We start from the raw sequence: 72,089 nt of genomic DNA on the forward strand, positions 1-72,089 counted from the left end.
GTGAGTGGTGATTAAGTGAAATACTCATGAATGGAAAATTAATTCTTGTTTTGCAGTGAAAGGAAAGGGAAACAAAAGATAATACTTTGAAGAGATGCCAAGATCAAATGAAAGTTTTCTTTAAGAATGTAGAAGACTTGGGTAGATGAAGAGAGAAATAAGACAATACATAGTCTGCCAAATACTTAAGTAGTTCATAAAATAAATCACAAAACTACTACAAAGAAAAGAAATCTTTCTTATATAATGTCTCCACAGGTAATAAATACACCGGGGTAAATTTTAAGTGTGGTTCTCTAGGAGCAGTCAGGACCAAGGACAGAGGTGCCTTAAATAAGCCAAAGCCCTGCCAGAAACTGCCACATCACCCCTGGGTATCTATTTATCTAGGAGTATGATTCATTCTATTTACAACTCATGCCCCCATACTATTGTGATGCCTCTTTATTCCTTTCCCAACAAGCTACTTCAATCAAATCTCTGCAAAGTTTCATTACCTTAGCAAGCAATTTAATTAGATTAAGCAAAACTAATATAATGCAAAGCTACAGACTATGTATTATAGAGCTCAGCTTTCCATACTTATCCCAGGTACAATCCTCCCAAGGCAGTAAAAAGTCCCAGTCACCAGTTTTGCAACTATTCATAATCTCTTCCCCAACCCTAGCTAAATCTGGATTACAGGACAATTAGAAGTTAATTAACACATAACAAACTTTCTACTTCCCTATTCAATGAAAGCTAGATACAGGCAGTAAACTTAGTTTAGAGCCTGGGTTAGGCAACACCATAGAAACTTTGATAAGTCTCACAGTCACAGATGCATGCATGATCAACAACACAGAATTGCTTTTCCAGGGGCACAAGTAAAGGGATCCTATAACTTCATTTCAGAAGTTGCCTGTGCCTATTTTCCCCTGAAACCTCAATATTGAAACAGAATTCTGCCAAAATACCTAAAGCCCATGTGATGATATCTGTGGCAAATCTGACAGTGGCAGGTGGACAGACAAGCCTCAGTCACCAGTCTTTTCCTGTCTATTTCACCTTCAAAGTTTCTATACAATCCTGCATCTGATATTCAGGTCCCTCCACCCCTGTCCATGCGGGCTTAGGAAGCCAAAAGGGTAAATGAAGCTACGTCAGAAAGGTACAAAAATACACTATCATTCCTAATTCATTATATCAGAAACACACAGTCTGATTAATGTGTCTAAATCAGAACATTTTTAGAGCTCTTTGAGAATCCACTAGGTGGAGTAATTTGTCTCTCTCCTTTTATTACTTTTGGTCACAACGTCATCATAGATTTCCACATCCAAATTAGACTGCAAAATAAATTGTGTTACTGAGAGTCTTACCTATTGTGTATTTAGTTTTTAGCAATTCAAAAATATTTTAACTATTTAAGGCACAAGTTTTCTGTTTTAAGAATCTATGTAGGCATACTTGAGGGGAATCTCTTTAGTACTCCATGAATGAGAGGTAAGTACTTCTAGTAACTAGTAACTGCAAGTCACCCCTTGGTCATGCTTATCCTGTAAATATATACTCACTTTCCCCTGGATGTACTTGATGCCCTTGTGGCAATATATGACAGATTTTTTTGGTGGGGAAAGGGGAGAATGTTTTGTACAAAATACTATGAATGCATCACATTACCCCTTTTCTATACAGCAATACATGTGTAGCCTATTGTACTTTTATTATTTTTTAAGAGTGACCTTACCCAGACCTCAAGAATACCTCATTATATATTTGAAAAACCTCCTCTCATATAGGCAAGACTATGTCAAAATTTCTCCCACTTTCCTCAATGACTTTAGCATATGACTGACAATCTTCCTTTCTACCCCAAGCAATTATCTTGGGTGACTTCAATATCCACAATGATGGCCCTTCTAATACCCTGATTTCCAATTCATAAACCTCCACAATTTCTATGACCTCAACCTTTGTTCTACCTCAACCAAGCATAGGTTGGTCACACTTTAGACCTTAGCACTACTAGAATCCGTTCCCCTTCAAAGATTCTGAACTCTGACTCTGATCACCATCTTTGCCTTTTCACCTTTTGCACTGTCTCACTCCTCCTAAACCTGTTCTTTGTACTTAATCTTTAACTTATAGTCATGTTAACAAGGTACTTTCCACTCTTCTTGAATTTGTTGGCCCACTCTTCATGCCTGCTGCTTGCCAGATGGGTAACATACTCACCATCTGTCTTCTAAGGTACTCCTCAAGCATCTGAAGGATCAGAAGAAATTTCAACAATCATGCTGACTGGGTCCACTAAAAATTCATCACCTCACTGCTGCACTATAATTCTTTCATTCATTTAACTATCACAGTCCCCATAATAGTCACTCCAGAAGCCTCCAACTTTACCCTACCCTATCAACAGATGATCCCAGTTTGACAAGATTAAGAACATCCATGGTAAGCCCCACTTTCTCACAATCTCCACCCCTCAAAACCTCTTTCAGTCCTTAACTCTTCTCCCCTTTCCTTCTAGTTTCAGAGAATGAAAGAATGATCAGGCTCTCTAGATTTAGCTAGGAGAAACAAAATCAATACAATTTAAATCAAAAGAGAAACAAGTAAGGGGGGAAATCTTGGCATCAAGTTTCTCTGATAAAGTTCTCATATCCGGTATATATATATATATATATATATATATATATATATATATATATATATATATATATGTATATATGTATATATGTATATGTATATATACACACATATATATACACACATACATATACATATATACACACATATGTTATATATTGTATGTATTGCATGTATGCATGTATGTATGTATAACTGACTCAGACCTGGCCTGACTCTCTCTGCAATACCACTTGAATACTATGAGCTTCTCTCCTCTTATGCCACAAGCTATTCCTATGGCTTCTCCTATTTGTCTCTCTCTCTCTCTGTAATAATCAGCAGCCATTTAAAAGAAAACTGTCCCCTTTCTCCTTCTCATGTCTCTCATCTCTATCCCTCTCAACCCAACCCCATCCATTCCCCAATCCAACCCTGTTCACCCCTTTCGCTGTGCTCACTGGAATTCCTGTTGCATAGAGAACTCCCTTTACCCTGAACCTCTTCTCTCTCTCTCTGACACTCTTTCCATAGCCTTCACCAAGACCTGGCTGAACTCTGATGACAATGCATACCTGGCTATTCTCTCCAGCCCTACTGTACCTTTTCTGCCCCCCCCCGCTCGCGCGGTCGCGCGCTCTCTCTCTGTGTCTCTGTCTCTGTCTCTGCCTCTCTCTCTCTCTGTCTCTGTCTCTCTCTCTCCCTCTCTCTCTCTATCTCTCTCTGTCTCTCTCTCTCTGTCTCTGTCTCTGTCTCTCTCTCTCTCTCTGTCTCTCTTTCTCGCTTTCACTCTTTCACACACATACACACACACACATACACACACACACACACACACACACACACACACATACACACTCCCACGCATTTGTCCTCAAGTGAGAGTCAGAATATTACTTGTTTTCTTTAGACTCTTTCTACCTCCTTCACTCAGTACCTTTCCTCTTTTGACATCCACACAATTCAAATTATCTGTCTAATCAAAGCTAGGGTAACGGTAATGTACCAACCCTCAGTTTATTCTCCCTCCTTTCTCAAGGACTTCAGCAGCTGGATTATCATTTTCCTTGTCTCCCCAATTCCTGACCTTATAATATGGTATCCACATAAGCCATGCTCATTTTAAAAATGGCTCAGCTCAAGACACCCAAGACTACTTCTCTATCTCTATCCTCTGCCTAGAACCTCAATTTCAACAAGTACCCACACTCTTCATGTTCTCTTCATACCTGGATCAACTCATGATTATTACTCTGCCTTATAATACTCCCCTCTCTAGATTTACAACTCTTCAGTTCTCTTTTATGTTTGTATGTTTGTTGCTTCTTCCCTTCCTCCTCTTCCTCTCCCTCTCCTCCCCCTCCTATTCCTCTGCCTCAGCATTCGTGTATACTCTTTCCTAGGGGGTTTTGTGACATTATTCTCTCCTGGTTCACCTCCTACTTGTCTGAACATTCCTTGTCTCTTTTGCTGCTTTACCACCTCACACCTGCTCCTTGTATTCCCCAAGGTTTTGTCCTGGGTCCTCTTCTCTACTTCCTCTCCACTCTTAGCAACCTCATTAACAACTCTGAGTTTGGCTATTGCCTCTAAGCAGATGACTCCCAGATCAACATATCTAGCCCATCTCTCTACTAAGGTTCAACCTCAAATCACTAGCTCCCTATTAGACACTGCAAACTAGGTAGCCCAGAGACATCTTAAAATCAACATTTCTAAAACTGAACTCATTACCGTTATCCCTACCACATCACTACTTTCCCTACTGTGGCTTCAATATATCATGGATAGGTGGCATAAGAAATTACATGAGAATTTGGGGAGAATTTTGCAGCAGCCACAGATAACACATGAGAGCCAGCAGATGACACGGAAAAAGTTTACAAACTAAGAAATGCATGAAATATATGTATAGCATTGTACTGTATAATATCAACACAGTTTATCTTTTAATACTGTAATAATTCAGACTTCTTCTGTGATAGGAATGAAAGACCAAAAATTTTATGCAGATTTTCCAGATCATGATGTACCATGCCCCTAACCCTTGTGATGTGGGATAACTGTGTATTTTCCTATAAACCATCCCTTTTTTCCAGGCTTCTGGTGAAGGCACCACCATCTTCCCAGTGTCTTAGGTTCATAATCTTGAAATTATTTTTGACTCTTCACTTCCCCTCACCTCCACATATCCACATTACCAATCTGTATCTTCCCATTTCTACTTTCACATCTCTCGTATCCTCTTCTTCCACTCATACAACTACCATTTTTTGTTCACGCTTTCATGCCTCTCCTAGATTATGACAATAACTTCCTAATTCATCTTCTCAAGTTTCTCCCCAATCCAGTCCATCCTACACATTGCTGACAAGTCATTTTTCTTAAGTATAGATCTGACCATGTTACTTTCCTACTCAACCTACTCTAGCTCCTTCCTTGTACCTCTAGGATAAAACCCCTCTATTTAGCTTTTAAAGCCTTACGCAATTGACCTTAGCCTACTTTTCTAATCTCAATGCATATTACTCCTCTTCCTCAATTTTGGTACCTCCAAACTGGCCTTCACTCTGTCACTCTCACAACACTCCATCTCTAGTCTCAGTACCTTTGCATTGGCTGTGCATCCCCTTTGCCTGGAATATACTCTTTATTTCTGCCTCAGAGACAGTCTCTTCCCTTAAGATGCAACTTGGGCACTATCTTATACATGAAGCCTTTCTTGATATCTGCTACCACCACCCCGTTGTTAATGCCTTTCCTCCCCAAACTACCTTGTATTTAATTACTTTGTAAAGAAATGCATTTGTTAATTTTATATCTCATACATATTTTTATATGTTCTTGTCTCCCCATTAGAAAGTTCATTGAGAATAGAGACTGTTTCGTTATTTGTACTTATATACTCAGAATTTTATAGTGCCTGGTTCATAGAAAGTATTTAATAAATGTTTGTTGGCTATTGATGAATAATGGATCAAAATTTATAAGAATGAGAAGCATTTCTAAATTTATGTCATCAAAGAATATTGTTTTCAAAAATCTAAGTTATCAATATCTTTATTTTTAAAAAGTTCCAATCACTAATAATTAGGGAAATACAAATGAAAGAATCCCTGAGGATCTACTTCATACTCATCAGATTGGCAAAAACAATAATAAAGAAAAATGATAAACGTGGGCATGGGAAAGTCATGTTAACCCTCTGTTGGTGGAGCTGTGAATTGGTCCAGCCATTCTGGAAAGCAGTTTGTGACAGTGCCCTAAAGAAAATCACCAAACTGGCATATATTTTGACTCAGGTATAGATTATAAGGTCTATACTCCCAAAGTCAGCAAGGAGTCAAAGGTTTGTGAAGTGGGAGGGAGGTCCATAGACATGGAACATTTCATTATTTCCAGGGGTCTTTTTCAATGCATTCATCAGTTTTGCTGATTTTTTTTCTCTTTTTAAAAAATTATTTCCTATGTAAGGTGTCTCTTGGGGACAATTTGGGGAGAAATAAGTAGTGTAATAACAAAATAAAGCAACAAAATTATTTTTTAAAAAGTAAAAATTTTTAGAAAAAAGAACCCGTATGTACAAAAATATAGCAACTCTTTTTTTAGTAACAAATAACCAGGAATTAAAGGAGTGCCCATTTATTGCTAAATAATTAAACAAATTTATTATAAATGAGATATAATGGAATCTAATTGCACCTTAAGAAATGACAAAATAGACAGTTTCAGAGAAACATGGGAAGACCTATATAAACTGATGCAGTGTGAAGTGAACAGAGCCAGGAGAGCAATTTATACAAGAACAGTGTTAGAAAGAAAAACAACTTTCAGTGCAGTGACCACTATAATTCCAGAGGACTGATGATAAAATAAGTTATCCACTTCTTAAGAAAGGTGAAGGATTTAAGATAGGAAATAAGACATACATTTTCAGAGAGAGTCAGCGGGAATCTCTTTTGTTTTATTGAACACATTCGTTATTTGTTACAAGGGCATTTTTTTTCCCTTTTCTCCAATATGGGAGGGGGTAAGGGGAAGGAAGAAAAGAAGGAATGAACAACCAAAGGCAGGTAGGAGGGTTGTTCTTTGTTCTTCATTCTTGAAGAGGACCAATGACATCAGGAAGGTGATGATTTGACTTGCAAGTGAATTGGATATAAGTGAGGCAGGACTGTGCAAAGTGACCAGCCTCACTCTTTCCTCCAGAGCCAACTGGGTCCAGCGACAAGACACAGATCAGGACAAATACAGATGGCCCCAGATGTAGTGGGAGACATTGGCCTTTTTAAACTAGGATCTTTCCCAGGTCTCAGTTTGTCTGAGGCAATGTCCATTCAGTGATTAAAGCTAGGTAAGAAATGAGGCAAAGAATGGCCTCTTCTATCTACTCAAAAAAAAAAAAATCAATCTGGGAGGGAAAGACTCTCAGTGTTTCTTTTTAGAACAGAAACAATTGCTATTTACACTCACTCTGCACCAACAAAACCCAAACAACAACCAAGTGAAGCTTGGGTTGGGACTTATTGTTGGTCAATCAGTGAAAGCCAGACTGATTTGGGTTTAAGCCACAGTCAAGTAGCTCCATTTGAATCCCAATGGGCTTTATCAAAGCCTGGTTTTCCAGTGCTGTATTTCAAGAAATCATAAAATCAAACTACATGGGACAAAAGAGTTAACTGCCCCTTTAAAAAAAATGATAGAATAAATAAGTAGGGAAGAACATAAAAATCTAGGTGGTAAACTCCAAGATATCTTGCAAGGTTTCAGAGATCATAATTTATGTTCCTTTGGGCAGAGCACCCACAAATAAGGGTATGATTCCCCATGTGAATAGAGGGAGAGCAGGAAGAAAGGGAAAAAGGTAAAGAAGGAAGGAAGGAAGGAAGGAAGGAAGGAAGGATGGGTCTTTGAGACATTTGTTTTAATGCATAGAAGAGAACAGAGGGAAGACCATAAAAAGCACAAACAAGCAAGGCAATTTTGAAAGCTATAGACAAGCTGTTTTATATTTAAAAACAAAAGCAATCTCTACATAAGAGATCTACATTTTTCACGTATAGTCCACTTTTTATGTTCTACTATGTATACAAAAATGTCCATTTTATTTAGTGGTTAAGTTCAGAGTAAAAATTAATTATTACTTTTAAAACATAGGCTGGTCCTCGGACAATATGCATACAGTCCATTACTTTGCCCCCAAACTGAAGTTATGTGGCAGTTTGACCAGTCCTTTTGCTCCACTGCTTCAACCTTCAAGAAACTTGGGTCATCCCTATCCTATGATGCATCATCCCTGTAGTACTTTAGAAGAGTAACCAATGACCCTATCAAAATGAAATCTTCATTGTACCCCAGTGGGCTCAACATTTATGCAAGTGAGTGACTGTAGTCACTAGATACATCTATAACATGTCAGAATAGTTCTAATCAATTTTTTTAAAATTGAACAATGACATTAGCATTGCATATTTAGAGCCAGGGATACTATGACATGGATGCTTATCTCTATAACCACCTGGACAAGTCAATTCAAGCAAATGATTAATCAGTGAAAATAAGTATTTTTCAAACTAGGTGTTAAATTGAATTGATCATTTGAGGTCTGTGAAGCTGAATGTGACTTCAGACCCAAACAAGAAATTAACCTAACAAAGTGTCAAATATCCATAAATGAATAGGGCAAAGTTAAGACAGAGGCATTATTGCGGACATATTATAGTTTATTGTGTATTTGGACACAACCTGAAATGGACAATAAAAACAGGCACTATGATTGCCAACTGCTCTTTAAGAATGCAAAAATCATCTAAGTGCTAATCAAAATGGTCCTAGATCTTCTACAACAATTTATTTAAATTGCATATTTCAATTTTCATAGTGGAAATAAAAACAGTTTATAAAGTAGTTGGTACATTCATAATATCAGAATACCATCATTCAGTAATAAAAGCAATATTTCACAACATCTGAATGCCACTTTTTACAGCTGGAGGCATATATAAAGTGATTAACCCATGGTATATATACAGATTATTAGAATGAAATATTTTTCAGCATTCTCATTTCAAAACACAATAAATTTCACTTTTAAAAAACCACAGTAAAACAAAAATGTTACTTAATGAGTAGAAAGTGCAGTGTTTTCTGTATTTATTGTATCCAGCTTACAACTTTTATTTTCTCAGTCCTATAGAAATCATGATAACTTTGTTTTACTGTAAGAACATCTTGTATTTATAGAACTTCTTAACCCATGAAGTTAAGACTTTATAGATGCTTGAATATAATTCTCTTTGGTTGTTATAAAGGTACTGGCTTGGCTTTCTCATGGCCCTGAAAAGAAATTAGATCAGTCTTCCCTACCCTCATTCCCTTTCAGGTAAAACTATACCCAACAAGAGAAGAAAATATTAAATAAGGCAGTAACCTGTGGTCTAATTAAGGGAATACAGGTAAATATACCCCCACCCACAATTTTTTTTCTCTTCTCATATGAGATCTCATTCTGTTCCCAACACAATCCCTTTGAGAGCCTTTCTTTCCCCAAAATTCTAACATGCATAGAGTTGGTACACTGGGGTGTGGTGAGGATGGAAGAAGTATAGATAAAATTCTTTCCTCCAGTCCCCAAACACAAAAATGCCACACATGGCTCTACTTCCCATATAGGATGAAGTGAATTGGATTTCATACCAAATTATCATAGGATATGGTTACAATGGAGAAACTGGCACAAATAGATTCAGTGTCTTTACCTAAGGCCAACCACATGTAAAGATGAAACTGGATTTCGCACCTCCATTTTGCAGGCAAGTGCTTTAGAATCTGACTTAAGCAACTTTATCAAATCCTGCATTATCCAGTTTTTCAATTTTTTTGCATGGCAAGATTATTTATAATACCTGAATTGAAAGACACTAAAGTAAGTCATGTGGCTTCACTCAACAAGTGGTCATTTTCTCCCCTATGTAAATGACGAGTTTCTCTAGTTTGGAAATAATTACACAGCCAAGGAAATGAGAATTCATATCCAAAAGTCACTGAATAAAGGCCTGCATAAACATTGTTCAACGGTATTGAAAAATCAGAATGTTAAACAAATATGTAAAATTGGGAATAATTAAAGGGGAAAAGACTTCCCTTTAACTGACATAGTAATTCACAAAATAATTTACATGAATTCCCATAAATAGATCAATGAGAAATAGAACATTTTCTATTTTTTGAAAAATTTTAATGGAGAAGTAACTACTGCCTGTGCTGGAGGTCATACTGCTTGAGGCAGTCTGTATAGGATGCCTGGTCAAGATTCATAATTGCACAAATCTGGTGGGTCTTACATTTTCTATTGCAAATTATATTGCTGTCATAACTCACAAAGAAGTACTTGTAGTATGTTAAGAACTGTTTACTATCTAGAACTGCAAATTGCTTAGCTAACCCATATAAATTTTTTGGCCGCAAGTCTTCAATGCCATAAGCCTTTGTCAGGATGTACTCCAATTTCCAGCTGGGTTCTTCTTTCATGTTAGCCTCTGTGAGGTTTAAATAATACTGCCAAGTATCCTACAATTAAAAAAAAAATGCAAATCCACATTTATATCTCAGCATTCACTATGGGTTAGGGGGAGAACACTGTTATGAAATGAAAGGAAAACCAGACTTGGTTTCAAAAGATCTAGATTTGAGTCCCTGCTCTATTAATTCCAAATAACCATGGGCAAGACACTTAACCTTTCTGATCTCCACTTTCCTCATCTGTTAAGTGGTGATAATAATATTTATGCCAACTATGTTACAGAATTGGGAAGAAAGCACTTTGTAAGCCATGACATGTTACTTGAATGTGAGCTATTATTATTATACAATGAGAACACCAATTAAGAGTTGTATGAGGAGTGGAGCCAAGATGGCAGCTGGAAAGCAGAGATTTGTGTGAGCTCCCCCCCAGGTCCCTCCAAAAACCTATAAAAATGGCTCTGAACAAATTCTAGAGCTGCAGAACCCACAGAATAGCAGAGGGAAGCAGGGCTCCAGCCTAGAACAGCCTCGATGGTCACTGGGTAAGGTCTATTGCCCAGACTGGGAGCCAGGCACAACAGGCCCTAGTGCCCTGAATCAGTGACCTGTGGCAGTTACTACACTTCTCAACCCACAAACACCAAGGACAACAGAGAAAGTTAGTGGGAAAAACTGCAGAGAACAGAATGAAAGGAGTTCATGGTTCCACCACTGCCCCGTGGGCAGCAGAGGAGGTGCAGCTACAGAACTACAGCTGCAGTTGCTTCTGGCCCCAGGCCCACCTGGTAGGGAGGAATTAAGTGGAGGCAGGAGTGCAGAGCCTGCTTAAGATCTGAGTCGTAGTCCAGGTTGGGGGTTTTTGGGGGAGGAGGGCCACTGGTGCGGCAGAGCTTGCTGTGTAGAAATAGTTCTGAAAACAACAGCGCAATCCCTCAAGCTTGGGACAAAGTACTCTCTACTCTACAAGCAGTCATACCCCAATGAAAAACTCAAGGGTCAAGTAGTTGGCTGGGAACATGGCCAGGCAGTGAAAACACACTCAGATTCAGACTCAGAGTTTGGAATCTCTCTTTGGTGACAAAGAAGACCAAAACATACAGCCAGAAGAAGTCAACAAAGTCAAAGAGCCTACATCAAAAGCCTCCAAGAAAAACATGAACTGGTCTCAGGCCATGGAAGAGCTCAAAAAGGATTTGGAAAAGCAAGTTAGAGAGAAGTAGAGGAAAAATTGGGAAGAGAAATGAGAGTGATGTGAGAAAACCATGAAAAACAAGTCAATGACTTGCTAAAGGAGACCCAAAAAAATACTGAAGAAAATAACACCTTAAAAAATAGACTAACTCAAATGGCAAAAGAGCTCCAAAAAGCCAGTGAGGAGAAGAATGCCTTGAAAGGCAGAATTACCCAAATGGAAAAGGAGGTCCAAAAGACCACTGAAGAAAATACCACCTTAAAAACTAGACTGGAGCAAGTGGAAGCTAGTGACTTCATGAGAAATCAAGATATTATAAAACAGAACCAAAGGAATGAAAAAGTGGAAGACAATGTGAAATATCTCATTGGATATACTAGATACCTAGATACCTGATATACTAGAGCCAGAGGGTTAAATAGAAATTGAAAGAATCCACCAATCACCTCCTGAAAAAGATCCCAAAAAGAAAACTCCTAGGAATATTGTTGCCAAATTCCAGAGCTCCCAGATCAAGGAGAAAATACTACAAGCAGCCAGAAAGAAACAATTTGAGTATTGTGGAAACACAATCAGAATAATCCAAGATCTGGCAGCTTCGACATTAAGGGATTGAAGGGCTTGGAATACAATATTCCAAAGGTCAATGGAGCTAGGATTAAAACCAAGAATCACCTACCCAGCAAAACTGAGTATTGTGCTCCAAGGCAAAATACGGATTTTCAATAAAATAGAGGACTTTCAAGCTTTCTCAGTGAAAAGACCAGAACTGAATAGAAAATTTGACTTTCAAACACAAGAATCAAGAGAAGCACGAAAAGGTAATCAAGAAAGAGAAATCATAAGGGACTTACTAAAGTTGAACTATTTTGTTTACATTCCTACATGGAAAGATGATGTGTATAATTCATGAGACTGCAGTATTAGGGTAGTTGAAGGGAATATACATACATACATATATATATATATAGACAGAGGGCACAGGGTGAGTTGAATATGAAGTTGAATATGAATAAAAAAATCAAATTAAAGGATGAGAGAGGAATATAGAGAGAGAGGGAGAAAGGGAGAGTTAGAATGGGGTAAATTATTTCACATAAAAGTGGCAAGAAAAATCAGTTCTGTTGGGAGGGAAGAGGGGGCAGGTGAGGGGGAATGAGTGAATCTTGCTCTCATCAGATTTGACCTGAGGAGGGCATAACATACACACTCAATTGGGTATCTTACCCCACGGGAAAGAAGGAGGAAGGAGATAAAAAAGGGGGAATGATAGAAGGGAGGGCAGATAGGGGGAGGAGGTAATCAAAAGAAAACACTTTTGAAAAGGGACAAGGTCAAGGGAGAAAATTGGATAAAGGTGGATAGGAAGGAGCAAAATATAGTTAGTCTTTCACAACATGAGTATTGTGGAAAGGTTTTGCATAAAGATACACATGTGGCCTATGTTGAATTGCTTGCCTTCTTAGGGAGGGTGGGTGGGGAGGAAGAGGGGAGAGAATTTGGAACTCAAAGTTTTAAAAGCAGATGTTCAAAAAGAAATAGTTTTTGCATGCAACTGGGAAATAAGATATACAGGCAATGGGGCATAAAAATCTATCTTGCCCTACAAGAAAGTAAGGGAAAAGGGGATGGGGGGGAGTGGGGTGACAGAAGGCAGGGTTGACTGGGGAACAGGGCAATCAGAATATATGCCACCTTGGAGTGGGGGGAGGGTAGAAATGGGGAGAAAATTTGTAATACAAACTCTTGTGAAAATTAATGCTGAAAACTAAAAACATTAAATAAATAATAAAAAAAATTTTAAATTGTTTTAAAAAAGCAAAAAAAAAAAGAGTTGTGTGAATTATTGCTAGCTTGTAAGATTAAATTGGAAGTTTGTAGCTCACATCTGTAACAAAGAAAGGGGAAATCAGAAGGAACTAATTTTTTTTAATTTAAAAGAATTGCACCACTAAAAATCCTTTCTTCTCTTTTCTCCAAACAAAGATTTAAGTACCATCAAGCAAACAATAAAAAAGCATTACTTAGAGCGTAAGGTGTGCCAGGAACTCTGTGCTAGGTGCTAGAGATGCATATAAAAATAATGACAACTAGCATTTATACAATACTTAAAGGAATAATAACAAAGCATAATAAATATATCTGCTCATTGGAAAGAAATAAAACCATCCTTACAATGAGCTTTTATTCTAATGGAGGAGAAACTATATATTTATAAAGTAGTATAATTTCAAAAATTCTCTATATATTTTCCTCCTTAGTCATTGGTTTGTTTCAGCCTCCAAAATAACATTATTAGTTTTCCATTCACAGATACAGAATCTATATGGGAAAAGTGAGCTGTGGGATTGACAAACTTACTGGATGACCCAGACCAAAAAAACCCATACTTTTATTAGAAAAAGCCAGAAAATTGAGGCCAAAAACGGTTACACTGGCTGGCCCAGATTGCTAACTAGTTATTTTAATTCTCTACTTCATTTTGTGGGATAGATACTGATAGAGTCTCATACTTGAGGCTTTCTTGCATGAAAACATATTTTATCAATAGGAGTATCAGAAGACAGCCCTTCAGCACACTCAATATCATAAGGGGGAAAATGAAATTGCTACCAAATATAGCATTCAGATTCATTTAACTATCTCTATAGACATCTCCCAAGATCATTTCTCAAACACTGTTGGGAATACGCTTTCTCTATATAAAATCTTTATTTAAAGTTCTGTTTAAACATGCTTTTAAATCTTTTAGTTGAATGAATTTAGAATTTGTAAATTATATCTTTTTTTAAATTATGTTATCTCAGAAAACAAAAGTATCTAAGCCTATGATGGTTTTAAAGAGAAGAATGAATGTGAATGTTAGGTCACACAATGATACCCAGCTAAGTGACTGGGAAAATCTTGGAACAAATTGGTAAAGTGACTATGAAATTCCTTTCTGTTTATGGGTGGAGGAAGTTCTGAAGATACGGAGGCTAAAACTTATGGGGGAATTATGTCAACTTCAGGCTGAGCAAGAGAAATGATTCTGCTGAAGTACCCCTAACTGTGGCTACAACGAGTCAAACCAAGCTAAAGCCCGTAGCTCAGTTCATATATTCCCATGTTGCCTCTGATTCCAATAGAATAAAATGAGTTATAAGAAAGCATCTAATTTGGCCTCAGGAGACACTGAGTGAAAAGGAGAAAGTTTTAATAAGACAATGATTAATCACAAGAAAGAAGAATCTGTTTCTTTTACTACCTATATGATCTTAGGTGAATCCTTAACCTGAATTAGAATTTGTAAAATAAGAAAATTGGACTAGATATAGAGGTGTCAAACTCATACAGAAATTGATCCCTGAAGGTATGTATTGACTTGGGAAAAAACATCAAATTAACATTATCTCTGATATGTTGTACTTTTATTCATTTTGTTAAATATTTCCCAATTACATTTTAATCTGGTTCCAGCATCCAGAGTGATGTGGGCCCCTTATGCTAGCTCACAGGAATGTTTGATACCTCTGGACTAAATGACCTGTAAAGTACCTTCCAGTTCAAAATCTGTAATTATAAGACCCTAATTTGTCTCCTAGTCTCCTTCCTCCTCCAATCTATACTTCAAAATGGTAGCTGCCAAAATAATCTTTCTTAAGCACATTCTTGTTCCCTAGAGTGAACATCCCATTTCCCACCTCCATGCCTTTGCTCAGGCTAGGAACACTCCCTCTTCTTCCATCTCTTAAAATCCTTAGTTTCCTCAAAGGCTCAGATCAGGTGCCACTTCCTAGGAGAAACTTTTCCTGATTATTCTACTTATTAGTGCTCTTTCCCTCTTCAAATTATCTTGTACTTACTTATCTTTTTAGATATGATATCCTTCAGTAGAATATGTTTCTCAAGGGCGAGAACCATTTTCCATTTTGTCTTTGAATCCCTAATGCATAACCTAGGGTCTTGCCCAAGGAAGTGTTTAATAAGTGGACTGCCATGGCCTAGTTTTTGCAAACTAAAAATTATAAATATCACATACATAAGCAGAAAACAGAAGACACTGAAAGAGATGCTTTAATTCTAAAACATTCACACTGCATTTTTTTGCATTGTAGGGATATGCTAAAGAGACGATATGGTAGAGTCAGTAAGGGGGGCTGCCTTGCAATTAGAAAGAAGTGGGTTGAGACCCTGCCTCTGACTCATACTAGTTGTCTGATCCTAGACAAATTATTTAATCTCTCGGTGCCCTCAGCAACTCTCTAACACTATAAATTACAGATAGTTGTTGAATGAGATTCAACAACAATGGTTCATTACACCAATGAAACCACAGGCTCAGAATTTTTTAAAATCCTAATTATCCCAAAGAAACTCACAAAAACATATATTAATGTCCATATTTGAATAATGTCAACTTACCAGCAATCGATAATTATGAACATCATATTGAAACAGTCTGACTGCGGGGTTATTGGTTTGCTTTTCTTTAACATTCTTCACTGGTGTCACAGCAGGAGCCACAAACAAGGAACTGACTGGATTTCCTAGTTAAAACACATATACACAATACACATTTTATTAAACAAATGTTTTGAAAGTACATGTGGTTTATCTTGCCTTTCTTCCTTCACCTAATCCCAAAAGATACACATTAAGAATTTTATTCAAATGTCATAAAGTAGTAGACACTTTTTATTGTTTTGAATCTCTTCTTGAGGGAAAACAAATCACAATATCCTAGAGAAACATCATTTTCCTCAAGCTCCTTAATTAGCAGGAGAACACAACAAAAACAGACAATACAAATTAAATAAAGGACTTAGTTGAAAAGGGGGAATAATATTTTATTTTTCTCAAGAGAAATATCTTCAAATTTCTATTGAAAGAATATATATGGGCTGTTTTTGTTGATTGCTAATATGTATGTATTATATCTATATGTATATACCTCTATAATTTTGTAAATATGTGTGTGTGTGTGTGTGTGTGTGTGTGTGTGTGTATGACAAATTATGAGATTGGAAACCAGTACACATGTTGACTCAGTTCTCACATCCACAAAATGGAGTGGAACATATATATACATAATTAAAATGTTGAGAATCTGCATCATCATTGCATTAAGAATGGATTAATGGATTTTTGTTCTTATATATAATATGGATATGTCATATTCTGGGAATTCCCAGTACTTTAGAGTATGATTGGTCATGCAGTCTGATGATATGACTCAAGATGACCTATAAAGTTGCCATATTTTCCTTTCCTGCTCCTCTTCTAAGTTCTTCATGCCACTGCCAAGGAAAACAGCATCACCCCTTGAACTAATACAAAGCAGCAGCTGGGTGCAGAGTTGGCTTCTCAAAACAAAATTTGCCATAAAATGTTTTTATTTCCTGCTCCTTCTAGCCTAAATTAAGCAAGACCTTATTCTGTATCAAAAAAAGTTTGATTTAAGTGGAACCGGTGACAGTATCAGTAAGTATTTAAATGAAAAATTCATTGTAGATTAACCACTGATAATCAAACACTAAATATATTAAATTTTAAACAACTGATAAAAGAAGCTTTGCCCTCTAGGTTCCTTGGACTTTAAAATTAGTCAAGCAAAGAACAATGGAAATAACTACCCGCAGATTATCTCTAACTTCAAGGATAATATTTATTCTAAAACAAAATTAACTTAGCTGGAGTTTAAGAGGCTCTCTTGCTGAGGCCAATCAAGTAATGTTGAACCTATACAGCCAAGGAAAAGTACTGCATACAAGCTTAAAATCACACTATCATAACATGTTAGAGTGTATAAGATAATTTCTACTTCTAGGGTAAAACCCAAAAGGTTGCAGAAGAATGTGGGATTTGGGGATCTGAATCACTGTACCTTTCTGTATGTATAGCTTTAATTAATTTTGCAATCTTCCGTAACAAGTTAGCTGTTTAGGCAGACACTATGTGGAAGCATTGAATTGCAAACATACCATCTAACATTACCTTTTCTGTCTGAAAGGACCATAATGCTATCCCTGTGAGTGTGTCCATAAAATTGTCCTGCAATAATGTCACTGTACTTTTGGAAAATACCAATCAGTTTCTCATTGCAATAATCTCTCATAGCAGTAGTATTCCTTGCAGATGGTAGATATCCCACTGGTACATGTGCTATCACATACACCTGAAAAGAAAATACACTAAGGCATGGTAACACATTTTTAAGTTATAACCTAGATCTCTCTTATCAACCTTATATGGTAAGATCACCAACCAAGGTATTGTATTTTGTATTTAAGACACATTAAATAAGTTGCATTCATTGTAAACCATCTAATTAGAAAGTCATTTCAAATATCTAGGATCCCAGTTACTATAACCACATTTTGGAGGGGAAAAAGGAATGAGATAATAAGCCATTCCCCTGAACTTATCCTTGAATAATTATGTAAACACTATTTTAAGCTGTTTTCCCATTTGAACTACATAGATGCCTAGGTATATGGTATTACGAATTCTTCACAGGATCACAGAATCATTAAATCTAAAGCTGGGAGGGACCTCAGAGGTAATCTGGTCCAACTCATTCATTTTAGACTTAAGGAAACTGATGTACAGAGCGACCTTCCCAAGGTTTCAAAAGTGGTAAGCCTCAGAGGCAAAAATGGAACTCAGACCATCTGACTCTAGAGACAGCGTTCTTCCCTCTCTGACCTTCAGCTTGTGTGAAAGTTCTTAATGAAAATAATTTTTAAAATCAGTTTTGTGTCTACGGTCCAAAACAAGTTAAAAACCGTTATTATATATAACAGGATTGTCAGAGTTACACATGTTGCCTAAGGTAGTTACTGCCAATAAAATGAAAAATTCTAGTACTTCTTGGCTCCCAGGAATACAGAGAAACTGTGATACTTTATAGCCTCTTCCCTTCTGTGCTGCCTCCTATAGATTTTTTAAAAAATTCCTCCACTGTACATGCTTAATTAATCATTGTCATTAGCACCTGTCATTTGAGAAGGGAAAGCCCCATACTGGGAGGTAGTAAAACTCTTCCTCCAACTCATACTCTTTGTATAGGCTCACCTTTCTTTCCCTTTTATTGTTTCTGCCCCAGTTAGCACCCATTCAGACCCAGGTCTCTATGTAGTATCCTTGAGATGTGCCCAGTAGATTTGGGATCTATATCCTATCCCCAAGCTTCCCTCTCTTTTCTACCTAACCCATCGCCCAATAGCCTAATTGCTTAAGTCCCCTGATGACTACTGAGGGCTTTGGGACAGATGGTCTCTAACCTTTTCTTTATTTTGCCGAGAGTTGTTTAGCGTATTCTCCAGCCACTCAAACTGATTTGCTGGGTCAGTCTCGTTAAGAGTGACATTGTTGGGGCTGTAGTACAAGTTTGTGTTTAGACTGATGATCCTGAGGGACTGATGGCTCAGATGGGATGGAACGATCTGTGAATAAAAGCCACCTGTGAAAACAAATCCAACACACATTATAGGAAAATACATGCACACACACGTCCACAAAAAAGCAAATCTTTAGCACAGATGCAGCATCTCCAGTCTGAAAGGGACACTTGATCCCTCTATTTGTCCACCAAGCACAGTCATGGGTTGCCATTATGAGGATACAGGATAGGGATACTTACATATCATAATGGTATTCCAAATTAGACTGATTATTTTTGTCTCTAAAATGAATTAAGTAGAACTCTCAAGACTAAAAGGAACAGATCAGGTGCTAACCTGCATTGGTAGATGGTGTTTCCTCACTGGGAGCTCACCAGGCCAATGAAATCACAGATCCAGTCCAAATTTTGAAATTACTAAATTCTGGTTTGGGCTCTGGGTTTAACAATAAAAGTTTGCGTTTATATAGTGCTTTAAGGTTTACAAAATGCTTTACAATATTTTCGCATTTTATCCTCAAACCCTGGAAGATAGGCATTATTTTAATCCACATTTTACAGTTGTAAAAACTGTATTTGAGTTTGACACCACCAGTCTCAGTAATAGGTGATGAGGGCCTGAGATAAGATGGTAGCTGTGTGAGTAGACAGAAGGAATCACTATTGAGGGATGTTGTAAAGATAAAAACAGCAAGATTTGGCAAATGATTAGATATGTTGGTGATGGTGAGTGAAGGGTCCAAGATAAAGCTAAAATAAAACCAGGGTAATTAAAAAGCTGATGATAACCTCAAAAAATATAAAAGTATGGAGGTAGAGCTGGTTTGAGGGAAAAGATAAGTAGTTCTATTTAGGGCCTGTTGAATTTGAGATGGTTCTTCAATATCCAATTTGAAATGTCCACTAAGCTGTTGGTAATGAAAGACTGAGGTTCAAGAGAGAGCCTGGGGAAAGATAGAGGTTTTGAGTCATTTGCATAAAGATAAATAAATTCGAAAAAGCTTCTGAGGTAACTAAGAGAAAATAGAGCAAAAAGGACTCAGAACACAGCCTAAGGGGAAACCCACAGTTAAGAAGTATGAAATGAATGATCAGCCAGCAAAGGAAGCTAAAAAAGAGCAGTCAGATAAGTAAAGAAATGATGATAGTGTCACAAAAACTCAGGAAGGCGAGGATGGAGGAGACTCAGGCATGATTGAAGACAATAGAGAAGGAACTAATAAATAGGAAGTAGAGAGAAAGTAGAGAGAAAGAAGACCATTAAATGAGCAATCATCCGGACAAGGAGAAAGACCACCTTTTCATCAGGGACATGAAGAAAGGACAGATTAGAGGATGTTGAAGAATTAATTTTAGAGGAAAGAGAGATATAATGGGAAATGGGAAAGATATAAAATAGAAGGTATTATGGAATAGGAGGAGTAGAATATTAAAAAGAAACTCTCCCATGATGGAAATTGTGATAGTTTATTTATCCCCATCCTTCTCTTCTTCCTCCTCCCTCCCTCCTTCCTATTTTCATCTTATAGCATTATAAGATTTAGAGGTGAAATAGACTTTTGAGCCAATCTACTCCAGCCTCTTCATTTTATAGATGAAGAAACAGTCTCCAAGAGATTGTGACTAGCCAAAATTCACAAAGAACCCAGATGAGATCCAAACCCAGTTTTCTAACTCCAAATTCAGTGCTCTCTCCACTACACCAATGGATATAATCAGTGTAACCACAGGATTATTTTTTATTTTTTGCTACAGGAGTAATTGAAGTGAAGAAAAATGAGTATGAACATTCTACTGAAATTTATTTTTGAAAAGCTGACTTCCATGACCTCATGGGACTCTAATCACCTTCACCGAGTGTGGGATGGAAAATATTGAGCACAAATGATTTATGCTCTACCACCCTACCATCAGACAGAACCCCATACATCTAAGCAAATGATACAGAAATGTGACTCTACCCTGGTTATGGGCAGCTAGGTGATATAGAGGATAAAGTGCCAGTCCTGGAGTCAAGAAGACTCATTTTTGTGAGTTCAAATTTTGCCTAAAAATGGACATGATAAAAGGCAAAAATGGTAGAGATTTAACAGAAGCAGAAGAGATTAAGAAGATGTAGCAAGGCTACGCAAAAGAACCATATCATAAAGAATTTAATATCCCTGATAACCAGAATGGTACGGTTACTGATCTAGAGCCAGACATCCTGAAAAATAAAGTCAAGTGAGTCTTTGGAAGCACTGCTAACAATGAGGCTAGTAGTGGTGATGGAATCCCAGGTGAGCTATTTAAAATCCTAAAAGATGATGCTGTTACAGTGTTTTACTCAATATGCCAACAAATTTGAAAAATACGACAGCGTCCACTGGATTAGAAAAGATCAGTTTACATTCCAATCTGAAAGAAAGAAAATGCCAAGGAATGTTCAAATTACCAAACAACTGTGCTCATTTCTCACACAAGCCAAGATTATGCTTAAGATTCTGCAAGCTAGGTTTCAGCAATATATGAACCGAGAACTATCAAAAGAACAAGCTGGTTTTTGAAGAGGCAAAGGAATTAGAGATCAAATTGCTGACATTTGCTGGATTATGGAGAAAGTAAGGGAATTCCAGAAAAACATCAGCTTCATTGACTACATTAAAGCCTTTGACTAGATGGGTCACAACAAAATGTAGCAAGTCCTCAAAGAGATGGGAGTACCAGAATATCTTACTTTTCTCCTGAGGAACATGTATGTAGGCCAAGAAGTAACAGTTAGAACTGAAGATGGAACAACCAATTGGTTTAAGATTGGAAAAAGAGTACAGTAAGGCTGTATATTGTCACCTTATTTATTTAACTTATATGAAGAGTACATCATGCAAAATGCCAGACTGGATGAATCAAAAGCTATAATTAAGGTTGCTGGGAGAAATATCAACAATCTCAGATATGCAGACAGTACCGCTCTGATGGCAGAAAGTGAAGAGACATTAAGAATCCTCTTGATGAGGGCGAAAGAGAAGAGTCTAAAAGCTGGCCTGAAGCTTAACATTCAAAAAACTAAGAGTGGGCAACTGGTCCCATCACTTCCTCACAAATAGAGAGCAAAGAAATAGAAGCAATGTCAGATTTTACATTTTTGTACTCAAAGATCACTGCAGATGGTGACTGTAGCCTTGAAATTAAAAGATGATTGCTCCTTGGAATGAAACTATGGTAAATTTGGACAGCACACTAAAAAGCAAAAACTTTATCTTGCAAACTAAAGGTCTATATAGTCAAAGCTATGGATTTTCCAGTGGCAACGTATAGATGTCAGAGTTGGACTAAAGGAAAGTTGAGCATCACAGAATTGACATTTCTAAATTGTGGACTCTTTTGAGAGTCCCTTGAGCAACAAGGAGATCAAATCGGTCAATATTTAAAGAAATTAATTCGGGCTATTCATTGCAAGGTCAAATATTGAAGCTGAAGTTTAAACACTTTGGCCACATAATGACAAGTCAGAACTCACTAGAAAAGACCCTGGTGTTCGGAAAAATTGAAGGAAAAAGGAAAAAAAAAAAGGACAGCAAAGGATGAGATAAACAGAAACAATGAACATGAACTTAGACTTTGACGGATAGTGGAGGGCAGAGGAGCCTGATGGGCCATGGTCCATGGGGTCACGAAGGGTCAAACATGACTGAATGACTGAAGAAGAACAGCAACAACATTAAACCATTGTTATAAATGTTGGAGGCATGGCTCTAAGGCCAGAATCCCCTTAGTTCAGGTTCAATGCTGGGATAAAATGAGGCACTTGAAAGTCACTGAACATTTAACAAAGGAAGTTTACTCTGCCCTAAAACAGCAAGAATATGCAACAGGAATACTGTAACACTTAGGTTATCTGTACACAACTCCCTCATCTCCATCTGGAAATGCATATGGTGGTAGGTAGTCAGGGTATAGTGATTCTTATGGTCTTTGGCACCCTCCACGTCTGAGAGGTGCAGATTACATGTGGCTGGAAATTTTCATATTCCTAGATAACCAGGAAGCCGGGTCAGGGAAGCTAAGGCCAATCAGGTCCAGGGGCAGCTTTGTTTTCTTTGAGCTAAGGCCTCCCCAAATGTTGTGGGTGGGAGGAAAGATGTATCAGAGAAATTCTGGTCCTATTTGTTTGTTTGGTCATTTTTCAATTGCATCCGATTCTTCGTGACCCTTTTGGGGGTTTTCTCAGTGAAGGTATGGAGGGGTTTGCCATTTCCTTCTCCAACTCCTGTTACAGATGAGGAAACTAAGGCAAACAGGGTTAAATAACTTGCCCAGGGTCACACAACTACTAAATCTGAGGCTGGATTTGAATTTAGGTCTTCCTGACTTCAGGCCCAGTGCTCTGTCCACTGCACAACCTAGCTGCCCACTGGTCCAATTACAACATACCATGTAACTCAAAAGTTGGCTATATAACACTTGTCTGAAACTAGATAATTGCTTTGTTTAACAGCTGGATAAAAAAGACCCAAACTTGACCACTGTAGGTTTTGCTTTTTTAAAACCTAGCCTAACAGTGAACAGATGACGACAAGGTAGTAGGGGATGGGAGGGTGAGAAAAGCCACACTGGAGTAGAGAAGTAGTATGGTGCAGGGCAAAGAACACTGGCTCTGGAGACAGAGGACCTGGGCTCATGTGCTTTGTTATTTGCTGACTGTGTGAGATCTTGGACAAGTCAATTCATTTTGGGGGGCCATAGTTTCCTCTGAATTCACTTCCTGATCTAAATCTTATGAACCTATAAATGCAAAGAATAATCAAGCAACATTGGTCTAGCAGTATTTCTGGGCAGTCTTTGAGGTTGTTTTTGGCAGACTTGAGCCTAAAAATCAGAGAACAGAATTAATATTTTTTCATGTATATACATATTTCACATATATATACACACATAGAGACATATACACACATATATATATAATTTATCATTTTATCTTCACAGCAATTCTGTGATGTAGGTGTCTATTAATTATCATTTTAGAGATGAAAAAATTCTGGCTGAGAAAGAATAAGTGACTTGCCTAGGGTCACTCAACTACCAGGTGTTAGAGGAAAGGTTTAAATTCAGTTGTGCCTCGCTCAAGTCCTGCTCTATGACTATAGCAAGCTGCCTCTTCCTTCACACTCCCCCCACAATCTGTTGTCAAAGCTGCAGTCTTTACCTTCACATTGCTCCTATCTCCCTTTTCTGTACTCATACAACCACCACTCTTACTTAGACTATTACAATAGTCTTCTAATTGGTTTCCCTTCATCAAATTCCTCCCTACTCCAATCCAATCTCCACTCAGCTGCCAAAGTGATTTTCTTAAAGCATAGGTCTGACAATGTCATCCCTCTACTCAATAAAATTCAGCGGCTCCCTATAACTTCCAGGATCAAATATAAATTTAGGTTTGACGTTGAAAACCCTTCACAAGCTGACCTCTTTCTATCTTTCTAGTTTTGCTTTTACATTTTACTCCCCTCCACACATCCAATGTACTACAGTGGCCTTTTTTGCTGTTGAATCGTTTCGGCTGTGTCCAACTCTTTGTGACCCCATGTGGGGCTTTCTTCTCAAAGACACTGGATTGGTTTGCCATTTCCTTCTCCAGCTCATTCTACAAATGAGGAAACTGAGGCAAACAGGGGTAAGTGACTTGCCCAACATCATACAGCTAACGTCTAAGGTCATATTTGAACTCACAACAATGAGTTTTCATGACTCTAGGCCCAAAACTCAATCCACTATGCCACCTAGCTGTCTCATAGTGCCTTGCTACTCCTCAAACAGAGCATTCCATCTCTCAACTCCCTGGACAAGTCCTGATGGTTCCTCATTCATGTTTAAAAGGCTTTCCCCCGAGGCAGCTAGGTGGTGCAGTGAGTAGAGCACTGGCCCTGGAGTCAGGAGTACCTGAGTTCAAATTTGACCTCAGACACTTGACACATTTACTAGCTGTGTGACCTTGGGAAGTCACTTAACCCCAATTGCCCTGCCTTCCCCCCTGCAAAAAAAAAAATACCAAAAAAAAGGCTTTCCCTCCTTGTCTCAGATTCCTAGCTTCCCTGACTTCTTTTAAGACCCAAGTCATGACATCCTACCTTCTGTAGGAGGCTTTTCTTGGCCTTCCATCCGAAGTCTCTTCCCTCTAAGACTACCCTTCCATCTACACTTTATATATCTTGTATGTACATAGTTAACTGCATGGTGTTTCCCCTGTTAGAAAGTGAGCTCCTACAGAAAAGGGACTTTGTTTTTTCCCTCATTTTATCCCCTTAATTTAGCACAGTGCCTGACACAAAGTACTTTGAAATATATGCTTGTTGACTGACCTCCAGCAGTCCTCAATTTAACGTTTCCTTAAGGACATTATTTAATCATCACTTTGCCTGCATTTGAAATTTCTGTAAGTTCTTCTCTCTCCAGGGGTTGTTGTTAGGTTAAAGAGTTCATCTAGGTTTTTTCCGTGTTTAGTCAGTGTGCCATTTGAATAGAGCCAAATCGACCAGATTAAAGGAAGGTTTCTACCTAATAACCTACTTTTTAGGGCATCTATCAGATTGGGCATTATGCTATACCATCTATGTGTTTATACTCTTCCTTATAGGCATAGTGATATACTACCTGTATTCTCATTTTCAAAAATGTAACATCTCACCATTCCATCCTACAGTGGAAAAGTTCAGTCATTTAAATTTTACATGGTGGTTAGTCTTGCAAAGTAGTGGCTAATTGGTTAAACTTGGCACTTGCACATGTTCACACTTTTTAATTGACTTGGCTACTGTACTGGATTCAGAGCTATTTTTTTATTCATATTCAAATCCATATGTCAACTTTTGTTTCATGTGTCACATGCTAATTTTTTTCCAGACAGTCATAAATTCAGGAAGGGAGGGAAGAATGCAGGGGACAGAACTACCTACAAGATAAACTGGTTTATAGCAGCTGTACCATTCCAGTAAAACAGGGTACTAGAGCCCTCTGGGACTGGTATGGCACACCCAATCAAATGCGATTAATTAAGGACCAAGTCTAAACCACATGTTTTCAAAGCATGGAAAAAAGGCATCTATAGCTCTTGAAATTTACCTGTCCTCAAAGTATGGATGGCTTCCTCAGTTAACCATGGTTTCCAGAAGTTCGCTACAGCTTCATATACTTTGCTAGTCGATATAGGCAGTTGGTCCTGACCAAATATAACAACATAAGGCACAATTTAAATTTTGAGTAAGGTACATGGATGAAAAAGAATGATGGTAGTACTATTTTAAAAATAAATGACCTAAATATAATGATCATGTTCTTATGATCATAGGAATACCAAATCTTCTGAAAATTTAATATAATTACAGATGCTAATTTGATTCCCTTGGTTCCTGTGATTTACCCACAACACATCTCCTTTCACAATTTACTGTAGCATGTTCTTTATCTGAGGCAGTGTGGATAGAGTGAATAGAGTGCTGGACTTGAAGTCAGGAAGACCTGAGTTCAATGTTACTTCTTGATACATATTAACTGTGGGATGCAGAGCAAGCCATGTATCTTCCACATGCCCCAAGATCAAAAAATCTAGAACTAGAAGGGAACAACCTAGTCCAAACCTCTCATTGTGCAGATGAGGAAACTGAGACTCAGGAAAACTAAATGACCTGCCCAAGATCATGCAGGTAGCAAGCATCAGATATAAGGTTTGAACTGAAGTGGGTCCTCTAACCCTATAGTCAGTGCTCCTTCCACTGTCGCATTGCCCCAGATGAACATTCTAGAATAAATTTTTCTAGGTCTTATCTACAAAGTTTTGGACAGACTGTGAAGGATCTTTATTGGGAGAGGAAATTCTCATACTTGGAGTTCCCATTGTCAAAGAAATCACAGACTCTCGTGTATTCATCTGTAAAATGGGGATAATGGCACCTACGGCTCAGGGTTACTGTGAGGGCCAAATGAAATAACTGCAAAGTACTAAGCTCAGTGCTTGGCATACAGTAAGTACTACTTAAATGTTAGTTATTATCATTATCTTTATTATTATTCTTATTCCAACATTGTCTCTTCATCCGAAGACTCTTTTACATCTGTTTTCATTTTGTCTTTCAACATGGCTGGAGCTTCTCAAAGAATTCATGACAAATGCAATTTATTACTTTTATACTCATGAAGAAAACATAATAAATAATTAAAAAACACAACACCTTAATTTTAAAGAATAGAGATGTAAATTGAAACCCTACAGACACTTTCAGAAACCAAAAATCACTATAATATATTAACATTTTGTGACATTATGCTTAAAAATCAAAATGTTTCCCCATGACTGCCCACCCATATATTAGTGATAGAAACTCTTCCAAGATATAGATCCACATGCCAAAACCAATGCAACATCCTAGTTACTGCCCGATATGACCCAAGACATTAGTTCAAGATGATTTTTCCTAATTGTCAAATATATGATGGCTACTTGTGTGTATTCAGGTTAAGTAATAAGCAAGCAGCTTGTTCTAAATGGAACTAATCACCCCATTTTGTTTTGTTCTCTATCAGAGGTCAGAGTCACTTGACAAAATCTTACATTATGACATGTCAAACAGGACTTCAATAACAATCCACAATATAAGAACCCCAAACCATCCTTGGTTAGGGCCTTATTTACTACAATGGAGATTCCAGGATGCTAGGTCAAAAAATATTACAGTATTTAGAATTACCAAGTCATAGAATTTTTTAGAGATGGATGGGAACTTAGATATCATATAATCAACCCTCTCATTTTATAGAGAAGGGAATAAAGACTTGCTACAATAAAGAGGGCTGCAACCAGAATGAAGATCTCCTCTACCATGTTCCATCCATCCACCACATTGCTTTCTGGGTGAGTAACATTCATAGCCAAGAAAAAAGGAAGGGCACTGGGCTCAACCAGCTTTACTAGTACAGGGGTGTGGGAAAACCCTAAAGATTAATTAGGGACCCTGACCCAGGCTGCTTCCTTGGATGAGAGCAAAAAGGAATCTCAAAGGCTGCCAAGCAAATACTTACCTCTTCTGTTATAATGGGTGGAGATGTGAATATGTGCATGTCTGTTTGTGTATCTATGGTAAATATTTATATGCCTTCATTAGACATTTTGTTTCTAATTCAATAGCATCTTTCTCAGTCATCATTGCCTAATATCTGCTATAATTATTTACAGATAACTCTGGAAGAAGTTGTCTCTGTGCTTGATGGCGCAATTTTTATTTCTGTTAGTGATAGGAGGACAAAAATCATTTTAATAATATTACCAAATGAGGGAGGACTCTATGAATATGGAACATTGCACATATCATCAAAAAAAGTGATATATTGTTTATATTTATTGTTTTTCTTGTCTTTCCTATTTTCTCCTATATGGGAGGAGAGGTATACTCAGAAACAAAGATAACATAAAAACATGAGATAAATAAAAATTGAATGTTTTTTAAAAATTAAATTAACGTGAACAATTCAGAAAAGCATACAAAGACTTCTAAGAACTAATGCAGAGCGTAAGAAGAAGCAAGAAAGCAGTAAGCAAAAATGACTACAAGAATGTGAATTGAAAGAAATACAACCACACACCCAAAAACATACACATTGCATACACTGACAGACATGATTGATATGCTAATCAGTTTTGAACCGGTTTTTCCTTTTCTTTTTTTTTTAATTCTTTGTTATGAGGGCTAGCTTATAGAGTAGGAAAACCTGTTTATGTTTGCTAATTAAGGCGATGTAAAAACAAAAGATAACAATGTTTTTTAAATAGCATTTCCGATTTCTCAAACTGAGGAATTAAAGCTCTTTTACTAAAAGGATTCATGAGCTGAGAGAAAACATGGGGTTTTATATGGTAAGGTAAATGAAGCTTATCAGATTTAGGATGGTTATAGTCAGTCTATCCAAGCTTTATTGAACATTGGTATGTCACCCCATTCTTCAAAATCCTCTCTCCTACTTCAGTTTCAGACACAATATAATGTTGCTTCTCTTCTTAGTAGAATAAGTGTTATGTCTCAGTCTGTTTCCATGACTCTACACAATCCTGAGTCTTTATGCTGTGTGCTTCTTAAGGTTTTGTGTAGGGATCTTCTTTGATTCCCTTGGCAAATTTCATTTATTCCTATAGCTTTATCTCCTACCTCTATGCTTATGACTAGAAAATTTTTATCTCTAGCATTAACTTCTTTTCTGAGCTTCAGATTCACATGAGCTCCAGATTCTTTAGAATATCTCTACCTGTATATTCACTGTCTGTGTCCCATGCCAAGAACTCTGTCTCTCCTCACATCTTCCTCCTTCCTTCTTTCAAATCTTAGTTGAAGTCCCACCTTCTACAAGAAACCTTTCCTGGATCTCCATAATCTTAGTGCCTTTTCTCTGAAATTCTCTCAAAATGATTCTGTCTGTATCTTACTTGTACAGCTATTTTGCACTTTCCCCCATTTTGCAGTCACTTTGCATTTCTCCCATTAGACTGTGAGCTTCTTAAATGTTAGTTATTATTATTATCTTTATTATTATTATTATTCCAACATTATCTCTTCATCTGAAGACTCTTTTACATCTGTTTTCATTTTATCTTTCAACATGGCTGGAGCTTCTCAAAGAATTAATGACAAATGCAATTTATTACTTTTATATTCATGGAGAAAACAGAATAAATAATTAAAAAACACAACACCTTAATTTTAAAGAATAGAGATGCCTTTCCTTGTATTCTCTGGTACTTAATAAATACTTGTTGATTTGACTTAACTATCAAGTAGCATGCAATATGCACTACTTTAAACAAAATGTTATTAGAAGTTAGCATTATTAATGAGCATTGACTCTAATCAGAAGAGACAAAGATGCCTTATATAAACAAGTACACGTTTTCAAAGAAATTGGTCAAAATGTGTTCTTTGACACTGATTAATGCCCATATCACATTTAATCACAAACAAAAAATATGCTGGATTTAACATGCATCTTTGGACATTGTCTATTGCTTTAACTTAAACAATCATCTACTTTTGCTGACCCAGAGTTCCCCCAACATTCTTCATAGCACTAAATCTTAGTATCTACAGGTCATCTGAAACTTAAATTTTATTCTAGAATTCAGGAGTAGTTCTAAACATATATTGCAGCAGCCTATTTAGTCACACTTATTTTAATGTGTAGCAATAGGGAGCTATATTCAATAGAATAACTGGAATCCTTGGATAATTCCCAAATGTAATTTTGACCAGGAGTTCAAATTCACTGCCAACCTTAATGACAAGGTGAAAACTTAAAAGTTTAGATTTATAACCTTTCCTTCCTCTTCCTCCACCCTGCCCCCCCATAGAAGCAATAAAAAATAAATAACATGACTCAAAAGAGGGGAATTGGATGATGAGAGTAAAAGTAACAAGAGGCTGTGGTAATCCCTAAAATAGAACATCAATCCCTGAAGAATCAAGAAACTGACTCTACATTTTTTTTGGTTTTTTTGGAGGGGGGAAGGCAGGGCAATTGGGGTTAAGTGACTTGCCCAAGGTCACACAGCTAGTAAGTGTGTCAAGTGTCTGACGCTGGATTTGAACTCAGGTCCTCCTGACTCCAGGGCTGGTGCTATACTCATTGCACCACTTAGCTGCCCCAGACTCAACATCTTTACGCAAAGCAATAGCTCATTTATTTTTGTTTACCCCATCCCTACCCCCTTTCCCATCAAATAGTCAATAATAGATCCTAACAGCTCTACCTTTATCCCCTAAAAATCTCAATTATTTTAAGGCTTCTGGAAGATGAAGTTACCTGAGGCCAGTAGTCATGATTGCCCAAAGCAGGGAAAACCTGTAAATTGGGAAAGAGGCTTTGGATGGTGGTTGTCATATTGCCAATGACGTTTATTACTACATCCGTGGAGAGTTCCTTTACTGGAACATGAGGAGGGCTATCCCTGAAGAGAAGATAGTGTTCATTAATTAATAAAACAGATGGCAATTAAAGGGAAACGGAGTTTTATAAGAAGCTTTGCCAATCACCCTAGATATACAATGTTTACAAATCATGACATGTAAAATTGCTGCAAATAGTATTCCAAAATGTATTGGTATCACCCATATTTTTCACTACTTCACTAGCACACTCAAGAGTTCTTTTTGACCATCTTTCTCCTCCACATTAAGTTTCCTCATCTATAAAATGGGAATAATAGTAGTGGCATCTATTTCACAGGGTTTTTGTAAAGATTAAATGAAATAATGTATGTGATATACTTTGCTAATCTTAAAGCAGTATAGAAAGTGATTAGTTGTTGTTAGGGATCTGGGAAACAGAAACCAAGGGAAAACATTTAAATGTGAAAAACAAACAGGCATATGGGAGGGGCATGGGGTAAAATATGTAAAGTCATGGACTTACAAGGACCAGCTGAAGAAGAAAGAGAAAAGACCTAGGGGAGAAATAATAGCTTTCATCATACACTTGAAAGGCTGTCACGTACAAGAGGGACGGGCTTTGTTTTGATTACTTCCAAAGGGTATAACTAAGCAATCGAAAGTTAGAAGTGGCAAATAAGAAGATACAGACTTGTAAAAGTTCCTAAAAACTAGTGAAATGGATCACCTTAGTAGCCAATTGAACTGGCTTATCTTTGAGTAAACAATGGATGAACACTTTTGGGGTATGTTGCAGAGGACAATCCTATTCAGGTCCAGGTCAGTCTAGGTAACGTCTGAGAGCCTTTCCAACTCTGGGATCCTAAGAACATGAAAACTTCTGATTTCTGGTTTTTTTAGGGACTAGACACATAGGCGGTACACTCATGACAAGAGTAATATAGAAAGACTATAAAAGAAAAAATTTTTAAAACATGTATTTCATGACTTCTGATAAGAACAATGACAAAGTATATTCAATACTTTCTGTAAGACACATTTTTCAAAAGCATTCTATTTGTGAAATTTTTAATGTTTAACAATCATTTTAATTATAAGAAAGTCTATATTAAATCAACTCCTCTTACATGAGTGGCTTCTTTAATATCTCTTATCATTTCTAAAAAAAAAAATCTTAATTTTATCTGGTGTTATAGAACCAAATGAATATAAAGCACTTGAGGAAATATGTTCTATATAACCTCTTCATAAGTCATTTGCTACTCTATTGAGGTTTTTCACAAAATAGACACCACATAAATTCTTACTGCTATTGGCTTGATCACTTACCCAGTCCATATCATGAAAGATGCTTGTTGTCCAGAACTCTTAATGAAATTAAATGCTGATAAAATGAGCTGGTATGGAGAGTCACATAGAAAATCTCCAAAAGGACCAGGGTTGGAGGCATTTGCCCCCTTGGATGATGAGCATACTTTTGTACGGTCCTCAGTGATATGGTACGTAGGGTCCAGATGTAAGTCAGTCACATGCCAAAACTGTCCTATGGATTGAAAGGAAATTTTGTTGAAACTTCTGCTTCTAAGCTCAATTTTACACAATTTTACAAGAAACTGGAAGCAGTTCTCCACATGATGACAGGGGAAATTTTGAGTCAATGATATGCTCTTGTGCCCTACAGTTAAATGCAATTTTTCCAAGTGAGTAGATAAGGAAACAGGACAGTTGGAAAACTTGACTCACTGGACTCATGAACTTGAGCCACAGTTGATGGGCTCAGAGACAGTGTGAACACGTAAGAGCTAATTTGCAAAATGAAATATATGGAGACACCCTTGTGGGGGGATAGTAATACTACTTTGTTTCCTTGAAGGATTTATGACTTTAGAATTATTTTCCAGGTATGACTATTTGCATTTTTCCAGATAGAAAAACTCATATGGAAAGGTAATATGATTTGCCCAGTGTCATATGCTGAGTTAATGGTAGAGTCTGGACTGAATACTTTTTCTCCCACTTTCTCATCTGAAGCCAAAGAGTGAATACAATTTTTGAAGCAGAAGCTTTTAGCCTAAGTGTAGGAATTTCCATTTAAGATTTTTGAAAACTACCTAATGGTTGCCCATTATCTAGGCTTTTCTTTTTTACTTAGCAAGGGAAACAGTTATAGATAGTCCAATGCTGCTTCAATGGAGCAATGGAGCAGCTGAGAACTGGTGCAGGATGCTTTCACTGACCAACATTTGATACTATTACTGCCTGGGAATTATCCTAAGGGTCAAAGGCATTACATTTAGGGATGTGGCAAGTGACTCCACTCAGGATAGCCACATCCAATTGTATGAAACAACAGTTTCAAGTGTATTAGGGTATAATGCATACCTACAGAGACTTGAATAGTCAGACACTTGTCAAAATATCATGTTATTACTGCTACTCTAAACACTGTTATTTCCAGATCTTAACATAGGGCTTGGCATGCAGCAGATGTAATAAATACTTCTTGACTCGACTTGATTTCTTGGTGCCCTTTTACACCACTACAAAGAAAATGGCAGAGAATGGGTATCTCTAAACAAGAGTGAATAACTGAACAAAGTATTTATTTAGAGCTCGGTATGTGCAAACCCCTGCTAAGCTCTAGGGATACAATTATAAAAGACAGTCCTTGTTCCCAAAGAGCTCCTACTCTAATGGGGGAGACAATCCATATGGAAGGTTTCAACTTCAAGTCAAATGGAAATTTCCCATGGTCCTTAGAGTACAGTAGCAAAGCAGGTGTTCATGCCTGCTTCTTTAATGTCATTTCCACTTTATAAAAATGCAATTAATTTTTGAGGCTGAACCATTTCACAATGCCAAAGACTTTGGTCACCAACGGTCTCCAGAAACCTTTAATGATCCCCTACCTACAACTCTGAGAATGCTGATCTAGAATACTGTGATCTACTGCAAACCTGTATGACATGTTAACCCAACACACATATCAGAATTTGAAAAAAGCCCAGCATTACCTTCAAGACAGCCTATCCTTGGGATATTAGATATAACAACCTGTGAGAGGGTGGCAGGGGTTGGAAAGAGAATCAACAACTAAGTTGAATTTTCAATCATTACTCTCCCTAAGCATTACTTAATATAACACCTTCAATACTATATATGATTACATAGTACACTGTAACCTGAAGTTAGCAACCTTGTTGCTCATGTTTCTGAAAGAATTTTTAATATAGGCTTAAGTTCGCTTCACTTATTGACTCCCCTTCATATAAAAGAGCCCTGTATGACCCTGGCAGCTCTCTGGGTTTCATTTTCCTTTTCTGTAAAATGAGCATGTTAAACTAGATGGTCTTTAAGACCTCTTTTCCAATTATGACTATGACATTCTACTTCTGGAAGACTATGTAGATTTAACTTTGGCAAATAAACAATAAGTGAAATGCAATAAAGTTTCAACCCTGTAAGAAGAAGAATATAGAAACTAATATCCATATTTTATAGATGAGAAAAATGTAAATGATTTGCCCAAAATTAGTCCAAGGTGAAATCTTAAATAGGTAAAAATGGATTTGCCTCAACTTCACATTGTCTTATCTTCTCATTTTTAACCTTCTAATTTGGTATTGATTTTTATATTTTCTCCAATAAGTCAATGATTTTGAAATTATTCCCACATGAATAAACAGTCATTACCTGCCTATTAGAATACAATTAATTTCATTTGTGGTGACATTATTCAGTGTTTGCCATTTGTGCCTCAAATGAAATTATAAAGTATAAACCTCACCAAGTGCTATGAATTCTTACTGTTGACTTTCTTAAAAGAAACTTCATGTTTTATTCTAGAGGAAATAAGAGAGCCGCTGAAGTTTCTACATCAGGGGAGTGCTATAGTCAGCCTGCATTTTTAGCATATCAGTTTGACAGCTTTATGTATAGAGGACAGTTGGTAGGAAGGAGAGAGTAGAAGGGAAACCAACTGAATAGTCCAAGGAGCCATGTGGAGGGCCTGAACTATTGTGGAGGCTGGGTAAGTGAAAAGAGAAGAGGTAAGACAGATGTTGCAGAGTTAAGAGAGAAATCAGGAGAGAGAGACTGTCAGGATCCCCCATCCAAGACCATCTCTCTCTTTTCATTGCTCTCTTTTTACTATTAGGAGACACTGACTTCCAGAGCTAAGGCCCAGCAAACAAACTGCGCCATGAGCTTGGCATAACAACAATCCTCTGTGCTCACCCCCTGGATGAACTCTGCTGCCACAAAATCACAGAATTGTTTCACACCAGCTCCAGGTGGTCTTTGAGCTTGGCCAAGTATCTGCAGTAACCACATTCTGGTCAGGAAACCCTGCTATGAATCAAACTTGCCTTTGTTGCTGCTACCCGCTCACTGCCATAGCTACAGCTGACTGCTTGTTTCTTTGTCTGGCCACTACTATATGTATCAAGGCTCGGCAGGGGCCTGCTCAGTCCTACAGGAGACCCTGGAGCACGTACCTAGTTTCCCTCCTGTGTTGGTAAGCAAAATGGGCTCTTAGCACTCAGTTCAACCAAGTGCCCTTGAAGAGTTTGGCTTTTGTTTCCTTTGATTAATTGAGTCTTACTAGGTGCTAAGCCCCAGGCCCAAACCCCTATTAGGTGTGAAGCCTATGTGGGTGTGAAGCTCCCAGGGTACTAAGGGGAGGTGCTAACTCAAGAGCCAATCACAGGAGCCTAAGTTCTGGTCATTCAGATGATGCTTGATGATGTTTGAAATGGTATAAGAGAAGACAGAGCTATTTGCGCAGGGTTCTCACTCCTGGTGGGTGGAGACTCCGAGCAACTGTAGCTAAGAGCCCTCCAGCTCGTAAACCCAGATGTTGGGGCTTTTTTAAATTCTGGTAACTATGAATAGGGATTTGAATCAGAGAAGGTCTGTCTATGTTTGTAATTTGTTTGTATTTTATTCTAAAGTTCATGGTGTTGGCTTTTTCCCCTGAACTAAGTGAATGATGTCTGTGTGCTGGATTAAAATAAACTTGTCAACCCCTTAATGTTGCTGTCCTTAGTTAAGCAGATCAAAAGAACCTGGGCTTTTGCAGCATGCTGGTAGCATTCTTGTTGTTGGGCTTGTTTTGGTCTTTCACCCCCACAACAGCTGCTAGCCAGATTGTTGAAACACCTCCTTTCAATAGAATAAAGAATGCCTTTTGCTTATAACCACTGTTAGCTGCGAGAGAGGGGTAGGGAGAGAGGGGTAGGGAGAGAGGGAGAGGGAGAAGGAGAGGGAGAGGGAGAAGGAGAGGGAGAGGGAGAGAGACAGAGAGAGAGAGAGAGATCTGAAAGAAAGGGGGGGGGTGGGAATAGGATGGATACACCCACATCTGTGGTTAAATACATGGATGATTATACAGCAAAGGTGTCTGAAAAGTGACCAGAGAAATAAGAGAAAAATTAAGAAAAAACAGTGACACTGACATTCAGACAGGTGAAAGTATCCAGATGAGGAGGGTGGTCAGCAACATTGAATAGAGCAGAGGTCAAGAAGGATATGGACTATAGAAAGGCCTTCAGAATTAGCAGTTAAGAGGCCAGTGGTAACCTTGGAGAAAGTAGTTTCAGTTGAGAAATGAGGCTGGAAACCAGACTGTAATAAATTGAGAAGAGGCAAGAAGTGTAAGCAACTTTCCTAGGAATTTGACTGGGAAAAGGAGAGATAAAAGATGATAGTTTGAGTGGATGGTAGAATCAAATGGGAATTGTTTCTTGTTTGGTTTTGTTTTAAAGATGAGAGACCTGGTATGCTTGTAGGCAGCACAGAAGGAATAATCTGTCAGCTGAGGGAGATCAAGGAATAAGCAGAAAGTTTAGCCTTGGTGAGCAGTGCATCAGGAACTAGAGTAAAAGAAGAGAGGATGAGTGATGAGGCCAAAGAGATTGTTAGAGAGTAGAAGAGGGAACTCACAGAGGATGGCAACTTATTTTTTTCAGAAAAGTATGAAAGATTATCTGCTGAGAGGAAGGTAGGAAGGGTGTCATGGAAGGTTAGAAGACAGAAGAGAAGGTTTGGAACAATCTCTATAGGAAATGAAATAGAGATTACATTAGAGAAGAAAAAAAAAAGGACTGAATTGCCATGCAACAGTGAGCACACAAAAACTGAGATTAGACAATGTCAATTAGTAGTGGATCTAGTGAGCAAAGTTTTGTTAACTTCCTCCAGGACCTTTTAGCAGCCAAAATACAAACAGTAGAGACTGAAACAGATAATTCAGGGCTGGGGTTAGGCACGGCAGGCTTGGTGATGAGAAAAAGAGCAGAGGAAAGTGTCAAACTGAACTGGTTAACTATAAAATTAAGATAGAATAGGAAGAAAGATCTTGGGAGAATACAAAGTTTAGGTGGCACACCAAACTTACCCTGATAAAAATACACTACATGCTTCAATAATACAAAATAATTTTCGACGACATGAAAAGTAGTACTGCAAAGCTCAGATGTGGTATGGTTACTACAGACTGTGGAGGTGAAATAAGGAAGGACTCAGGGAGGACATCTGAACTGGGATTAAAAGATTTGTAGTGCATTAACAGAGTATAGGGATACGAAAAGGGAGGAAGGAGAAAAGAAGGATGAGAGGGAGAGGAGAGTGAGAGGAGCAGGGAGAGAGGGAGAGAAAAAAGAGAGAGACAGATAAAAGGAGAGGGGAGGGATAGACTTCAGAGAGGAATTCTCTCCACCAGTTTACTAATTCAAATTAGAGGCTGCTATGTAATGGCGTTTTAGAGTTGCCTGGGACACTGATTCCTAAAATGACTAGCCCAAGGTCAGTCAACAAGTATTTTTTGAGAAGGCCCAGGGCTAAGTGCTGGTTACACAGTAAACATGTTACCAGAAACCAAGAAGGAAGCAAAGAAAAGCTGGGCAGCTTAGAAAACAATGTGTAGTATTTATTATATAGGTTTTCTTGAAACGGAAATTTATTGTTTCATATTGAATCCTCTCATATGGTCTTCTGTGTACATGGCAATGTTTTTTTTTTCTTTTCTCATTTAGTATGTAAGTTTAAAATTAAAAACAAAATTACCCAAAAAATGGTATCAGAGCCAGGCTTTGTAACTGGTCTACTTGGCTCGAAGGCCTCTATTTCTTACACTCCTACACCACCCATAGAGTGTATGGAGAAGATTAACAGAAGATAATGCTGCAAAGGCAGGGTAGAATCAAGATTATTTTAGCAGGCAAAAATGGGCCAGCAAAGATTTTTGAAGGGGAAAGACAAGACCCTATCCAAGTCTTTCCCTGCTAATGCCCTCAGATTCAGAAGCCTGATGATCTAGCGTCAGGAGCTGCTTTTGTTAGTGTTCCTGTCCTGTCCAACTCTCTGAAAATCGCATTGGGGTTTCCTTGGCAAAGATACTGGAGTAATTTGCCATTTCCTGCTCCAGCTCATTTTTCTGATGAGGATACTGAGGCAAACCGTGTTGAATGGGAAGGATAAACTGTGAAGACTTCACAGGGTAAAAATACAGGGGTTACACTCTTCTCATATTTCTGAAATAGGGAATGTCTGAGGGAGTAGGAGAGGCTTGGGATTTAACCTTGTAGTGACTAAGCTAAACTTCTAGAACATCAGGGCCCGAAATTCCCACCCCCCTCGGTAACCAAATAAGGAAAGGGTCCCTGTGACCTGCATTGAATGAGGCTGAAGGAATTGCCCCCCCCCATTTCTTCTCCTAGACGCCACCCCCCAGTAGTTGAGTTCCGGATAGGGAAAACCTGAACCGACAGGATCAACCTTGGTCCCCTAGTCCTCTGTCTAGTTTTTCCATGCCTAGATTATAAGCCCACCTCCCAGCCAATGGTGAGAAAGGATAAAGGTGGGCAGGAATCTTTTCATTAAGAGTATAAATTAAGGCAGCGTTCCCTTTTATGTCACCTCCTCCGTTATGGAGGGGTGCCCAAATCTTGCAAGGTTTGTAAAATAAATTTACCTTGCTTCTCCTAAAGATGTCTCTCCTATTATTTGAAAATTCTATCCCATACAGGGTTAAGTGACTTACTTGGGGTCACACAGCTAGTGAGTGTCTGGGGCCAGATTTTAATTCACAAAGATGAGTCTTCTTGACTCCAGGCCTGATGGGGTACAGTCTCTGGGAACCCCCTTGAATCTGATGGAGTACAGTCTCTGGGAGCCCCCTTGAACTCTCCTTGAATCTTCCCACTAGATCTGGCCTTCACCTGAGGCCAGGAGCCTTTCATTATCTAGGTAGGCCCAAATCTCTACCTAGCCTAGCCTTCTGTTGTCCAGCTGCTTCCCAACCTTGATCCCATCAAAATCCCATTCTCTTGTTTCCTAGAATCTGACCTCTAGTCACCCCAGTCCCGTAAAGATCCTCCTTAGACTCCTTCTCGAGACCCTCCCTAAACTCTAGTCACCCCAGACTACTTGACGACCCCTCAATCCCTCCCACAATCTTTCTGTACATAATCTGCATCTTGCCTCCATGAAGGCGCTGGGTTTCCATCTAACTCAGATGGAATCTGGCCTGCTTATGAAAACGAGAGTCAGGAAAGGTGAGATTTCTTAAGACAACCCAATATAGAGAACCTGTAATAAACTTGTTTTTCCTTGGCTGAGAAGACTTGAGTCAAATTCATTCAGCAGGAACTGGAGTGTCAGTATTTTGGGGTCTCGAGCACCCCTCAACCCCAAACCTCATCAGGCCCACTCTAGCCCTTGTGCCTGCATAGTCAGGAGACTTGGGTTCAAATCCTGGCTCCAATATGTAATTTTTATGACAGAAAAAGTACTGGATTTCAAGTCAGAGAGCTAGAGTTCAAATCCTGTGTGACCTTGGACGAGTCATAACATCACCTAAACTTTGCATTCTTCCAAGATCCTTCTTCCTACCCTAATTGTAATACGTTGAGAAGAAGAGGCAAGAAGTGTAAGCATCTTTTCCTAGGAGTTTGTGAAAAGGAGACACAAAGGATGATAGTTTGAGTGGATGGTAGAATCAAGTGAGAGTTGTTTTTTGCTTGGTTTGGTTTTATAAAGAAGAGAGACCTGGTATGCTTGGAGGCAGCACAGAAGGAATAATCTGTCAATGGAGGGAGTGAGATCAAGGAATAAGCAGAAAGTTTGGCCTTGGTGAACAGTGCATCAGGAACTGGCGTAAAACAAGAGTTTCTGGGCCAGAGTTTCCTCAAGTGTAAAATGAAGGAGATCCACTGGAAAGACTTCTCAAATTACTTCTGATCCTAACTTATGAAGCTATGAATCTTGGCCCTGACACTTTTTGACTTTTATGACTATGGATGAGAATAGTTCTAACCCCTGCTCTTGAAGCCTCAGTTGCTCCTCATTACCTTTTGGATCAAACATAAACTCTAATTTGACCTTTCATAATCTGGCCCTACCTAACCTTTCCAGGCTTGGTTGTATATTGCTTTCGCTTGATGAGGGTACAGTCTCTGGGAACCCCCTTGAACCTGGAGTAGAGTCTGTGGGAACCCCCTTGAGCCCCACCCTGAATCTTCCCACTTGATCTAGCTTTTCATGCTAGCCTAGCCTAGCCTTCCAAGGTTTGGTTACCTCTGGATTGCCCTCTGGCTGTTTCCCACCCATGATCTTGATCAAAATATCTATACCCTAGCTCTCTTATTGTCTGTATCTCCAGGTAGCCTTCAGCTATTTCCCACCCTGGAGTCTGACCTCACCCCAGTCACCCCAGTCCACTCTAAACCCCTCCTCTAATCATCCCAGACTACTCAAGTCCACCCTAGATCCTCCCTCCTACAATCTTTGTGTGTATAAGTCTCATCTTGCCTCCATGAAGGTGCTCAGATTCAATCTAGCTCAGCTCAGATTGATCTGGCTCACTTGTGAAAACAGACATCACAAAGGGTGGGATTTCTTAAGACAACCCATTATGGCAAACCCTTAATAAACTTTGTCTTTTCCCTTGGCTGAGAAGGCTTGAGTCGAATTCTTTCGGCAGGACCGGGTGTGTCGGTACTCTGGGGTGTCAAGTACCCCTCAACCCCAAACCTCTTCACCCTCATAAACTGGTGGCTTGCTAGCCAAACTGGTTTTCTTGCCATTCATTACACATGATATTTCAACTCCCACCCCCATACCCTTGCATAGGCAGTCCCCTATATCTAAAATGTTCTCCCTCCTCACCTGTACATAGTGGGACTTCTGGTTCCCTTAGAAGTTCAGAGAACCTGCCACCTCCGTCAAAAAGCATTTCATGATTTCCCTACTTTTCAGTATGCTTGAATCACTATGTATTTTACACATATCCTAAATTTACTTATCTATGAATCCTTGGTCTCCCTAGGGGAACAAGTTCCAAGGTCAGGTTTTTGCATACCCCTAACCTAGAACAGTAATTGATACACATAATATAGGTGCTGAATATATGATAGTGATGTGCATTATAATTAATCAAGCACACCTACGTAAAGTCTCGAAGCACTTCTCCTGATTCAGGAAAAAAAAAAACGAGAGTAGGACTAGGCTGGGGTAAGCAAAGTTAGCAGTAAGAAATACTGAAGCAGGGGTTTTTTCTGTAAATATTCACCTTCAGTAATAATCATACACAATCACATAGAAATCCTCAACTGCTGCATTAGCACTTCTTTAGTCTTTCAAACACCTTGCTGCTACATTTTCCCCTTTGCCCTTCACTTCCTACCGCCCTAGGTAAACTATCTTTCCTTTCCCCAAAAGAGGAAATTGTTGACCTTGAACATAGTTCACTGGAAGTAGTGGTTCAACTAAATTCCTATAATCAAAGAGTGATTAGCTCTTTTATACGGAGAATTTGCATCTTTAAATTCCAAAGAGGAGTGTCACTTCAACAAGGTCTAGAAAAGAAACTTCAGAAGGCAGGGAACCCCTTATCTGAACTCTGTTCTCTCCCCCAAGACCTAGTACCAAGGTTGGCACCGAACAGTGGCTCAATCAATACACTTTTATAGCACAGTGTAGCAACGAAACAAAAGGAGCAGCTAACACCTGGGAAATCATCAGACACTTTCTTGTTCTGCCTGTCATTCACTGAAATTGGGAAACCGGCTTGTTTAAACTACAGAGCAGCTGAGTCACAGGAGCGTGGCGGCCAGGGGCGGGTATGAGTCCCAACACATTACATAAGAAGAATCACTTGCTCAGAGACAGAAGTGTTTGCTTCAATGCTAACTATTGCACACGCTTAAGAGTCAACTATTTCCATTTAAAAAAAAAAAAGTCCTTCCGGGGGACTTTCACGTTTTGGAAGAGCTTCGGCATGCTGGGGGTGGGGAGAGTGGAAAAACACTTCAACCGCTGAGCCTTAAGCCTAAAACAACATAACAAACCGCAGCATTTAACGCAATCCTAAGCAGGGCAGAAAGAAAGCAGGCCCGTACACAGGCCGGCCCAAAGTAAGATCACAAAGAGCTGTGCATTTTCACCAATTTTTCCTCCTTCCCGGTGGAACTTTAGAGTAAGACGAAGAAAGATCTCTAGCTTTTCTTTTCAGGAAATGTTAGTGACCACCTCCGATTCCGAGCAGCCACAGGTAATAAAACGGGTGGTTGCATAGGTAAAAACAAAGATGGACTGGAGTTGACTGTTCGGGTGTTAGGTGCTCACCCTTACCAGAGGCAGTTTTGTTTGACTGACAGTTTCCCTTGGGCTGGATTTGGGAGAGCGGATCCCAAAGCAGCAGCTGCCCCACACAGTCTCACTCTCAGCCGGTAAGGTAAGCAGGCTGACAGACCCGGCCACCCCTCCCTTCCCTTTATTTCCCCTCTCCCCAACTTGCTTTCACCTTCCACCCTCTCCATATGCTTTTATCCTTTGGTCTTTCCTTCCTGCCTTCTCTCTCCGCCCAAGCTTTAGACAACTCAAGAGCCTCCCCTCACCCCCTTCTGCATAAATGAAGGCAGAAGCATGAAAAAAGGCTCTTCTTAAACATGTATGAACAATTTATCTAGAGACTGCAGCATCTACGCTCCCATTTCCTGCAGTTCTCCGTAGCCAGCCACTAGGGAGGGATGGCAGAGCACTTACCCACCGCAGGGTCCTGAATTCGGGCCGCAGGGGCAGAGTTCCCGACTGGGAGAACAAAGGCAGAACAGAAATACAAGGTGCTCAGCAGGCAGCATGCCCAGGAGAGCGTGCCCCTCTGCTCCATAGTCCAGGCCTGGCGCTCTGGAGCCTGCCCGGGAAGTTCTTGCCGTTTGGGGCGGTTAAGCTCAGGCCCCAGGGGGTGGGGTGGAGTGGCAAAGGGAGGCGTTTGCTGGAGGCTCTGGGTGAGTCTGTCACGTGTGGCCTGAGTGGTATTGTTAATAGCTGAGGAGCTTAGCCTTGGGAACTACCGGCTGCCTTGCGTGTTCTAACTCCAACTCTCCTCTGAGCCTGGGTCCCGTTCTCCATAGCTGGTATCCACGCTTCTACTTCTAGAAGTTCGGGCCGGGAGAATCTCTTCATACTCATTATTGTCATCTGTCCACACAAGCATTTGATTTTACTATGTGCCGGGCACTGTGTTAAATTTTGGAGATACAAAGAAATGGAGAAACACGGTCCTTGCTCTCAAAGAGCTCACATTCTAGTGAGACGACGTGCAAAAAAAAAAACAAAACACCTTGCAAACCCTTGAGCATCTCCTGGACTTTGAAAACTGGCTAAAATACAGAGTTGGGGTGGGAAGTGTCTTGGATCTTTGCTGTTCTGTATTTAAGAGAATTGTAAGGAAATTCATTAAGAGGGTAGTAGGTTTTCTTTCTAAAAACCCTTTGAGACAAGTTAGCTACCTGGTCTAATAAGGCTGCGAATCTCCCATTGCTTAGTCTTGTGTGTTTAGTGACTGTTTCATGGTGAAGCTGAAAAGTTCTAAAGGTAACAGGTTTCTACGTTTAATTGTTTGAATGTGGAAATGCGTTAGGGGAAGAAAACACCTTCCTCTTTTCTTACCCTCAGAAAACTCTTCCGAGAAAGTGAATTTATCTCCCATCAAGGGAGACCTTTTCTTTTTTCCCTTGTAATGTAATGGGTGTTGTGACCAGTGAATGGGGCTTGGAATGGAAAACCAAAGCTTCTCAGTCCTGTGTTTCAAGTCCAGCCAGGGACATGCTGAAACAACATCCAAAATTGTAAAAATTGCCAAATTGCTTTCTCACCCGCCGTAGGATGAAAATGGTACTTGGCAACTCTCAGCTCACAAAAGAAGCTTTGGAGTTGGGAGGTGGGGCAGGAAGAGACATCTGAGCAATAAAGGCTAGGAAAGAGAAAAGAAACAAATGACAATTTTCAGAACAGCAAAATAAAAGAATACATATTGACTGATAACTAGAATTCTGGTCCAAAGATTAAACAAATAGGGAAGAAAAAGGTGAATTGGGATAGAACCCCATCATTAATGTCATTTATAAATAAATCGGGAATCTTATTCCATGTGAAATTCTCCAGTTTGTTCCTTTGTGAAATAAACCAATATAATACTGCCTACAATCTGTGAGACACAGTATATATATATATACATGTATATGTATATGTATATGTATATATACACAAAATGAATATTCATCCATAAAAGGCATAATTAAAATAGTATAGAATATTCTGTGGCTTCTTTCCTACCTCTTTTCATATCCACCAATCTATAACCCTCTTGTCTATCTAGCCCAATTGTGCCCAGGGTACGCACATTCATAAATTATAGATCTATATTTCTCCCCAAGAGGGTTGGAGGGACAGTGGCCGCATTGTTGATGAGGACAGATATGAGATGGAATCCTGTCTTCCAGTAGCCTGTAACTAGGGAGTGACCACTCTGTGTTGTAACACATCTTCTTAGTATAGTCTTTATCTTTTAGATCTTGGTGTCTTAGAAATGACTTCTAACTCAAATTGCCTTTGGTATTTGGAGTTTGTCAGTGCTGTTCTTACATAATACTTTTATCAATAACATACAAAGAAATTAGCTTCTTGACAATGCTTAGAGGTAGTGTAGTATGGTAGAAAGGTCAGTAAAGGCAGAATAACTAAACTTAAGTCCCAAGTCTCTTTCCTTACCTCTGCCCCATTTACTGGCTTTGTGACTGTAGATGAGTAAGTCATAATTTCTAAAAATGGGGTTGATAATATTGTTGCTATTCATCTTTCATTCTCAAAGGGGACCAATGTCATCACAAGGGTGATGTCTTGATTGCAGTTGAATTTAAGTCAGGCAGAGCTTCTGAAAGTCGTCAGCCTCTCTTTCCTCTGGAGACCTCAAAGTTCAATAGCAAGACAAAAGTCATGACTAGCATAGACCAGGATGTAATGAGTGACCTTGGCCTCAAGGATTCATGTTAGGAAAAAGAGGATACACATAGCTTACCCTGCTCTTCAATATGTTGGATAAAAGAAACAAGTACTAAAAGAAAAACATTACTTTTGCATAAAATGGATTCCTAGCAAAAGAAAGACCTACCTAAAACAAGCAGAAAAGTGAACCAAAGTAATTGCAGGTGATAACACTGAGTCTGACATTAGTGACATCAGACAGAAACAAAGAATTTTAAGTTTGTCTTGGTAACAGAGATTTTAACGATTGAGAAAACAACTTTTCAGAGTCATTAACAATCTGAGGCAGAAGAAAAGAAAAGATGAGCTTCCAAAGGCAAATCTCTGAGAGAGGAACAAAACACAGGGCGGACTTAGAACAACTTCAAAAAGGCTACAAAGAAAGCCGAGGAGTCCTGGGAATGTTTACCTCAAAAGAGTAAACACTATTAAGAGACTCTTTCATGCAAGAGATCCAAGAACAAATACTTTAATGAGATGAAGGAAATACCTGAAAAAAAAAAAGAGCCAGAATGAAAATCATAACGTGTTAGTAACATACTATAAAACATTCAGCATCTTGTGAAAACTATATTAGTCCTAGAAAAAGGATTATGCTACCTTCAGTGGAATTCAAACAAGGCACAGGGCCTTGAACATATTTTTTTCAGTCCAGACCTATCATTGTATTGATGTGGGCAATTCCCAGTGTGGAAACTCCCTCACCAATCTAGATCAGCAAGTTCTCTTTAATTTACACTCTGAAAGAAATGCCTAGAGCACTAAGTAGTTAAAAGAATTTTCCATGGACACACAGCCAACATAACCCAGGTCACTCTGACTCCTAAACCAGTCCTCTACCCACTTGCCTTTACACTTGCATTGCTTTGCATACAGAAGGAGCTTAATGTTAGGTGAATCAAACTAAAAAGGGCATGTGGGCTAACCTAGCTTACTACCTCCCAACTTTAAATTATTTCTTCATTATGGATTTATGTTCCTCTAAAGATAATGGACTATAGTTCTAACCTGTCAGTAAAGATAAGTCATATCAGAAAAGGTGTTGGGATCCAATTTCCTTAAAGTTCTTTATGATGAGTTTACAGGGCATTAAAAGGATAGCCTCCTCTCTGTTTCTATAGTGGGGAGCAAGGCCTGTAGACCACTGACCAGAGTGGTCCCAAGTCAGCAGTCCCTGCTTCCTCTATTACCTCACTCCTGTGGTCTACCTGAACTGAGGCAATGCCATAGGGCACAGCTAAGCCATGGGTAATGACCTCCCTGTACATCCAGTCCCTCAATCTTCTGGCCCAAATATTATCCAAGGAAGACCCAAGGAGCACACAATGCCCCAAGTCATCTCGTCATGACCAACATTTCTGATAAATTTGATGTTAGAGCCACTACGACAGCTGCTCTAACTCCTCCACTGCCCCTCTGCCCAGTTGAAGAAGGGTCTCCAGGACTCCAGCTGCTGGGGATAATGTATACTACTGAATACACAAGGATGCTATGAGAAAGTGCTTTGTAAATTGTTAAGGGCTATATAAATGTGTGCTATTGTTTCTATGTAAACAGGGTAAGATTTGAGGAAGAAAGTACTTAGAATTAGCTTGAATGCATCTGAGCAGAGGATAGGAAAATTGCCAACATTAGCTATTTTACATTCAAATCCCGTTACCAATGCCACCCTTTCTAGCTTAGCTTTTCTTTCCATCCCATTTAGCAGTCCCCCAACAGGGAAAAGAAAAGTTTTCATCCTTTTCTCCATGAAACAAATAAATCTATTGTCATGGAAATTATTACCATTATTATAAAATTCAACTCCATTTCAAGAAGCCCAAGTGCCAACTTTGCATCTCTAGAAGTGGAGGTAGGAAACAAATACTACACATAAGCACCTCGTTAAGACAGATTTGAGTTGATCATTTTTCAGGCAGGGTTTAGAAATGACAGATGTCGGGGTATGGTATGGCAAACATCATCTCACTGACCCATTTCAGGCCTTATGACAGAGTCCTAACACAGTATTTGGAGAGCTGTAGGGATTCCTTCCCCAGATAGGTCTCTGTCTCACAGGACAGTAAATTGATTGTATGTAGTTATTTTCATTCATATGTTAATTCAAGATATCTATCTGTATTTTAAAATCATCTCACTAGACATCATTGTCACTAAATTCAGCATCCTGCTAAGACTATCCATAAAACTTTGAGATAAACGTTTTCAAATATTTCTAAATATACAATTCAAATGTATTTAGAGTAGCTATGCTCATTGAAATGGAAATATATTTTTCCCAGAAGAAGTATGTTTACCCATTTTTTTCAGATCACCCAAAAAGAGTTTTCTGAGAAATCAAAAGGACAGTAAATTGAAATCCTGTGATTTTTTTTTTTTTTGCTCTAGAAATCAGGTCAGACAAAGTGTTAGTTTTTTTTAAAAGGACTGCCTGACCTTAAAACAGCTTCTTAACCTGGGGTCTGTAAACATGTGTTTGTGCGTGTGTGTGTGTGTGTGTGTGTGTGTGTGTGTGTCTATCTATGTATGTATATATGCATATATAAAACACATATATGTATATATGTGTGTATATATGTTATTTCAGTAGATTTTATTTCCTCTGTAAACCTATATATTTTATTTTATACATTATTCTGAGAAGGCATTCCTAGGCTTTGCCAAAGTGCCAAAGGAATCCATTACACAAAAAAGTTTTTTCAAATTTAAATCTTAACTGAAAGGTTTCCCCTCCATTCCAGTTTATTTTTGTATAGATTTTTTTTAAATAATAAAATGTTAAAATCTCATTTTGTTTCTTTAGACTGTATTAAAGCCCAGTTTTAACAACCCAAGATAGTAGGTGTGTCTTGGCCCCTGTATAAGTAGGTCTAATTTTCAGAAGTACCTTATTATATTCTCATCTATAATTTGGCATTGACTCTAAGAATAGTGATACAACAAGGCTTCAGTACATTTAATTGGGCTTTTTTTTTTTTTTTTGGCATTCTGCACAAAGAGATTCTAAGAACTGTAAGCCTTTATAAAAGGCTAATTTGTTATAAGCTACCCTAATTCCTACCTCCCAGCCAAAGTACTTCCATTAATTCACAAAGCTGCACATATTTCTAGCATGTTATCTTTATTTGACGTGAATTTCTCCCCACAAATCATAAAAAATTATTTATTTTTATTTTGTAAAAAATGTGGTTCTAAGACCATGCAAAGTTTTCGTAAGTATTCATTTAACAAGAAGTGGAATAACTGACTCGAGCAACATTTTTAAAAGGGTCATCACTTTCCAGCTCAAAATGGCATTCACATCAGTAGTATGGTGATACTCATCAGAGTAACAGAAAAAAAACAAAAACTTCTCTTGAAATGTTCATCTGCACAGGGGACCATCATGATGCTGTTTATGCCTTCTCATAGTGACGAACAGCCACCACATCTCCAAAGGTGAGAGTCTAGAATATTAAAATATAAGTAAGTCTTTAAATTCAGGAAAAACCATATCAGTGGTGGCTTTTTTTTATATTTTAAATTGTAGCTTAAACTATGAAGCCTTAACACTCATATGCTTGAAAATTTGCCTGAATATTTATTTAGGGATTGGTTCTCCTACTTTTTTTTTAAAGAATATATATGGTTCTAAATATTTCATTAATATACATACTGTGAGTCTCTATGGACAAAGTGAGCTGATAAATCTTGGCAGGGGAACTAGGTCAAACCAGAAAACTTAGTTATACTTTAAATGATCAAAGTAATAATAATAGCTTATACTGAGCATTACCACTAGAAAGTGTCTGAGGCAGGATTTGAAACTAGGTCATCCTGTTGACAACTCTGTTGCTCTGTCCCTTTTATCATACTGTCTAACTGAGAGAACCTGAGGGAAGCTAAGCTTTGGGCCTGATGTATCTAGATGATTTTTTCAGCTGTCTGCAAGGAAATTAATGGTAGCTCAGGAGTCATTCTTCATAAAGGAAAAAAAAAATCTGACTATAGAACTCTATTGTACAGGTTTGCAAAGCACAGTTTCCTAAATTTAATATCACTGAATTTTGGGCAGATTTTGAACACAACCAGTCAAAAATTATTTGAACAAAGATGTAGTCTTTGGAATAACATTTGGAATAGCACCAGGTGAATGTGTGATCCGTTGTGTTTGATGGTGGAATCCTGGGATAGGACTACAAATATGGTGAAAGTAATCCAAATTATTGACCTATATTTTCTAGTATATGGATGTCAAATGAAAAAAATTGGTGTTTATAGGTTATGCCAAACTCAGTTTCCTTTAGAATTTATCATTTCACATACAACTACAAATACATGTGGCATTATCTACATGAGTTCAGTGTGTCTTTGTCTTCTATCAATTTTTCTTTGATTAGTTTTCTTGAAATTTGGTTTATAATTCATCACTTTACTTAAAACAGGCATGAGGGGAAAACACATTGGAGTTAGAGTCAAAAAAGCCAACATTTGTGACCATAGTCATATTGGGCAAGTTACAGAATCAGTTCAAGAAACCACTTCAATTTCCTCATGTGTAAAATGGGCCTGATGATATTGCATTGCCTGCCAAATATGTGTAAAGTGATTTCTACTTTGCATAAATAGCACCACATAAATCTAGGCTACTGTGGTGGGACATGGGGAAGTTGGATCTCAAATATGTTGTCTATCTATGGTTAATGTTTTCTAGGTTAATGCACTCAGGTAAGGAAAGAAAATCATTACTTTTTTTTTCTTGTCCCTTTCCCTTCTACACTCAGCAGTCCAATGAGCTTTTGCATTTCATTGCAAAATAATAATGGTTCAAGCGTTCGAAGCCTATTATTCAAAAAGCACAAACCTTTATGTAATTAACTTTTTTCTGATTCTTTTTTTAAATACGTTTTTAAAAAACTGCAAAGAATGAATGAGTTCCCTCAAATATGTGTGTCACCAAAATGTTGTTGCCCCACATTATACAATTAGTTGTCCAAACTAGGTGGTTCAAAAATGATATAATTTTTTACACTCATAAAGCCACTTCTGTCCAACATAATTAGTTGGGGAAATTAAGTTCAAAAATTAGTTTTTATTTATTTTGATAGCACATACTTTTATCTTTTATTACTGAAAATATTGAAAATCAATTCTTTAAAATCATACCAATATTTTAAATGTATATGTATATTAGTGATAACATTTTCTTGCTGCTTATCAATTGAATATGTAAACTTCAATTTTTTTAAATTTAACTAGCTTATTATTCTTCTAATTATAAAACGATTACCAATCTCTTTCATATTTCCACAGTTCATTATTTAGATGCAGAATTTTATTTCATCTGAGGTTTAGATATTACTTTTTACCAAAGTCCTTTTTCTTACTCATTGTAACAATTACCAAAAGAGTAAATTTGCTATATTTAATGTACAACTGGACTGACTTCTCATCTACTACCCTATCTCCTGCATTTCAACCAATAGAGTTATGGGAAATATTCTTTTTACGCACACTAATATGTTTTTGCTACCCATGTTGCACATTGTAAACCAAATAAATTCTAGGCAGAATGCATTGTTCTTACTCACCATAACCATTTTGCCATCCTTAATTTCTCTTACAAAGTTTGTCTCTTTGCCATCCCATTTCTGAACATGAACTAGCTTGTCACCATCCAGGCTCACAACAGACTATGGAGAACAAAAGCACAATAGAACTAAGGCAACAATAAAATGGTTAAGATTTAAGCCTAGAAGGCAGCAACACAGTCTTAACTTCTCTTTAAAGGAAGTCTATGTGAAAGCAACTTGAACAACTGACTGGTGTTAGGCTAAGAGCCAATTCTGTGCTTGGCATCACCATTGCTATACTATAATTAACTATACCAATTATATCATTAAAACATGAATTATACAACCTTTCTATTAGTAATCATTTTATTAGAGTGCATATCTTACCTCAGAATTCAAAGCCTTCATGTGTCTAAAATTTAAATTCCATACCAAAACAAATAATAATTCATCTCAATATCATTTGCACTTAAATGAAGCCTTGAAATGAAACAAATTTTATAATATTGCTCACCTAATCTTCTCAAAGAGGTTGGGGGAATGCATGTTCCCTTCTTTTGAGTGTACACTTCAGAGTTTGCACTATTTGAGAAATACACCTCAAGTAGAAATTAAGGGGAGAGAGCAGAATATAGTTTCAATGGAATAGGAAAATTTGAACTAGAACTCAAAATAGATTATGGATCAAGGAGGTTGATCTCACACCGCAAGCACCAGCTGTAGGATGGAAGTCTTCTGAGTAGAAAACAATTCTTTTCAGGGCTCCTCACCACTGAATTGAAATCCCCCACAGGTAGAAATAGGTGAGGAGTCTTTAAACACAGAAATTTCGAAGTTGAAAATTCAGGAGGCGTCTAATTCAACACATATCTTCAAAACAATTTCAGATAGAGGTGTGTGTGTGTGTGTGTGTGTCAGAGAGAGAGAGAGAGAGAGATGACCAATCCAGCCTCTTCTGGAAGACTCCCATGATGGGGAAACTTCCCCTTCCAAAGCAACCCATTCCACTTTTGGATAGCTCTCCTTTTGGTAAAGTTATTTTCCTGGTATCCTAAAGTTTAAATTTCCCTTTTAACAACCTCACCCTGGTTCTTCTCTTTCTAGGAAGAAGTTGAATCACTTACTTTGCAGTTCCTATCATCCGGAGTCGTTTCATCAAATTCTTCTCCCAAGTGGAAGCTGATTTCTGTGTTCTTGAAGGTGCTCTGAGTCCTTATCACCACTTTGTCCCCTTCTTGACTGATTATCACTGTTGGTTTAGTCACATTCCCCACCTGCCTAGTGGCAAAGCCCACTCCTACAGCACCAAGGAGAAACAATACTAGTCATTCACACACTTAAATCTACTGGGCTTGCAATGAGAGCTCGCACTAATAGACAACTTTCAGAGCCTTTCCTTGTTTTTCCTATTTCCTCCCACTCGTACCCCCCACCTCACTCCCAAACTTTATCTTGGAAATAAAGGCATCCTAAGGCACAATCAGATGTTTAGTCATGTAACATGATTTTATCTGCCAAAATAACCAAAACTCTATTAAAAGAAGATAAAATCAAAATATCTGCAAGCTCTTTTTAGTCTCAAGCGGTAAACACAACCCCATCAGAAGAGTCCAGGCTTAGGAGGAGAGAGGACAGATAATAATGGCTGTATTTATATCATCTTGGTCCTTTAATGTGCTGGAAAAAAGCATAGTCTCAAAATTGAAGACCTGGGTTCTGCCTTTTAAAAAAAAATCTTCCCCACATAACAGTAGAAAAAGGAATCAGAAAACCGCACACATACATATTGTGGTTTTCAGAAAGAGTTATTCTTGTCTTTTACCTACCTAGTGCCTTCATGTATTCATCAAAGTTATGGCTGTCGGTCAGCTTCCAGGTAGCACAGAAAGCCTCCACCATTCTTTTTTTTTTTCTCCCTCTCTAGCTTCAGACAACTGAGAAGATCTGCCTGATTTTCCTGGCCCTGTGGTTTAGCAAATCCCCCCGCACTTCAGCTCCAGCTTCTTATTTGAAGAAGAGGCGGGCAAAGAGCAAGGATTAGAGCTGAAATCCCCACCCCTCCTCTGTCCCTCTTTCTAGGAGCCTGGAGATGGGGAGGGGGAATGGAATCGAGGAGCAAGGGGCCCAATCCTCTTTGTGATTGGCTCAGGCCACTGGGTCAGCAGAGTAGGGCAGGCACCACCCACCCTGCACACTATAGCCCTTATCCCTGATGGGGCTAGGCAGGGGAGGACTTGTTAGAGCTGGGGGAGGGGAAGGAAGCAAAAAATGAGAGGGGGTCTTTCAGGTTTAGCTTAAAATTTTGGCAATAGTAACACAAGGCTGTGAAAAGGAAAAAGAAAAGCTCACAATAGGATATTCAGATTGATTTCCGTTGAACTTGAAGATGGTGACAAATGAAAGCCCCATGAAGAAAATTACAGTAATGCCAAGTTTCTTTAAGCCAAAGGATGTTGGAAACTAACTCTCTCTCTCTCTCTCTCTCTCTCTCTCTCTCTCTCTCTCTCTCTCTCTCTCTCTCTCTCTCTCTCTCTCTCTCTCTCTCAACATATTGAAAAAAAAAAGGACCTTTTTCTGCTCCTGGCTTAATTTTATTTTATCTCCTGTTTGAGAGAGAAAAAGAAAGACACAGACAGACACACACACACACAGAGAGAGAGAGAGAGAGAGAGAGAGAGAGAGAGAGAGAGAGAGAGAGAGAGTCAAATATGAGATAAAATAAAGTTAAACCAGGAGGAGATAAGGCCCCTTTTTCCTGTATATGAAGATGTTTCCCTGCCTGGGCATTGATGAGATAAAGCTATTTTGACACCCTCCCAACACAAAGCAAGCATATTTTAGAGTTCTCATTGTCCTTAGCAAGAATAGGAGAGCTAGACTGCAATGAGGAAGCAGCCAAAAAAGGGTAAGATGAGGATTCATTACCAGGGGAAAAAAAAGGAAATAGCTGTCTGGGTAGAGAAAAGTATGCTTCTTTTCCTCCTTTCCCCAGATTATGTAGTAGAAACTGCCTAGAAATAGCAGGACAGGATATCTGAATGATTAACATTTTGGAAGACTGAGCCCTCACGTGCCAGCACTATAGGACCCTATGGTTTCTCCAGGCCTACCAATCTAAGCCAGCATAGGGATGAGGGCAGAAGTTAAAGTAACTGACAATTGCAGGGATGTCTGCTTCCAACCGTAGCTTTCCCCGTGCCCTTACTCATGTAGAGTGTGGCTGAAATGGATGTGTGTTTACAAGTCATGCTGACTTACGTTAAAACAAAATATTCCTAAGACTACCTGAGAGTTTTGAGCAGCTATTAGTATTCCCTGGGAGGCCCCCAAATCACCACGAATGAGTGAAAAAGTATTTATTAAGCCCCTATTGTGTTTGAAGCATTATGCTGAGAGCTAGGGGTATAACTACAAAAGGAAAGAAAAGACAGCCCCTGTTTTCAAAGAATTTACTTTTTAATAGGGGGAAGCAACACATGTAGGAAAGTGATGGATGGCCAGAAACGGTGAAGTCACAGGGATAGTGAGTAGAACCATATGGCAAAGGAATGGTGCCTCCTTTTCAGAAGCAATGGCATTTATTTGATTTTTACACTTTGAAGGAAAGATGGGAAGTGGGACAGGAGAGGCAACATGTCATAAGAGGAAGATTTTATGTGGCTTTCCTTCAGTGGCTGAGATGAACCAGGAGTAGTGAATTATCAATTAGCAGGGACCAAAGGAGGACCTCAGTATACACTGAGTCTCACAGATCTTCAGGATTGCTCCAGGGCAAGAGCAGATTATCTGCTTTGTTGGTAGACTAGAATAACCACTTTAGAACAAAAAATGAAATCTAGGGTTCTTAGCCTTTTGGGTGTCGCAGGTGAAGTCTACGAAGGCTTTCTCAGTATTGTGTTTTTAGATGCATAAAATAAAGAGAATTACAAAGGATGCCAATTGTATAGAAATATTGTTACCAAAATATTAAAAAAAAATTTTCACGGAACCCAGATCAAGAACCCCTGACTTAGATCTACTGGTTCCAGAAGCCTTGCGGGGAGGAGGAAAGAGGGGGTATTGGACCTTCCATGTTTAAGTCTCTCCCTCTTATGATGGACAGTTTAGTCTTACTGTGTAGAGTTATTCTATAAAGAGATACTTAATGAATGTTTGCTGTTGCTGTTAATGTTGATGCTACTATCTAAATCCCTTCATAGAATTGGCACATAAACTCTACTGTCGTTTTTGTGACTGTCCTATTTGCCGACCTTGACCTCTCTTGCTTTCAGCTGCTGACACTTCATCCTCACATGCCTATGATGCTTTTTGCTCAAAACTGATCTATGTTGTTCAGCATTCACCCTACTCATTCACTAAACATCTCTTAAGCGCCTACTATGTTGCAAGTTACTCAACTGCCCTGAACCGCAGTTCTTGTGTAAGATGAGAGGGTTGAGCAAGATGCCCTTTAAGGTCCCTTTCATTTCTAACTCTGTGTTTTTTGGCCAATATGTAAATTTGTTTTGTTTGGCCATATAAGTTTGTATATAAAATAAAAGTGAATCTAAAAATAAACATTAAAAATATATGTTCCTCTATATAAGGAAATGCCAGAAACTATATTGTAGAGCTTGAAACCATGCTCTGAAATGAACTGTTTCTTCTGCCATCCTGCCCATGGTTGCCCCATTCATGTTCTTTATATCACTGGCAGTGTGACTCTGTGCAAATCACTAAACTCAGTTTCCTCATCTGTAAAATAGAGATAATATTAGCAGCTACTTCACAGAGTTGTTGTCAGGATCAACTAAAATACCATAGGCCAAGCGCTTTGCAAACCTGACCAAAAAATTTTTTTTTTAAATTGTGGATTTACTGGTGGCAAATAACCTGCCATTATGCACCCATTTAACAAGATCACCCACTATGTGCTTAACAGTAAGTAAACACAATTCAAACACGGGCAGCTATAGAATACCAGGCCTTAGTCTGGAAGACTCATCTTCCTGAATTCAAACGTGGCCCTTAGACACTTACTAGCTGTGTGATCCTGGGCAAGTGACTTAACCCTGTTTGCCTTGGTTCCTCATGTGTAAAATGAGCTGAAGAGGGAAGTGGCAAACCACGCCAGTATCTTTACCAAGAAAACCCCAAATAGGGTCACAAAGAAACAGACAGGACTGAAAGGAATGAACAACAATACAATTTAAATACTTTGGAAGACTCCTGATTTTATCAGTGTAGGCACACTCTCCATTAATCATAGAAATCACTCTACCTTCATAAGCAGTCATCATGAGGTGGTCTCTCACACACACAAACGCAAAATCAAGCCACCAACCTCCTGGTGGTGAGCTTCTTTGAGCTTCCATAGACCAATTCTCAAGAAACAAAATGACTGAAGAACAACAAAGTAGCCGCACTCTGGGGATTCTACTTGTCATTAGATTTGGGTTTGAGTAATTCTTGAGTATGTGTTACATTTGTATTTACTTTATATTCTCCATAATGATTAACATAGTGTATCCTTAAATTATCATATATTTATCTATCTTTAAATGTCGTATTCCATAAAACATCAATTTATTGAGAACAGGGCCTGCACCTAGCACAAGCCTGTAAGTGCTTAATAAATGCTTTTCAAATAAATCAATGTATTGCCTAGCTCATAACTCAATAAATTTTTATAGAATGGAATGAAATTGGAGAGTGCTTCTTTGAAATAAGCCAAGATTTACCTCCCTGTAATATCCACCTAATTCTGCCCCATGGAGCTATGAAAAGTATCTAATTCTTCTTTAAGATGAAAGTCCTTCAAATATTTTAAAATAATCATATCTTCCTCCTCTACCAAATTCTCTTCTCCAGGTTAAATATTCCTAGTTACTTCACCACTTTTAGATCACTTGGGATACTTTTTTTTTGGACAATGTCCTGTGTGAAAATGTCCTTCTTCCAATGTAGCATACAAAACTAAACATTACACAACACTCCAGGTGTGATCTAACTAGTGCAAAATGTAGTAGGAATATTACCTCCCTTTTCCTGAATCCTAGGTATCTTTTCATTTCTTACAATTACATTAATGTTTTTTCAGCTGCCTCATCACACTGTCATGTTGAGCTATATTCAACTAAACCCCTCACTTTTTTTTTCAATTAAACTACCACTAAGGCATATCTTTCGTATCCTAGAATTTCGTAGTTATTTTTTATAACCTTGGTTAAAAGAACTTTGCATTGATCTCTATTAATGGATGATAGATTTAGTCTATTGTTCCAACCTTTTGTGATTATTAAATTTGATTCTGATGCCATTCAAATGATTAGCTATCTTTCCTACTCTGTGTAAGCAATAAAATGTGAAGAACTTTCTGTGTCTTTATACATGATGTTTAAAGATAGGAAGATTGAAAATGTAGAACAGGACAGGATGGAGAATGGAGCCCTGTGACACACCATGAATAAACCACACTCCAAATAAATTCTAATACTTTCTGGGTGCAGTTATTCAACAAATATCAATCCACCAGACTGTCTTACATTCATTCTGACTGGAAGGACATCATAGCAATATCACAGGCCTTGCTGAAATCCAGATACGTTATATCTACTGAAAGATATTGAAAACTGTCTTAATGGATTACATTTTCCAGTCTGTCTCTGAAGATGTGTGAGGGTGATATCTTGCTGCGGCCTAAGAAGGCACAAATTGCTACAGAACAATTCTGTGGGTAAGCTGTTCTCAAATATCTGACACTAGTAGATTTAAATACTTTTCGTGTTCTATTCCACAATAACATAGGACTGAAGTGGTAAAATGTGATCTAGGAGGATTATTATAAGAGGCGCTATTTCTCTTTCACACATTAGGATTTAATCCTTATCCTTTTTGTAAGTCTTCTTTTCTTTTAGGACAGGGTTTTTCATAGATAAAAGAAATGCAAAAAGATGATTCACTAATACTAAAATAATTATCGATGCACCCTGAATATGATGACCACCCTCCCCCCAGGGCACAAGTTTGCCAATGCTTGAATGGCTGCCTAAGAATTTAGGGGTAGGTGAGGAATATTGATTTGTACATGAAACTTACATGAAAATTGTAGGGAAAAGACAATAGAACATACCCCAATTACTTGACGTGATGTGTTGAACCCTCTCTTGTGTTGTTAAATGCTTCAACCAAAGAGTTGTATTAACTGAATGAAATTAACTTCTAAGAAGGAAAACCATTAATTTGATAGTTTCAACTAAATGTTGGTCAAATTTACTTAGAAATTTAACAGATGTGAATGTGGGTGAAACCATGGGGAAGAAGATGGGAATAATGAAGACTAATAACATGAAGATAAATTATTCTAAGGATTTTGGAACAATTTGTTGATTAAGCTATGATATCATGCAACTATGCACAGAGTCCTGGAAATAGGCACATCATTTTATTTAATGTCAATTGGAAAAATAGCACAGTACCGTTATAACAGCCCTGGACTAAGGTTTGGGAGACATGGATTTAGTTGCCAACTCCACCATAAATTAGCGATGTGACCTTAGGCAAATCACTAAGTCTTTTGGGGTCTCAATTTCCTTATCTGTAAAAAGAAGAGATTGAATGAGAAAATCTCTATGGTCCCATTCAGCTCTAATATTCTACAATTCTATTAATAACGATCACAAATTACTTGGATAAACTAGTAGTATACACATAAACATTTATTTTTAGTTGAAGAATGGCAAGCAGCCTAAGAAGAAAAGCATTTTTTTTCCTATTAGAAGAGCTCATGTTGCAGTGGAAATAGGAGTGGCTCTGGGGGACCTCTGTTCAAATCATGCCTCTGATATTTACTACCTGAATGACTTTGTGCAAGTCACTTAACCTGGTTAGGCCTCAATTTCCTCAGTGTTAAGGCTTAGATGACCTCTGAGTGCCATTTTTAAAATCCAAAAAAGGTTGATTAAGAATCTATTTTAATGTAATGTAGGCGGATATCTCTGGGTTCACTCTCCATCAGCTTCTCTATTTATATCTCTTTTTAACTTTCACTTTCCTCTCCTTATCTCTACTCCCTAATTCTATTCTGTAAGGAATTTTGAAGGGAGTGGTTTTACAGAAACCTGGGAAGACTTGTGTAAAATGATTGAGGAGTGAAGAGAACAAAAACAGCAGAACAAGTTATAAAATGACATTGTAAAACCAAACAACTTTGAAAGACTTAAGAACTATGATCAATATAGGACCCATAATGAAATACCTACCCACCTCTTGGACTCAGGGAACAAATTAAAACCTAAATTTTTTGGATGTGGTCAATTAAGGAATATGTTTTGCTTGACAGCATATTTGTTACAAGGATTTGTAGAGCAGCTAGGTGGCAGAGTGGAGAGAGGGCCAAAACTGGAGACGGAGTTCTGAGTTCAAATCTGACCTCAACAACAGCAACTACAAATGTGGCAAATATGCTTTGGCTCACTCTCCCAGAGCCAAGCTAGCAATCTCTTCCCTCAGGGTTCTAAGGATATCCTTTGTGGTTTGGAAATGTTCTCTAAAACTATTGGCTCAAGCCTCCATCCATCACCACTGCTAGATACCAGTGAATATCATATATCAGTTCCATTTAAACACTAAACATCAATTAGCTTTTACAGAGGGATGTTTACTTCAAGATGTAACAAAAACAAAAGTACAAAGATCTCTCCATATAATCTCAGGGGACCAGTTCTTCCTTATCCCACCTTAGTCTCTGGAAAGAGTGGGTTCAGACTTTGCTCGGGTTGTTTTTAACTTTTTTCTGTACATCTTTTAAATTTTTATTTTATTATTTATTTATTTTATTATATTATTTATTTTATTTTTTCAATTAAAAATTAATTTTCTCACTCTCTTGCCATGCCTCGTTCATTAGAAAAAGAGAAAAATAAAATCCTTGTTAACAAATATGCCATCAAGCAAAACATATTCCTTAATTGACCACATCCAAAAAAAATTTAGGTCTTAATTTGTTCCCTGAGTCCAAGAGGTGGTTTGGTGTTCCATTATGGGTCCTATATTGATCATAGTTCTTAATTCTTTCAAAGTTGTTTGGTTTTACAATGTCATTTTATAACTTGTTCTGCTGTTTTTGTTCTCTTCACTCTCAATCATTTTATACAAGTCTTCCCAGGTTTCTGTAAAACCACTCCCTTCAAAATTCCTTATACCACCATAGTATTCTATTACATTCATATGCCATAACTTGTTCTGCCATTCCTCAACTGATAAACATTTATTAGTTACCTACTATGTGCTGGGCCTGTACTAAATGCTGAGCATACAAAAGATAGGCAAAAAAATAATCCCTGCCCTCGAGGAGTTTACAATATAATGGAGGAGACAACATGCAAACAAATTATATATATATGAAGCAAGTTATGTACAAGATTAATAGAAAATAATTAACAGAGGAAAGACACTAGAATTAAGAGAGATTGGGAAAGGTTTCCTCCCTAAAAGAGATGGAATTTTAGTTAGGACTTAAAGGAAGCCAGGAAAGTCAGTAGGTGAAGTTGAGGAGGGAGAGCATTCCAGGCATGAGGGACAGCCAGAGAAAATGCCTAAAGACAAAAGATGGAATGTCTTATTTGTGGAACAGCCAGGAGGCTAGTGCCACTGGATCAAAGAGTACATGACAGGGACTAAGGCATAAGAAGACTGGAAAGGTAGGAAGGGAATAGATTATAAGTGGTTTTGAATGCCAGATTATTTTGTATTTGATTCTCTGGGGGGGGTGGGGGGCTGGAGGGAGGGGGGCAGGATTGGGATCTACCAGAGTAGTATAAGAGTACTGACTGGGCTAAGCTATTAATTTTCTATAAAAGTCTTTCCTTCATAGCTCTCATTTCTGTTATATTTCTTCCCTCTAGTGCTTTCATTTCATTTATGAATTTGTTTTTAAACTCTTACTTCATTTCATCCAGTAAATGTAGCTGCATTCAAGCTGTATTTTTCTATGTTTTTCTATGAGTCTTTAGTTATAGATAATATAGAGCCATTCTCTTCTGAGTTTGCATCTGTCATCTCCCTGTCAACATAATTGTTCTTAATGGTGAGATCCTTTTTTTCTTTATTTATTCTTTTTTTTTCAGCCTTACTTCTTGACTTTAGACTTTACATTAGGGGCAAATTCTGTGCATTTCTGAAGAGAATGTCTAGGCTTTTCAAGGGTTCTATTTTTTTTATTCTCTTAGGTTCTACTTCTTCTTTCATTGGGCATTGAGTCCTGTGTTCTTTAAGTATCTTAGGAGCAGCTCCACCTGAAGACCTGAAAGCTTTCTGTGTACCCTAAGAGGTCTTATTCAAGGCAAATTGTGAATATTGCCCTCTTGGTATGATTTTTGCAAGACCTTGACCTGGGTTTGGGTCTGAACAACACAACTGTGGGTTTGCCTCAGTTAAAGTTCTGGCAGACTGCTACTGAACCCAAGTACCATCAACTAGTTGGAAGGTTCTGAAGGTTAAGATTAACAGAACTTCAAGTTCCTCCTCCATAGATGCAACCTGTGCTAGTTACTCTGCTTTAGAATTCAGACCAAGCCAGAGGCTGGATTTGAGACTTCTGCTTCTGGGGTCAGAGCTGCAGTTGCTCCTTGCTTCTGTTTCTGATCCTTGCCCAGTACACAGCCTTAAGCCTATGACCTCTTCTTGCCTTGTTCTAACATCTTTAGGTACCATTCCCTTCCTCAGTCCATACTCAATTTATGTGCTGTGAGACAAGCAACAGAGCTGTCAGTTGATACCTGTTTCTTCAAGCTTCACAGTGTCATGCTTCTCTGTGCTAGATCCCAGACCTCTTCATGTCCTAGTTCACAGCCCCAGACCCCAGTTCATTTTCTGAGCTAGAAGGTTGCTTATGGCACCCTTCTTGTTTGACCCTGTCCTGTCCGTGTATGCCAACCACTGTCTCCATATGCAAACACAAGCTGGAAACTGACTCATAATTTGTTTCTTGGATTTCCTGATCAAGACATAGTCTGGTGCATTTTTTACATCTTTGGATCCTTGGCATCTAGTACAGTACCTAGCATATAGCAAGTGCTTAATACATACTTATTTTAAATTGAATTAATTTATATCCATATTACCTTCATTACAGGCCTCTCCTTCCCTAGACTGTGGGGAAAGTTAGACTTTTTTCAAAAATCATTCTTGGTTTTCTATTTAAAATAAAAGCAAAGAATGCACACTTTGATGTCAATTCAAATATGAGGGTTTTATTAAGAACAGGAGTATGACAGATTCTTACTATGCCATCTGTAGGAATGTTCCTACTGCCAGAATGAATTCATAGAAATTTTCTTTCCAATGAGACTTCTGGTTTGCTTACAGTAGTTAATTAGCATTTTCAAATTGGAAAGCAGGACAGATTTGTTTGTTATCCCAATCTTTGCAGAACTGTGCCATTTGTTCTATGACAGAAGTCAGCTTTGAATAATGATTATCAGCTAAATAATTATAGGAAATTAAGAGGCAGTAGGTAGATATATTTTAAAGAGAAGATGTAAAATATCTTCATCAGGTCTGGGTAGATTGCATACATAATTCTGGCAACTTTATGAGAAATTTTCAAACCTTTCCTCTGAGTGAAAACAAATTTGTTTTAAAACAAAGGACCTAGAATAAAGTCCTATGTATATACAATCATTTTAATGTTTTCTCTTAATTGAACAAATTGATAAATGCCTTATATTCACCTTCTAGAAGACTTCTAAGTGGGAGCCTATTATGTCTCAGGAGAGTAAGGTAGAAAGTTCTATTCCCATTGAGAGAGAAGTATTTTTCTTTACTGTCTGTACCTCTAGTTCCTGACTCTGTCAATCAAAATATAATCATAATAGCACTTCAATATTTCCAACATGCTTTATCTCAGTTGAAAAAGATTCAATTCTAGTAAAGGAATATGATCTATCAGAGCATATATTTTCATATCAAATTACATTGTGGTTGTCAGCAGGCAGGTCTTTGTGGAACTTGATGATGAAATCTATTACACAGAAGTTAAAGTTTATGTTCTCTAGGGTGAAGCTGAGATCATTCTAGATCACGATACTGTCTCTAGAATTCAAAGACCTGATCTTGTCTCTTATTGACCAAATGAAACCAGATTCTTGCATGTCCTACATTCTTCCCCACATGTATTAAAAGCTTCTGGAGATTTTCTGTCTTCTATTATATTTGTAACAATGTGAGGTATGGGTGTGTGTTGCAGAGTGTGAGCAGTGCTTCTCAAATTCCCAGGGCTTCAACCCAGGGCTGTACTTTATTTTACCTTCATTCTACCATCTGTATTTGAATCAAAAATAAATTCAAACCAACCACCCAACCCAGTTTATGAATTGGGGTTGATGAGCATTTGGGGAGGGTAGAGGGTGTGTTGAACAGAAATAGAGAAAGTAGGAGAAAGGAATTTCAATCCTGTGTTATTTGGTTCATCTAGATAACATGAATGAATGCAAAACCACTTAATAAGCATTTACTATGTATAAAAAAATGTGCTAGGGGTATCAGTACAAAAGTAAGATAGTCCCTGCTCTCAAGCAGCTCACATTCAGCTTGGATGAGATAATACAAAAAGGAAATTTCAGCTGAGGGCAGATGGAAAGGCCCCACAGTGCCTAGGGTACAACAGCAAAGCAGATGGTAATATGCACCAAAGAGACATAAACTGCAATTCACATTCTAAAAAATCTTACCAAAAGCAGCACTTTTATAAATGTCATCTCTACAAGGCGTCCAGCTGCCTTCAAAAAATTCTTCTGAAAGCAGTCTTCATAGGAGAAACCATCTGTAATAAACACATTGGTGACTTTCATCTAAGTAAACACAAACTTCTAAAGTTCTAATTTTGTTACAAATTCATTTTTCTAATAGTTTTATTGACTTGATTCCTTCTTTAATTACATGTTTTCCTTCAATTTTTTTAAGCAAATACCTTCCCTTATTGCCCATCTTATCTGAATGTGTCTGGTTACATTACACCAAAAAAAGGGAAGAAATCAAAACAGAAAATACTGGTTTAGGGCCATGCACTTATTGAACCATTAACATGTAACAAATGTTCTTTGAGATGAAATTACTTACTCCATCATCAAACTAAAAACGTTTTTTTTTTCTTCTTGATGCTATTTATTACTTTTCAAATTGGCCACAGTCATATTAATGCCTCTAGGGTAGGAATGACCTGATCTCATATTGTCAGCTAGGATTTGGAGATTATGCTCAACTCCTAAAGCCAAAAAAAAAAACTCATGGTTTTGAGCTTGTGGAAGGGTTAGAAAAGAGTGCTCAAAAGAAGAAAGGGTACACAGAAAAGAGAGGGGACATGATGCGTCTTCTAGTGGCTCAGGGTCATAACTGAATGGCAGAGGTTCTGGAGAAAGGGGATTTGGAGCTGATGGGACAATTTGAGCCAGAGATAAAGGTTTATTTGGTTTTTTTTATTGCTTTTTCCCCCCTTAGAACCTTGGGCAAAAAAGGGGGGGGATAGGATAGGAATTGGAGGGGGAGAATAGGAGGCAAAATGATGAAGCAGGTATGATTGCTCTGATTAAAGATGATCCACTGCAAACTGAATTATTTTCATTCCCATCCTAAAATAGGCTATCCTTCTCCTTCTGTTTTCCTTTCTTGGTGCCTGGGAAGAGAAAAAAATCCATTTTTGTGTAATGTCCAGACTGTCATGCCAGCTCCTGTTCCACAGGCTCTGTGGGCTACTGGCCCGAGCCACATTCCCTTCAATCTTTACCTCTGCTACTCTGTTGTACCCCTGGGCTTCTGGGGAAGTGCCTCCCCACCCCTCCCCTTCCCTCCTCATGTTATTTTTCCTCCTTTGGAGGATTCTTTCCAACGGGGCTCATTCTCTAAACCATGCATTCCTTTCCTTTTCTTCTCTAGCAGAGACACTATATACAAATCAGACTATAATCGTAAGAGAACATGGTATATAGAATGAAAAGAACATCAGATAATTGAATCTTAGTGTTGAGAAGGATCCATAGAAGCCATCTAGCATCGTAATGTCAAACTTAAATAGAAACAGATTTCAGGAGCCAGAGTTTGATACTTCTGATTTTAGCACATTCTCTACCTAAACTCTGACTTCTCTCTAAGAATTCCTAATGTTACTTGGCTTTGAATTAAATTCTTATACTTGATTGATTGACATCAGCAAAATGTGGAATCTCTAGGTTCTACTCTATCTATTGTAACAAGTCTATTAGGAGTATTCTATAAAGTCAAGAGTACAAACTACAGTGGGAAGTATCTATTTGTCAGAAATGATTGGGAAAACTGGAAAGCAATGAGTTAAAGTAAAGGTTTTATATATGCCAAAAATATTTACTTTTGCTGTTCAATCATGTCTGACTCATTGTGACATGGAACAGGCATTCCAGAGGGCACAGTGGAAGGGCAGAATGGTGTTCAGTTATAACTGTGGGGTGGGAGACTTGAGGAGGATGGAAATAACAACTGTGGGATGATTATTTTGCCTAGTAATGGAATATATGGCTGGAGTATGATTTTGGTTTATCATGAGAGAGAGTTCACCTACTTTGTAAGAATATTTTCTGTTTTTCCTTGAAACAATAGTTTGAGACACCCAGCTGATTTCCCCAAACTCAATATCGTTCACAGGGATAGCTGGCTGGCAAAACAGCACATGTTCTTTGTCAAGGAAACTCATTCTCGTACTAATACTAGCAGTAACTTACATTTACATCTCATTTTACAGTTTGCAATGCACATTCATATATGTGATCTCATTTGATCTTGACAATGACCCTAGAGGGTAGGCAAGATCAGGGAGATTATTCCTATTTTACAGTGGAGAAAATTGAGACTGGAAAAGACAAGATTTATCCAGGTTCCATCAACACCTAGCAAATAAGTAACAGAACTAAACCTTTTGACCCCAATTCCACTATTTCCATTCTTTCCAATAATCCATGCTCCCTTTATAAAAAAAATGCATCAAGGACCTGTAACTTAGTGTGGCAGTTCTTTCTACTGATACAACCTCATTTATAAGTTACAGCCATGTAGAGTCATAATGACTTCCCCATAATTAGCTACATAGCTTATATCAGAGGATAGATTTGAGCCCAGGTTCTTCTAACTCCCAAGTCCAATATCCTATCCACTCCCTATGGTACCCATTACCAAAGATTTGGTTGGGTGTAATTTTGTATCACCTGTTTCCTTTTGATTTTGAAGCAAGTAATGCAATGAGAAAGCAACATATTTAATCTTAGTTCTGCTACTTGCTATTTGTGTCACCTGTAAAATGAAAGGGATTTGAACACAGTTATTCTCTTCATTGTACCACATTATCCCTTGTATTTTTCAAGAACAAAACCAGACCAATTTTTTTTCATTTTCTCTGTATTTTATTTTTCAGCATGTCTCTGATGAGCACCTACTTTGGCATTTTAACAATAGTTTAACAAAATGCTCTCATATAATAAATAGTATGACAAATGAAAAGCATATTTCAATCATGTGAAACATAGACTCTAGGAAAAGTACAAGGCAATTTGGGAGTCAAGGCACTAGATATTGGGGGGATTAGGAAAGGCTTCAAGTAGAAGATGTTTTTTAAGCTACATTTTAGAAAAAAAGAGGGACTTTATGAAGCAGAGTTAGAATAAGTTTTACAACCTTAATAAAATAGTAGGAATAAGTTTGTCAACTTAGCATTACTAATTCTACTTTGTCTTAAGCCTCTGTTTTGTGAGTTGTTTTGAGGAGTTTTTTGACAACAAATTAATTACTTATATAATATGACCTAGTAAATAACATGTCTGTGTTCTTCAACAACTGATAAGCCTTTATAGATTTTCTGTTAGGACACACCACCAATGGAAAAATAACATCAAGAGTCTTATCAGTAACTTATGTTTAAAAAAAACCCTACAGATCAAATTATGTATTGAGAAGTATAGGTCAAATTGGTGTTTCCAGTGTATGGTTAGTGTATGTAATGGTAAGTCAGCTATAAGAGTACACAGTATGTCAGGGGGTCAACCAATGCATAGGCACGCAGAGAGGAGATAAAGTGTCCTATATAGGGAACAAAGAGACCAGATTGGCTGGATAATGTCTCACTCCACTTTTCATCTGCTGCTCCATACAACAAGATGCCTCTCCCAGGATAAGATCATCCCTTCTAAACTCACCACCAAGCTGCTTACTCAAGTCTTGATTGACACCACCTCCCTCAGCCTCTTCTCCCATCTGATTGGAGGGCTAAAGAGAGGAGTACCTAACTCCTCCCAATGTCTTCCTTTATATTGGACAGAAACTGGACTCTGCTCACATTTGTACCATTTACTCTTCCTGTTTTCAGCCTCACAGAACAAGATGTGTCCTCCAGCCACATGCCTTCCCCCGACCCTTTTCTGTTTCCTTTTGTGGATTGTCTCCCCCTTTAGTTTGTAAGCTCCTTGAGGGCAGGGACTTTTTTTTCTAATTGCATCCTCAGCTTCTCGAAGAGGACCATGACTTCAGGAAGGTGATGCCATGACTTATAAGTGAATTGGATTTAAGTGAGAGAGGACTGTGCAAAGTCACCAGCCTCTCTTTCTCCTTTGGCCAGCCCTTAGAACAGTGCCTGGCACATAGTAGGTACTTAATACATGTTTATTTGATAAGAGATGAAGGGGAATTGGTGAGGCTAGAGAGATAGGATATAGTTAGATTGTACAAAGATTTAAAAGCTAAACAAGAGTTTACATTTGATCCTAGAAGCAATAGGAAGGCACTAGAGTTGGTTTATTCCCTTGAGTTAGTCTAAACCAGGGGTGGTGGGGAACCTGCAGCCTCAAGGCCACATGTGGCCTTCTAGGTCCTTGGGTGTGGCCTTTAGGAAGTTTTACAGAACAAATCCTTTTATTAAGGGGATTTGTTCTGTGAAGTTCAAATTCAATCAAAGGGCTTAACTTGAGAACCTAGAGGGTCACATGTGGCCTCAAGGCCACAGGTTCCCACCCATAGTCTAAACTCCTTAGGATCATTATGGATCTCACTTAGGAGGATCTGCAGTATTTCAGATCTTGATGAAATTAGATTCAAAACCACCTAGAGAGAAGCAGCCCAGCTTTGGGGATAGATTGCTGTACTCTGAGTGAGGAAATACTGGGTTCAAATCCCATTTCTAATGCTCACCAGCTCTACAATCTTGGATGAGTCACTCAGTTCCTCAGACTCATTTTCCTCATCTAACAATACCTGGATCATCAACCTCACTTGGTCATTGTGGGTCACATCAAATAATAATGTAAAGTCTTTTGTAAACTTTCTAATTTATGAAAATTAACAATGTGTCTAAAATGGTTTGACAATGAGCTTGACAAGTATTCTGCAAAATTTCTGAGGAAGAATATGTACATGCTAAGGGATGTGGATAGAGATTGGACCTGTGATTTTATTGATATAGGGAATTCCCTGGTGAGGAAATTTCCTCTATCAATGTAGGTTGGCACCTCCTCTGCAGCTTATAGCCTTGGAGAGTTGTTTAGAGCAGAGAGGATAAGTCATTTGCCCAGGGTCATGCAGCCAGGGTGTGTCAGAAGTGGCACATGAACTCGAGGTTCTGAGGTCTGAGACCAATTTTCTATCCACTGCAAGCAAATGCCTCTTTTGATATTTCCAATGCTTAGCACAGTGTCTGGCACATAGTAGGTGCTTAATAAATTTATATTGACAGACTGAATGCAAAATATATACAAAGTAAGTACAAGGTGGTTGGAGGAGGGGACAATTACAACTGGGGATCACTCCCGTAGGAAGTGGGACTCAGCTGAGTCTTGAAGAAAGTTCAAAATTCTATAAGATAAAGGTGAGGAGAAAGTACATTCTAAGGCTTAGGGACAATCTAAGAAGATCAACACATAGGTTGGGTTGATGTGAACAATGTCTTCATGCAAGAGAATAATGTATAAAAGACTTAGAAAGGTATGCTGAATCCAGGTTGTTAAAATGCTAAACAAGAGTTTGTAGTTGATCATAGAAGCAATTGGAACCACTAGAGTGTCTTGAGCCAGTGAGTAACAGACTGATGCTTTAGGAACACTAATGTCTTAGCTGTGTAGAGAATGGATGGTAAAAAGGAGAACCTAGAGGTGGGGAGGTTATTGCAGAATTCCAGGTGAGAGGAGTGAACTAGAGAGGTGGCCTGTGTGAGTGAACATCAGAGATGCTATGGAGATTAAATAAACAACTGATCGGATATGAGAAGTGAAGGAGAAGGAAGGGTAAAAGATAATTTTGAGGTTATGAACCTAGGAGACTGGAATGATCATGGCTTTGACAGAAATAAGAAACTTAGAGAGAGATGAAGATTTTGGGTGAAAGATAATATAAAGACATGGAAAGTATTTCAGATCATGGCTACATTCCCTATGAAACTGAGTTTGAGTGTTGCCAGAAGAGAATGATTATGACATTTATTGCCTATTTGATATTTGTTGAATGTATAAAGAATGAATAAATGAATGATAAGGAAGGTGCCCTAGGGGAGCATGAAAACACACCCAAGTTAGGGAAAATTAGTGCCTCTCCTTCTGTACAATTAAAGTTAATACAAGGGAAGCAGAGAGTGTCCCATAATACATAGTCATCAGGGTTTGCTTCCCTAGGCAACTTCAGGGTTTTGACCTCTCATAGCACTTTGTTTTGCAATTCTCTAATACATATAAGTAATACTGTACTGTATATTCTTTTATCCACCTGAAACCTATTAAAAACCTACTGTGAGCAAAGCATAATGCTCTATGCTGGAGCAAAATATAGGTATCTGTTCTTATGTCTCATCTCCTGACTGTCAGATGTGTGGAGTACAAGATTCTGTTTTATCTAAACCCTGTACTTCTCATGGTGCCTAGAACTGTGCTATACACACAGAAAATGCTTCATAAATGCTTTGTGAATGAATTAATAAATATCTAGAGAGACAGACATAGAATAAGGGAAGTGATGCTGACTCTGAAGTCAGAAGACTGAGCTCAAACATGAGCAGTGGTTTGAGTTGTAGCGCTATATTGGCCACAGAGTGATGAGTGAGCACCCCAAAGTAGCTTAGGAGAGGCAGAAAAATCATGGTTGACAACACTGGGATTGGTAACAGCCTCCTACCTCCATAGGAGCAGAAGCAAATTGACACAATTGTGGCCAAAAGAAACAGTCACCAAAGCTGCTCTTACTGCATCTGCCATACATGTCTACCACAAATAGAACTTCAGCCTCTGAAAAGCAGAGCTCACGTTTTTGGTAGGTTGGAATTAAAGACAATCACAGCAAATCAATGCTCAGAGTTGAAGGGTGTTCAATCATCACCCTTTCACCTCTGTACCTAAGAGACTTTAGAGCCCACCACGCATGTGAGCACTTCCTCATTACTTCCTGTGCCAATGTCCTTGAGACTCTGCCTTACTAATTACTTATAAGTTACCATTAGCCTAATCAAATATGTACTTTCATGGATACTACATAATGGAATCATATGATTTAGAACTGAACCTTAGACATTATCTAGTCTGTTGTTGTTCAGTCATTTCAATTGCGTCCAACTCTTCGTGACCCCATTTGGAGTTTTCTTGGCAAAGATACTAGAGTGGTTTACCACTTCCTTCTCCAGTTCATTTCTCAGATGAGGAAACTGAGGCAAGGAGGGTTAAGTGACTTACCCAGGGTCATACTGCTAGTAAATGTCTGATGTCAGATTTGAACTCAGAAAGAGGAATTTTCCTGACTCCAGGCCTGGTACTTTACGCATTGTGCCACCAAGCTGCCCATTATCTAGCCAAGCCCCTTCTTTTTATAGATGAATGAGGTTCATAGTGGTGAAGTGACTTGTCCCTGGTTCTCATTTGAAAGATCCTCTTAATTATATGTGATGTTACTGTGTGTTTAGTATTAAAAAATACAAATCAGAATTTATATGTCATAAACAATACATATCTAATTTAATACAGACCGCTAGGTGGCACAGCAGAGAACCAGATCTGGAGTCAGAAAGTCTTCAGTTCAAATCCAGCTTCAGCCACTTGCTAGGCAAATCACTTAAGCTCTGTTTGCCTCAGTTTCCTTATCTGCAAAATAGGGATAATAACTTCCCAGAACTGTTTTGAGGATAAAGTGAAAGCATTTTGTAAAAACCTGAAGACATTATATGGGTATTAGTTATTATCATTAATATAGAATTTTCAGTTTACAAAGTACTTTATATCCATTTTCTTATACTATGAATCTTGGAGAGATATTATGAGGAAAGTGATTTGTAAACCTTTAAATGTTATCTAAATATGTCAGAAAGCAGTGTGATATAATGGCTAGAAAGCTGACCTTGGGATCAGCAAACTTGGGTCTAAGTCTTAACTCAAATCCATACTGGCTGCACCATCCCACACAAGTCATTGATCCTCTTGGTGCCCCAGGTAATTTGCTAAAAAATGTAAGTTATCGAGAAGGTGCCCATCTGCATTGGAGGAGGATATTCTTCGTGAAGAGCTTCTTTTTACAAGTATAAAATCCCAAATATGGTAAAACTGAGATGTTAATCTCATTGGGTTATCTTTATCATTGGATCTTCACAACAACACAGATAATGCCTCTGATTTATGTAGCACTCCAGGTTTAACAAATTTGTACAACAACCCTGTGAGATAGGTACCACTGTGATTATTAACCTCAATTTACAGATAAGGAGCCCCAGAAGTTAAATGATTTGCTTATGGTGAGACAAACTAGTCTATGGCAGAGCCAAAAATCAAACACAGGTCTTCTAAATCCAAATTCAAGGTTCTTTCTACTAGCTACTGACTATGATTGCTATATAACCAAAAGAGCTTTTAACTCAGAAAACTTTTCCAGGGTTATATTCTTTTCATGGTAATAGTATATTACCTACTAGATCATGGCTGCAACTGAATTTTAAAGATATTTTATGTGCGTGGAATGGCAGTGACAAATCATGAAGACAATTAAACTACTTCAGGGCCAAAGTCCAGGACTAGATTAGGTACTACTGCTTTTTACCTGCTATGAAATAGTATTTAATATCTTAGTGCAAGAATCAGGACCTGAAAGCCAGGAAGCATGTCATTGGAAGAGAATACCAGAAAAAACCAAGCAATGGTTGGTTGCATCAGACAAATTAACATTTGTCCAAGTGCTACAATTTTGCATCCTTGAAGGAAGTTAAGTATTTCATTAGGAGCTGTCCCCATTGCCCACTCCACTCCCCCATGACCGTACACACGCCTCCCCCCCACCCCGCCCCTCCTACACACACACCTTCCTCCGCAGAGGATAAAATCAATTTGGCAGCTTTGCGGTACATTGAAAATGTTTGCGGGACATTGAAAATGCTTGCCATGCTCCTAGTCAGGTGCCAGCTCTCCTGTTCATGTGAATTTGAAATCGAGTGAAAACATATTAGCTTAGTATACAAAATAAGGAACACCATGGTAAAATTGTGAGCAGATAGTCTTATTTGTACAACAGTCTCCATTTTTTAACACTTCTGTTCTGATTGCATGAAATTGATAGAAGGGCCTCTGGCATCATTGAATAGACTT

General features: G+C 38.2%; 2 protein-coding genes across 2 annotated transcripts; both read right to left on the minus strand.

The window, feature by feature from the left end:
• Positions 1 to 8,315: 8,315 nt before the first annotated feature.
• Positions 8,316 to 42,848, minus strand: SMPDL3A (sphingomyelin phosphodiesterase acid like 3A). Its single transcript, XM_036767588.1, has 8 exons — positions 42,665 to 42,848; positions 31,949 to 32,162; positions 30,534 to 30,678; positions 25,815 to 25,911; positions 18,595 to 18,773; positions 17,306 to 17,486; positions 15,734 to 15,858; positions 8,316 to 10,182 (listed from the first exon to the last, which is right to left on the minus strand). Exons 1-8 carry the CDS (start codon positions 42,786 to 42,788, stop codon positions 9,865 to 9,867), a joined length of 1,383 nt encoding a protein of 460 aa, XP_036623483.1. The 5' UTR covers positions 42,789 to 42,848; the 3' UTR covers positions 8,316 to 9,864.
• A 5,206-nt stretch (positions 42,849 to 48,054) lies between these two features.
• Positions 48,055 to 52,541, minus strand: FABP7 (fatty acid binding protein 7). Its single transcript, XM_036767589.1, has 4 exons — positions 52,323 to 52,541; positions 51,621 to 51,793; positions 50,515 to 50,616; positions 48,055 to 48,390 (listed from the first exon to the last, which is right to left on the minus strand). Exons 1-4 carry the CDS (start codon positions 52,393 to 52,395, stop codon positions 48,340 to 48,342), a joined length of 399 nt encoding a protein of 132 aa, XP_036623484.1. The 5' UTR covers positions 52,396 to 52,541; the 3' UTR covers positions 48,055 to 48,339.
• Between the last annotated feature and the right edge of the window lie 19,548 nt (positions 52,542 to 72,089).

The sequence above is a fragment of the Trichosurus vulpecula genome, chromosome 7 (assembly GCF_011100635.1).
Source record: "Trichosurus vulpecula isolate mTriVul1 chromosome 7, mTriVul1.pri, whole genome shotgun sequence".
NCBI classification, from domain to species: Eukaryota; Metazoa; Chordata; class Mammalia; order Diprotodontia; family Phalangeridae; genus Trichosurus; species Trichosurus vulpecula.

Bases quoted from the DNA above. Each gene is read 5' to 3' on its own strand.
- FABP7 (XM_036767589.1), bottom strand. From the start codon at position 52,395: ATGGTGGAGGCTTTCTGTGCTACCTGGAAGCTGACCGACAGCCATAAC. The intron at 51,794-52,322 runs GTAGGTAAAAGA...TTGGTGCTGTAG, and splicing joins TGAATACATGAAGGCACTAG to GAGTGGGCTTTGCCACTAGG. The intron at 48,391-50,514 runs GTGAGTAAGAAC...TTAATATTCTAG, and splicing joins AGGATGGCAAAATGGTTATG to ACTCTCACCTTTGGAGATGT.
- SMPDL3A (XM_036767588.1), bottom strand. From the start codon at position 42,788: ATGGAGCAGAGGGGCACGCTCTCCTGGGCATGCTGCCTGCTGAGCACC. The intron at 18,774-25,814 runs GTAAATTTCAAG...TTGTTTTCACAG, and splicing joins CATCCATACTTTGAGGACAG to GTGGCTTTTATTCACAGATC. The intron at 10,183-15,733 runs GTAAGTTGACAT...TTTTAATTGTAG, and splicing joins TTCATAATTATCGATTGCTG to GATACTTGGCAGTATTATTT.